Genomic DNA, 71,161 nt, shown 5'->3' with positions numbered 1-71,161 from the left:
ATATTCAGGGCATAATGCGCAGACTGGGGTATGGTGGGGTGCGGGTACAGCGGAGGTAAGCCCAGGCACTGGGTGATGATGAGAGAGGTTGTATCTCTGGACATGCTGGTTGTAATGGGTGAGGTCACCGCATGTGTGGGAGGTGGGACAAAGGAGGTATCAGGGGTATGAAGAGTGGAACTAGGGGCTCCATTGTGAACTAAAACAATGATAACTAACCTGAACAACAGTATACAAGGCATATTGACATTTGAGAGAGACATACAGCAAGGCATATAGTCATCACAGGTGTTGAATTGGGAGAGCTAGCTAAAACAGTAGGTGAGACAACAACAGCTAATCGGCTAGCACACCAACAGCAGGTAAAATGGCGTTGACTAGGCAACGGGGCCGACAGATAAAACATAAACAAGCAGAATGGAGTACCGTGATTAATGGACAGTCCAGCGTGCATCAGCTATGTAGCCTAGTGATCAGTGTCCAGGGGGCAGCGGTGGATGGGGCAGGGAAGCTGGACTGGCGAGTGTTGTCCAGTTTTAAAAAAACTAACAATGACTAAATAGATTGTAGCTAGTTAGCTGGTTAGCTTCTGGAGGTTCTTGAGTGTGTTCTAAAAATTAAAAATCATAGCGATTCCGTATCACATTGGGTGAGGCAGGTTACCGGAAGGTATAAACAAATTAAAAATCGAAAAGAGATAGAAATGTAAATATGGGTCCAGTGAGTGTTTGGGACGCGGCGATTCAGACGGTTAGCAGGCCTGTGCTAACAAGCTAACGGTTAGTAGGCCGGGGCTAAACAAGGTAGCAGTTGGCGGACCGGGGCTAAACAAGCTAGCAGTTAGCAGGCCGAATTAGCAAGCAAGGAGATAGAGAGTTAGCCTTTGGGGGACGTCGCGATGGGGTGAGTCTGTTTATTCCTCTTCATGCGGTGACATCGATAGACTGGTCAACTAGATAGCTAGTTGTGAAGATCCAGCTGAAAAATGTTCCGTTTGCGGTGGGAATCCGGGGATAAAAAAATAAATAGGTCCGTTAATGCTTTGGTTAGAGTTGCGTTGTTCGAACTGGCGAGAGCTTTCCGAGCTAAAGGTTAGCTGATGACCGGTTAGCTGAAGACCGCTAGCATAGCTGGTAGTTAGCTGGCTAGCTTCAGTTGAGGGGTTCCGGGTCCGAAGTAATTATAAATACTTTAGGAAAAATAGCTACATTGGGTGAGGCGGGTTGCAGGAGAGTATTTAGAAGCTGAGATTTAGTAAAATGTTTTAAAAGATATGCGAAGAAAAATATGTAAAAACGAAAAATAAATAAATACATTTTAAAAAATAAAAAAGATATATACAAGGGACACGACACGACAGGACGTCTTACTGCTACGCCATCTTGGAGCACACAGACACACAGTTTATGTATGTACATATTTAGTGTTTGGAGCATGTTTGGAGCATGTATTATATTAAAAGACTCCATTTACACTCCGTTTGACTCTCCTGAGCCTGACTTCTCTGCCACCTATACACACACGACTCTGACAGTCAGAGACAATCGGGTTCTGGTCACCTCCCTGACCAAGGCCCTTTGCCCTGATTGCTTACTTTGGCAAGGCAGCCAGCTCTAGGAAGAATCTTGGTGGTTCCAACCTTCTTCAATTTAACAATGATGGAGGCCACTGTGTTCTTGGGGACCTTCAATGCTGCAGACATTTTTGGTACCCTTCCCCAGATCTGTGCTTTGACACAATCCTGTCTCCGAGCTCTACGGACAATTCCTTCAACCTCATGGCTTGGTTTTTGCTCTGACATGCACTGTCAACTGTGGGACCTTATATAGACTGATGTGTGCCAAATCATGTCCAATCAATTGAATTTACCACAGGTGAACTCAAATCAAGTTGTAGAAACATCTCAAGGATGATCAATGGGAACAAATCAAATCAAATGCAATTTGTCACATGCCAGAAACAACAGGTGTAGGTAGACCTTACCGTGAAAGGCTTACTTTCATTTGATTCTGGCAGTTGAACAGGTCAAAAGAAGGAACATCAGTACTTAGTAACAGTGAATCACATACAGGAAAATTATTAATCAAACATTTCCCATTACAACGGTTTAAATCACATGTGGTAGAAGAGGAAGAAAAACACACCAGTACGAGAGTGTAAGCCTTCGGCAGCTTATCCTTGATGAGTTGGACTATGGCCATAATGCCTCCACAGATCTGTTCTGCAGTGTGACCGTGATTATGGGTTCCCACCCACAGCACCACAACCTGGTGGAGGCAGAGGCACAAACATCAACTTGGTGGGCAGTTTCATTCATACCACTTCATTTAAATGCATTTTCAATGACTGATACTGAAAGTGCTTTTTGGCCTGGGAACAGGGACCATGGATCTGTGCAGCCATTAGGGTTTAAATCTGAACAATGAGTAGTGTATGATCAACTCTAATGTAATATACTAACGTGTTGTCTTTGTGTATACATGCCTTTGGGCTGATGTGGGCCAACTCTCCATTGCTCATTCTCCACAAGGCATTCTATGTTGTGTCACCTCCCACCCCAAAGTTGAGAGTGTGAAGAACATCTGACAAAGACACATCAACACAACATTAGTATGTCAGCTAGAATAACATAGCAGCTGTTCCTCAGTCATGCAACTAGTTACCACCAGTGGTAAAGAACACCACAGTCAGATAGAAAAATCGGAATGTTCTTTCAAAGTGAGAACAATTTGTTTCCCTGGCTGATGTTGCTGCTACTTAGAAATACATGAATGCTCTAAATACATCTCTTTATGAAAAGGCATCCACTGGTCAACAAACTCAATGTATTACAAATGCTGGTGGTAACCAGATGATCCCAATAATATAGGCAGCTTAGTAAACGATGCCCCCCTCTGGTATGTCCTATTGCAAACTGTCTGGGACTCATTGTTGTTTACCTGTTAATACTCAAATACACTCAAAAATATTTGACTTACTAAGTCAAAGACTAAATTAACTGCAATACACTGGTCTCAAATATATTAGCCTAACTAGATTACACAGAACCCATGGCCGACCCATTGTACAATTATATAATTTTATAACTTGTCCCATTCCAACATGCCTAGCTCTGCCCATTGGGGCGTGGCTCATGGAGTGCACTTTGAAATAAATTCTCCTCACATCTTCGTATTCCTCCAGATCGAGTTACAATATATCACCACACTTTCTTCTATGATATCATGGCGTTCTGAAAAAAACGTTTAAAGTGCATGGTGCCACTTACCGTGCTGGAATGTACAATCAATCACGTTCTGCCCAATTCTGTACTACCATTCAAATAAAATACCAAAAAAATCTGTACTAACTTCTACCACACCCTCCCCCTTCCCCAAAAAACCCTCCCCAATCCCCCTACAACATTAAACTATATCACGCTGAAATGCTCCATCCTTAGGATTGTTCAGCATGTCAACAACCATTTCAACATTTCAACACTACTTAGGCGTTTCCACATGAACCTGGTGATGAGATAGATTACTCCCTTGGTCTTGCATGAGAGGATACCCCTACCTGTATGCAGGTGTCTGAAGAAGGATGTTTTTAATAGTGCTATTGCATTGTGCGCATGAGCCACATTTGTAGATCCCATTTGGAATGGCTGTCATTTTGTATACAAAACAAATGATACTATGTGAATGAATGTCGCCGACAACCATCTAAAGGTAACTTCTATCGCAAACTGAATTAAGACCATACCCTAGAATTCCAGCATTCATTAATATCACATCCACAGTGGAAAGTTGTTTGGAATCAGGACAAATTAAAAAAAAAGAAGTGCAATTTCTGTGTCAAATTTCCTAAGATACCAACTTTTTATACAGCCTCTAAAATACACAAACAAGTGCCTCCTCCTCCAGGTAGACCCATTGTCTCCTCCTCCAGGTAGACCCATTGTCTCCTCCTCCAGGTAGACCCATTGTCTCCTCCTCCAGGTAGACCCATTGTCTCCTCCTCCAGGTAGACCCATTGTCTCCTCCTCCAGGTAGACAGACCCATTGTCTCCTCCTCCAGGTAGACCCATTGTCTCCTCCTCCAGGTAGACCCATTGTCTCCTCCTCCAGGTAGACCCAGTGTCTCCTCCTCCAGGTAGATCCATTGTCTCCTCCTCCAGGTAGACCCATTGTCTCCTCCTCCAGGTAGACCCAGTGTCTCCTCCTCCAGGTAGACCCATTGTCTCCTCCTCCAGGTAGACCCATTGTCTCCTCCTCCAGGTAGACCCATTGTCTCCTCCTCCAGGTAGACCCATTGTCTCCTCCTCCAGGTAGACCCATTGTCTCCTCCTCCAGGTAGACCCATTGTCTCCTCCTCCAGGTAGACCCATTGTAGTCGCAATCGACTCTCTGACATCCAACATTTCTACATTTGTGGATTACCACATTAAACCGATGGTTGAGAATCTCCCATCTTATGTCAAAGACACTAGTCACATGATCTCATTGATAGAGGGCTTAGGAAGGATACCAAAGGGCACCCTGCTGGCCACTTTTGATGTGGAGAGCTTGTACACTAACATCCCACACACTGGAGGCTTGCAGGTGCTACAACACGTCCTTCAGCAGAGAGACTCTACCCTTGCTTCATCCAATGATTGCATCTTACAAATTACTGAACTGATATTATCCAATAACTACTTTGTATTTGAGTCAGACTTTTTCCTTCAAATTCAGGGTGTAGCCATGGGCTCCCCTTTTTTCCCCAACTATGCAAACATGTATGTGGGACAATTTGAGGAAGCACTCCTTTACAAAACAGAGACAAACCCCTACTTTCTCAAATCCTCCTATGGAAGAGATACATAGATGATGTCTTTGTGCTCTGGGAAGGAAGTCAGCAGGAACTAAATTAATTCCAAACTATAGTAAACAAGGGCTCTGAATACCTCAAATTCACCATGCAGACTGATGAGAGAAAAATAAACTACCTGGATCATCAAAGAGAATGATGCATTACACACAGACTTACACACAAAGCCCACAGACACAATACCTTGCTATGTGTGGATAGTATGCATCCCCTTCACCTCAAAAATGGTCTACCATATAGCCAGTTATGCATGGTTCAACGAATTTGTGGCCACCAGACAGATTTTGACGGCGATGCAAAACAAAAGGACAGATAAATAAAAAATGAGAGGCTACAAGGACAAAACTCTTGATGCTGCAATTATGAAAATATCTCAAAAACCAAGAGAGGAGTTACTAAAAACTCAATAAAAGAAGAAAAACAACGCAACCGTCTTTTGCACCAAGTACACCAAGGATTCAGAGAAAATGAAAGCAATCCTTAAAAAGCACTGGCATATTCTGCAATCAGACAAAAAAAAATTGCACACCTCTTCAAGGAACCCCCACTGGTGGTCTATAAGCTGGTCACAATATTGGAGATAGCTTGCTGAGCTTTGACCTGCCTCCTGAGCCCACTCAGACACTCACTCCAAATGGGATCTACAAATGTGGCTCATGCACACAGTGCAATAGCACTATAAAAACATCCTTCTTCAGACACCCACATACAGGCTGAAAAATCCCTGTTTTACAGCTCTAGCAGCGCACAAATTTGACTAACTGACTTGTTGGAAAAGTGGCATCCTATGACTGTGCCATGTTGAAAGTATCTGTGCTCTTCAGTAAGGCCATTCTACTGCTAATGTTTGTATATGAACATTGCATGTCTCTGTGCTTGTCACTGATTCCTCCGGAACTTTTATCACGCACACCAGTCCCCTATTCCCACAGACTAGTATTTGTATATATGTGCCCTTTTCTTTTTGTTTCCATTGGGGGTCAATTATTGTTACAATGTCTGTTGGTGCATGTGAGTACCTGTGCTGTGTGTTTTGGGCTTTCGCGCCCTTCTGGATTGCGCAGATGATTACAGGTCTCGTCCCTTGTATTAATCATTGTGCGTGTTTGTTATTTAATCGAGGTACTCTTTTTGTTTTGTGTTTCTACCCTGTGTGTTTTGTTACGTGTTTGTTTGGTCTTCGTACCGTGCCCTTTCATAGCACGCATACAACACCCTGTCGTTCTCAACTAACATCAAGGCGGTGGCCCGTTCCTGTAGGTTCATGCTCTACAACATCCGCAGAGTACGACCCTGCCTCACACAGGAAGCGGCGCAGGTCCTAATCCAGGCACTTGTCATCTCCCGTCTGGATTACTGCAACTCGCTGTTGGCTGGGCTCCCTGCCTGTGCCATTAAACCCCTACAACTCATCCAGAACGCGGCAGCCCGTCTGGTGTTCAACCTTCCCAAGTTCTCTCACGTCACCCCGCTCCTCCGCTCTCTCCACTGGCTTCCACTTGAAGCTCGCATCCGCTACAAGACCATGGTGCTTGCCTACGGAGCTGTGAGGGGAACGGCACCTCAGTACCTCCAGGCTCTGATCAGGCCCTACACCCAAACAAGGGCACTGCGTTCAGCCACCTCTGGTCTGCTCGCCCCCCTACCACTGAGGAAGTACAGTTCCCGCTCAGCCCAGTCAAAACTGTTCGCTGCTCTGGCCCCCCAATGGTGGAACAAACCCCCTCACGACGCCAGGACAGCGGAGTCAATCACCACCTTCCGGAGACACCTGAAACCCCACCTCTTTAAGGAATACCTAGGATAGGATAAAGTAATCCTTCTCACCCCCCCCCCTTAAAAGATTTAGATGCACTATTGCAAAGTGTCTGTTTCACTGGATGTCATAAGGTGAATGCACCAATTTGTAAGTCGCTCTTATCCAGAGCGTCTGCTAAATGACTTAAATGTAAATAAACGTAGTGAAAACCAAAACAGCCTTAACTGGTGCAAACTAACACATACTAAGGACATCATGACACTCAGGACAATCACCCACCATACAACCAAAGAATATGGCTGCCTAAATATGGCTCCCAATCAGAGACAACGATAAACACCTGCCTCTGATTGAGAACCACTTCAGACAGCCATAGACTCTCCTAGAACACCCCACTAAGCTACAATCCCACTAAGCTACACACAACATACAAAAACCCATGTCACACCCTGGCCTGACCAAATACATAAAGAAAAACACAAAATACTTTGACCAGGGCGTGACACACAAGTGAATAACAGCTGCTATGTTATTCTAGCTGACATACTAATTGTGTGTTGATGTGATCATACACTCCTCATTGTTCAGATATAAACCCTAATGGCTGCACAGACCTCTCAGAGAATCTTGTTAGACATTTCTTCTTGGCTTCTGTTCTGGGGATGTTCTCCCTGAATTCTTGTAATAAACTGAAATAAGTTAAATGAATGTGACTGAATGCGCTCCCATTTGTTCACCTGGAAAATCCCCTTTACAATCATTAACCTTTATGATAATCCAAACCTAAATTATGAACTGCATGCTTTATGGACTCCATTATCATTGCTAACTAAATTGGCACGTTTGTCGTTTGGCCGTCTAGTGGCTATAATGCACAGGAGTTTGGTGGGACCTTAATTGGGGAGAATGGGCTTGTGGTAATGGCTGAAGCTGAATCAGTGGAATGGTATCTAAACACATGGTTTTCAGGTGTTTGATGCCATTCCATTTGCTCCATTCCGAACATTATTATGAACCGTTCTCCCCTCAGCAGCCTCCTGTGCTATCATATATGTTTCCAACCACAGGGAGTGCTGCCCAGGGGTAAGATGCCCAACCCCCTACGGGAGAGGAACGCCCAGGTCAACAAGCTGGTCAAGGATGCAGTGTCCTCTCTCCCCCACGCCTCCCTCCTCAACGTTGACCCCGGCTTTGTGCACTCGGACGGCAGCATCTCCCACCAGGACCTGTATGACTTCCTCCACCTCACCCCTCAGGGCTACCAGGCTGTGTGCCAGCCGCTACACGTCCACCTCAAGGGCCTGCTGGAGAAACAGGCTGAAAACTGAATACCAACTGATTGAGAACTGTTGGCCAATGACCCACTCACTACATCAGAGGTAAAAACCCTGGTCCTGGAGAGCCACAAGAGTACAGGCTTTTAGCACATTCACTGCTTTTAGTACAGACTGTTGTTCCAACCAATGATTCAAATAATGATCTAGTCCTTGATTAGTTGAATCACGTTGAATGTTTTGAATGCTGGGCTGGAAGAAAAGCCTGAACTTAAAAGGCTTTCCAGAACCAGGGTTGGTAACCACTGCACAACTCTATTCTATGGGACCGTACTGTAACTTACCACCAAAATGGCTGCGTAGAGGACCGCTAAACACTAATCGGATCAAATATCAGATTTGACCACTTATCACCAATTGAGATGTGATTAAGCAGATTTAAGAGATTGTCCTTCTCTTCAGTTTCATTCTGTATTATGGATATCATGCACCAATATGTTAGGATCTGTCTTTCCTGGCTGATAGATACTTCATAAGAGCTTCCCCACAGAAAGGTTAGGAGAATCAGAAAACCTACCATACTAAAGGTTTGTTTTGTTTCCTCTCAAAATATCAACATTTCCTGCATTTTTCTCCTCATGTAGCTTAGCCTACAGTCCTATCGATCTGATTGGTTACTGATCTGATTGATTACTAATAATATAATTTCCCTTTCCCTTTAATGGTGTCCCATATGTGTTTTGACACAGAGACCATTTAAGGTGATGCATCACTTGGCCAGTTGGCTCCACTGTTAAAGCATTACTTGGCCAGTTGGCTCCACTGTTAAAGCATCACTTGGCCAGTTGGCTCCACTGTTAAAGCATCACTTGGCCAGTTGGCTCCACTGTTAAAGCATTACTTGGCCAGTTGGCTCCACTGTTAAAGCATCACTTGGCCAGTTGGCTCCACTGTTAAAGCATCACTTGGCCAGTTGGCTCCACTGTTAAAGCATCACTTGGCCAGTTGGCTCCACTGTTAAAGCATCACTTGGCCAGTTGGCTCCACTGTTAAAGCATCACTTGGCCAGTTGGCTCCACTGTTAAAGCATCACTTGGCCAGTTGGCTCCACTGTTAAAGCATCACTTGGCCAGTTGGCTCCACTGTTAAAGCATCACTTGGCCAGTTGGCTCCACTGTTAAAGCATCACTTGGCCAGTTGGCTCCACTGTTAAAGCATCAGTTGGCTCCACTGTTAAAGCATTACTTGGCCAGTTGGCTCCACTGTTAAAGCATTACTTGGCCAGTTGGCTCCACTGTTAAAGCATTACTTGGCCAGTTGGCTCCACTGTTAAAGCATTACTTGGCCAGTTGGCTCCACTGTTAAAGCATTACTTGGCCAGTTGGCTCCACTGTTAAAGCATTACTTGGCCAGTTGGCTCCACTGTTAAAGCATTACTTGGCCAGTTGGCTCCACTGTTAAAGCATTACTTGGCCAGTTGGCTCCACTGTTAAAGCATTACTTGGCCAGTTGGCTCCACTGTTAAAGCATCACTTGGCCAGTTGGCTCCACTGTTAAAGCATTACTTGGCCAGTTGGCTCCACTGTTAAAGCATCACTTGGCCAGTTGGCTCCACTGTTAAAGCATCACTTGGCCAGTTGGCTCCACTGTTAAAGCATCACTTGGCCAGTTGGCTCCACTGTTAAAGCATCAGTTGGCTCCACTGTTAAAGCATCACTTGGCCAGTTGGCTCCACTGTTAAAGCATCACTTGGCCAGTTGGCTCCACTGTTAAAGCATCAGTTGGCTCCACTGTTAAAGCATCACTTGGCCAGTTGGCTCCACTGTTAAAGCATCAGTTGGCTCCACTGTTAAAGCATTACTTGGCCAGTTGGCTCCACTGTTAAAGCATTACTTGTTTCCGGTATCTGTTTGCCACCGTTGCTTTTTGTTACTTGTGAAGATTTAGGCTGAATATGTCTTATTTTGGCTGTAGAAATATGGAGAATGAAGGGGAATTGTATGGTGTATTTGGAGTGAATGATGAGGGCATTTCAAAGTAGCGCTGAGACTGGTGGGTATTTGGCTTGGATATGACATGATACTGAGTCAATGTGTATGGATGTGTTGTAGCTAGCTTATACTTGTCTTGCACTCTTTATTCAAAGGCAGTCACCTCACGAGACCCAAGACTCCCTATAAAGACTGCGTAGACTGTTTGTATATACTGCAAATGTAGTCCTAACTGCCTTTATCTTGAATGTTGATTGTGGAAAAACTGAATATGTGATGTCAAAATGCAATGCATTAAAACCAATGAAAGCTTACAGTATGCACGGACATTGGTTCTTTGTTTGCAGCTTCCAACCACTGAAGTGTGTCTGCATGATGGCTCTGCAAAGAAAAGTTTTTAAACCAAAATAACAACCTTTAGCTGTATCTTGTCAAAATATCCAGAGTGTGTTTGATTGCTTAATGTACCCAAAACAATGGGGGCAGCCAAAGTTCACATGGAACACAAAAATTTAGAGATTTATTGTATTGGGATGACCAAACAGTTTTATACCGGCATGTGATGATGTGAGCACATCCAAGATACTGTACCTGCATGTGTTGAGTTATGCCTGAGCAGAGAACCACAAGAGAGCTGTCTAGTGACACACAGCACTGTGATGAGACGTTGGACCCACTCCTTGGTATGGTTAGTTGGCAGTGTCAGTTGTCGAGAAGTATTTGTTTACTAGTTCCACCTTACAGCTTCTAACATGCTGAAAATCGAAGCTCAAGAGACCAAGTGTAAATATCTGTTTTTAAGTTGGTCTTCAGAGATACCATCGACATGGTGATGAATGATCCAGCGTAGCGTTGTGGAGCCCAATACCATGACTGATTAATGGAATCCAGCAAGCACCAAACCGTTATTCCATGAAAGAATGTTCATGTTCTGTGATAGTCAATGTGAGATTTGACTCTGTGCAAACAGAACTTCTAACCCTTTCACATAAACTGTCATTTAGTTTCCTCTAATCGCTTGAATGATGATTTGGGCAGCATATTGACCTATCAGATCAATGACGCTTTTATTTCCTCATTGCTTTGCTAAAGGAATATTTGATCATTGTCTTGTTTGCCAAGGAAACAATCACAGTGTCTGGCTGACAGTTTCAAGCGGCCTTCAAGTCTTCAGGTGAACATTCTATTTAATGAACGTTATTTGTTAGTTTGCTCTGAAAGAAAGTATATTTATTGAACATAAGCCATGAAGGCAGAAGAGTGTTTTTCCATCACAGGTCAGTATCATGAAGGACTCTCATCCACCCGTCAGGCTGACGTCACTCATCAGTAACACTATGAGGTGTTGTTTTGGCCAACGTCCACTTATAAAAGAATCCAGGCAGGTGTAGGTAGGGGGACACGCTTCATACAACATGGCCCATTTTATCTCAGATTGAGACACACGTCTATATAAAGGGCTGAAGTAACTGCGGAGGTTAGTTGTTCATTCAGTAGTAGCTGCAGAGGTGTGTTTGCACATTCACAAGGATATTGTGGCCAGAGGAATGGGAATAAAGATGCTTTTGCTGTTCTGTGTATTGGCATCCACTGGCCAAGGGCAAGGTAAAGTATGGAACATTCTGTTTGATTTACTGTTGAATGTACTTGGCTTTATGATGTACAGTGAGTTATAGCAGGTTACACCTATTACAGCTGCTACTGATGTGCATCATGTGAGGTGTCTGTTAAAGAACTACATTTAGCTCTTAACTCATAGGGAGTCTTATGGACATCTGCATTTGATTGTTTCTTTCTGATGTTTTGAGCGTTTCATGAAGCGTTGCAGACAGAGATGGCCATCTCATAGTAGTTGCATACAGACACATCCATCATACAGACACATCCATCATACAGACACATCCATCATACAGAAATTTGCTTGTAGCTTCCGAGAATAATTTTGACGAATACACAGAGACGGTGCCTGAGTTTATCAGGACGTGTATAGGAGATGTTGTACCCACTGTGACTATTAAAACCTACCCTAACCAGAAACCGTAGATAGATGGCAGCATTCGAGGAAAACTGGCTAGGTGACTGGGAACATGACTGAAAACAAGCAGAGTAGTCATTTCCTCCACAAGGCAATCAAACAGGCAACACATCAGTATAGAGACAAAGTGGAGTCGCAATTCAACGGCTCAGACACGAAAAGTATGTGGCAGGGTCTACAGACAATCACAGATTACAAAAGGAAAACCATCCATGTCGTGGACGCTGACGTTTTGCTTCCAGACAAGCAATGCACCTTCTTTGTCCACTTTTAAGGATAACACAGTGCCCGCTAACAAGGACTGTGGGCTCTCCTTCTCTGTGGCCGAGGTGAATAAGACATTTAAACGTTTTAACCCTCGCAAGGCTGCCGGCTCAGACTGAATCCCTAGCCACATCCCCAGAGCCTGCCCAGACCAGCTGGCTGGTGTGTTTACGGACATATTCCAGTCTGCTGTCCCCACATTCTTCAAGATGGCCACCATTGTTCCTGTGCCCAAGAATGCAAAGGTAACTGAACAAAATGACGATCCCCCGTAGCACTCACTTCTATCATCATGAAGTGCTTTGAGAGACTAGTCAAGGATCTTATCACATCTACCGCCCCAATAGGTCTACAGATGATGCAATCACCATCACACTGCACATTGCCCTGTCCCATCTGGACAAGAGGAATGTCTATGTAAGAATGCTGTTCATTGACTACAGCTCAGTACCCTCCAAGCTCATCATTAAGCTCGAGGCCCTGGGTCTGAACCTCGTCCTGTGCAAATGGGCCCTGGATTTCCTGACGGGCAGCCCCCAAGTGGTGAAGGCAGGAAACAACACCTCCACTTTGCTGATCCCCAACACTGGGGCCCCATAATGATGCGTGCTTAGCCCCCTCCTGTAGTCCCTATGTCACCCATGACTGCGTGGCCAATCACGCCTCCAACTCAATCATCAAGTTTGCAGACATCACAACAGTAGTAGGCTTGATTACCAACAACGATGAGACAGCCTAGAGGGAGGATTTGAGGGCTCTGGGAGTGTGGTGCCAGGAAAATAACCTCCCACTCAACATCAACACAACAAAGGAGATGATCGTGGACTTCAGCAAACAGCGGAGGGAGCACTCCCCTATCCACATCGACGGGACCACAGTGGAGAAGGTGGAAAGTTTCAAGTTCCTCGGCGTACACATCGCTGGCAAACTGAAATGGTCCACCCACACAGACGGTGTGGTTCTGAAGAAGGCGTAATAGCGCCTGAAGAAATTTGGATTGTCACCTAAAACTTTTACAGATGCACAATTGAAAGCATCCTGTCGGACTGTATCACTCCCTGGTACGGCAACTGCACCACCCACAACCGCAGGGCTCTCCAGAGGGTGGTGCGGTCTGCACAACGCATCACTAGGGGCAAACTACATGCCCTCCAGGACACCTACAGTACCTGTCAGGAAGGCCAAAAAGATCATCAAGGACAACAACCACCCGAACCATTGCCTGCTCACCCCGCTATCATCCAGAAGGCGAGGTCAGTACAGGTGCAGCTTAGCTGGTGACTGAGAGACTGAAAAACAGCTTCTATCTCAAGGCCATCAGACTATTAAATAGCATATCACTAGCACAGAGAGGCTGCTGCCTATATACACAGACTTGAAATCACTGTCCACTTTAATAAATGGAACACTAGTCACTTTAAAGATTTACATATAATAATAATAATAATAATAATATCTTGCATTACTCATCCTCTATGTATGTACTGTATTCTATACTTTTCTACTATAACTTTGTCTATGCTGCGCTGACGTTGGTCATCCATATATTTATATATTCTTCATTCCCTTCACTTAGATTTGTGTGTATTGGGTATATGTTGTGAAATCGTTAGATATTACTTGTTAGATATTACTGCGCTGTCGGAGCTAGAAGCACAAGCATTTCGCAAAACCTGCAATAATATCTGCTAAACACGTGTATGTGACCAATTCCATTTGATTTGATTAGATATACATCCATCATACAGATTCATCAATCATTTAAAAAATATCCATCATACTTACTGTACATATCCATTAGGATCAGCCTCTCTCTCTCTCTCTCTCTCATCCTCTCTACCAAGGGATTTCTGAAAAACGTTCAGGTGTCAGTGAAGCTACAACAGTGGAGGACCCGGGGAGAGTTGGAGACCAGATCAACCCCCCCAGACACCATGACAGACTGTGTGACTGTAAGGGTGAGTGATTACGAAGTCATTGCTATTTGTCCAGTATGTATATTTTAAGGGTATACAGTAGTTTGTGATTTTCTTTTTACAATTGTAGCCTGCTTGTCAGTCTGTTTCTGACAGCCCATGATAGGAATATTTTTGGATGTCAATTAGTTGGCAGAAACTGAATGGCACTCAGACTAATACAGCAGTTGACTTTGTGTCACTCAGGGAGGAGGAGAGAGGGTTTGAGTGGAGGCTGCCTCTGCCAGGAGTCTGCCAAATCCTACCGCAAGCCCAGGAAGGCCTGTAAGTAGTCCTGTGTTTCTGTAACACTAACAGCAGTACATTGAAGAGTTTCTACAATGCCTGTTACAGTGGAATCTCTCAAAGTCACCAATCTGTGTATATCTCTCCCATCCCATTCTCTCCGACCTATACACAATCCAGTTGTGGAAATGTGCCTAAGGAAAGGATTCCAGAATCAGTGGAAATGCCAGAAGATAATGGAAAGAGTAGAGAGGTCAAAGGGTGACCTAGGCAAAAACTTCATGAGTATTCCAATTTAAAGAGTTGATCTTTAATAACTTCTGTATTAACCTTGTAACCATGTTTTGTAATCTCATGTTGCTCGCTCAAGAACCATGACTGTTTTTGTTTATAAAAAAATATGATATAATTATACTCCTTTGAAATACACATTTTTAAAAACAAGTTTCACTATGTGTGTGGATTAGTTTCCAATGTATTATTTTAGCATTTTAGCATTAGATTTCCTATTCCCTTTTGCGTGTATTGTGCCACTCTAAATCCCTCTGTTACTGCTTCATTCAATCCACATTTCTTCACAGCGATTTTGCAGATAAAGAAATCAACCAAGATTGCACCATTCAGTAGGACAGGGGTGAAAAGACAAAAATGAATTTAAGACAATAATTAATGAAGAGGAAATATGAACATAAGACAACCCATGTTTTACATAAACACCAGTTTAATGTATTATCGTTTTGAAACATTTTACCTTTAAGGTATTTATAAGGTAATTAAACCTGAATTTGTACTTGAACTACAGAGTTTACAAACATGATCAAACGCAGAACACAGAAAGGCACTCAGTGAATGGACTTCAGGGCAATAGTCACAGTCATAAGGGCAGTGAATATCTAAGAACATTGAATTCAAAACAGAAATAGGCAACGCAGCTGAGCAGTGGATGTTTGCCCCTTCAATTACCATGTTGAAGACCAGTTTTCAAGATTTTTGTTTTTAAAAAGAATATCAGTTTATAGAGATGATTGACATAAAAACACACTGTAGAGGTGGGTTCTATTCTAAGGGGATAGATCCCTCCCATCTGACCTCTTGTGGACTCTCTCCTCACAATCTAAAAGCATTGGAAAGGAGCTGAGCATACTAAATCCAGCCCTATGGTGACAAGATGGGGCAATTACAGTATTGACAATACCACTTATTCCTATCCAGTCCTTTTTCAGATCTGCGAGGGGAGTCAGTGAGGGTAGAGGGAAGGGAGTGATTGGCTGCCAACCAACAGACGTGCAGTGTGCAAACTGTGGTGGTCTCAGTGGTTGATCAGAGGCAGAGAGAGAGCTACAAGGCCCATCAACATCAGACCACCTCTGGACTGGAATGGGGGGACAGGTGAATGGCCTGAGAGAGAAAGAAGAATGGGAGAGAGGGGAAACAAAGAGGTCGGGAGAGGAGGGGGACAAGGAGAATGGGAGAGGAGGGGGACAAAGAGAATGGGAGAGGAGGAGGACAAAGAGAATGGGAGAGGAGGGGGACAAAGAGAATGGGAGAGGAGGAGGACAAAGAGAATGGGAGAGGAGGGGGACAAAAAGAATGGGAGAGGAGGAGGACAAAGAGAATGGGAGAGGAGGAGGACAACGAGAATGGGAGAGGAGGAGGACAAAGAGAATGGGATTGGAGGGGGACAAATATAATGTGAGAGGAGGGGTACAAAGAATGGGAGAAGAGGAGGACAAAGAGAATGGGAGAGGAGGAGTACAAAGAATGGGAGAAGAGGAGGACAAAGAGAATGGGAGAGGAGGAGGACAAAGATAATGGGAGAGGAGGGGGACAAAGAATGGGAGAAGAGGAGGACAAAGATAATGGGAGAGGAGGGGGACAAAGAATGGGAGAAGAGGAGGACAAAGAGAATGGGAGAGGAGGAGTACAAAGAATGGGAGAAGAGGAGGACAAAGAATGGGAGAAGAGGAGGACAAAGAGAATGGGAGAGGAGGGGGACAAAGAATGGGAGAAGAGGAGGACAAAGAGAATGGGAGAGGAGGGGTACAAAGAATGGGAGAAGAGGAGGACAAAGAGAATGGGAGAGGAGGGGTACAAAGAATGGGAGAAGAGGAGGACAAAGAGAATGGGAGAAAAGGCGGACAAAGATAATGGGAGAGGAGGGGGACAAAGAATGGGAGAAGAGGAGGACAAAGATAATGGGAGAGGAGGGGGACAAAGAATGGGAGAAGAGGAGGACAAAGATAATGGGAGAGGAGGGGGACAAAGAATGGGAAAAGAGGAGGACAAAGAGAATGGGAGAGGAGGGGGACAAAGAATGGGAGAAGAGGAGGACAAAGAGAACGGGAGAGGAGGGGGACAAAGAATGGGAGAAGAGGAGGACAAAGATAATGGGAGAGGAGGGAGACAAAGAATGGGAGAAGAGGAGGACAAAGAGAATGGGAGAGGAGGGGGACAAAGAATGGGAGAAGAGGAGGACAAAGAGAATGGGAGAGGAGCGGGACAAAGAGAATGTGAGAGGAGGGGTACAAAGAATGGGAGAAGAGGAGGACAAAGAGAATGGGAGAAAAGGAGGACAAAGATAATGGGAGAGGAGGGGGACAAAGAATGGGAGAAGAGGAGGACAAAGATAATGGGAGAGGAGGGGGACAAAGAATGGGAGAAGAGGAGGACAAAGATAATGGGAGAGGAGGGGGACAAAGAATGGGAGAAGAGGAGGACAAAGATAATGGGAGAGGAGGGGGACAAAGAATGAGAGAAGAGGAGGACAAAGATAATGGGAGGGGAGGGGGACAAAGAATGGGAGAAGGGGAGGACAAAGAGAATGGGAGAGGAGGGGGACAAAGAATGGGAGAAGAGGAGGACAAAGATAATGGGAGAGGAGGGGGACAAAGAATGGGAGAAGAGGAGGACAAAGAGAATAGGAGAGGAGGGGGACAAAGAGAATGGGAGAAGAAGAGGACAAAGAGAATGGGAGAGGAGGGGGACAAAGAATGGGAGAAGAGGAGGACAAAGAGAATGGGAGAAGAGGAGGACAAAGAAAATGGGAGAGGAGGAGGACAAAGAATGGGAGAAGAGGAGGACAAAGAGAATGGGAGAAAAGGAGGACAAAGATAATGGGAGAGGAGGGGGACAAAGAATGGGAGAAGAGGAGGACAAAGATAATGGGAGAGGAGGGGGACAAAGAATGGGAGAAGAGGAGGACAAAGATAATGGGAGAGGAGGTGTCACGGTTCATGAATCCACTGCCTCTCTTTCTCTCTCTCTCTCTCTCTCTCTCTCTCTCTCTCTCTCTCGTTTGTGTGGGCGTGGTTCCCAATCTCGGCCTGATTGTCTGCGCCAGCTGGAACCACTTATCTTCCCTTTATATGTTCTGTAACCAGTGTTTCTTGTTGTCAGATCGTTGTTACTTCCCTGAGGTTGTGTCGTGTGTCTGTGCTCTTCTCTCGCCGCCCTTGTGTGGATTATATGCTGTGCTCCTTCCTACCCATCCGGACACACTCCCCTGGATTTCTCAGCACGCTATCATTGGAAGATGCGCCCTAGTCCCTGGGTCGGATTCCGTCTGAGTACAGTCTGTCTGTCCTGTTGCTGTTGTAACTGTATTCATTAAACCATCGTTGCTTGCATCTTGCATCCGCCTCTGTATTGTCACAGGAGGGGGACAAAGAATGGGAGAAGAGGACAAAGATAATGGGAGAGGAGGGGGACAAAGAATGGGAGAAGAGGAGGACAAAGATAATGGGAGAGGAGGGGGACAAAGAATGAGAGAAGAGGAGGACAAAGATAATGGGAGAGGAGGGGGACAAAGAATGGGAGAAGGGGAGGACAAAGATAATGGGAGAGGAGGGGGACAGAGAATGGGAGAAGAGGAGGACAAAGATAATGGGAGAGGAGGGGGACAGAGAATGGGAGAAGAGGAGGACAAAGATAATGGGAGAGGAGGGGGACAAAGAATGGGAGAGGAGGGGAGGCAGGGAAGGAAAATGAGTGAGTGAGGATGTTAAAATAAATATACAGTGTATACATCTTGATTCCTGTCTGTACCCCCCAGTTCAGAAAATGTCTGTATTGCATTTCCCGGATGCATGAAAATAATCCTTGCACAAACACGTACGCAAACTAGAACCAAATTAAATTCTACATAATACAAACAATATTGTGACATTTATTACTCATTATATACCACCTGGGTCTTACTATAACAACCTACCCACTTACCAGTAACATCCAGACTAATGGTCTTGGACATTGAGATGTTAGTTAGACGGTTCTTGGCCACACAGGTGTATATCCTTGCATTTTTCAAGGAGACACCTACAGCCATCAAAGAACCAGTCGCCGGCAATGATTGGTTGATGTATTTCCACCAGTACTCACTGGTCGGCCGGGAGTCGGCTGAGCACTTCAGATTGGCAGTAATTACTGAGCCAATCACCACTAATCCTGGGCCAGAGATGTTCACACTCAGAGGGCCATCTACAGAGAGAGGTTCAGGGAAGTGGGGTCATAATCCTAGGGACATCCAACTCTGACATCACCCCATTGAAGTTGAAATATAAAATGATTCAGGTAAGGGTTAAGGTTTGGGTTAGGTAAGTGTTATGGTTAAGGTTAAGATTTAGGGTAGGGATGTCCCAAAGAACCCAGATAGCACTAACTGTCATAATAGTGGTGGGTTTCTGACTTTCTACATAATATAACATCAAATGCTTATCTTTTAAAATATTTTACCAACAGATTCCAACACCAGTACTTACAGTTCACCAGTAGCTGGTATTTAGGGCTGGTGTTTGGACCAAAGAGGTTGGTGGCGACGCACTGATAGTTTCCATCGTTAGACACCTTGACTGGACTGAAGTGCAGAGAGTTGTTAGAGATGGTTGTGTCAGAGTTCAAGGTGTTGTTCAGGACCAGAGACAGGTTGTCCTTCATCCAGTAGATGGTGTCATAGTGCCCGGTGACATCACAGGTCAGGGTTAGGTTGTCAGATGCTATTGGTAATTTGTTTCGTTTCACCATCACTGATTTTATAGCCTCTGTGAGGAGAGAGGAAGTGTATTGCTTTATGTACAGTATCAAGATTTGTCATTTGATAAAATGGTTAGTTCCAGCAACGCAATAGTTGGATATATAAAACAAATGATTGTACGATCTGATGGATTGTAAATTACTGTTTTATATTACTGTTTTATATATTTCCTGTTTTATATCATGATATCCTCTTAGTATGAATAGAAATCAGTCAATTGAAATACATTAATTTGGCCCTAATCTATGGATTTCACATGACTGGCCAGGGGTGCAGCCATGGGTGGGCCTTGGAGGGCATAGGCCCACACACTGGGGAGCCAGGCTCAGCCAATCAGAATGAGTTTTTCCCCACAAAAGGGCTTTATTACAGACAGAACTACTCCTCAGTTTCAACATCTTTCCAGGTGGCTGGGTGGCTGGTCTCAGACGATCCTACAGGTGAAGAAGCTGGATGTGACGGTCCTGGGCTGGCATGGTTACACGTGTTCTGCGGTTGAGAGGCCAGTTGGACGTATTGCCAAATTCTCTAAAACGAGGTTGGAGGCAGCTTATGGTAGAGAAATTAACATTAAATTCTCTGGCAACAGCTCTGGTCCTGCAGTCAGCATGCCAATTGCACCCTCCCTCAAAAAATGTGACATCTGTGGCATTGTGTTGTGTGACAAAATTGCACATTTTATAGTGGCCTTTTATTGTCCCCAGCACAAGGTGCTCCTGTGCAATGATCATTCTGTTTAATCAGCTTCTTGACTTGCCACACCTGTCAGGTGGATGGATTATATTGGCAAAGAAGAACTGCTCACTAACAGGGATGTGAACAAATTTGAGCACAACATTTCAGAGAAATGGAGGACAATTTTTGAGATCTTTTATTTCAGCTGATGAAACATGGAACCAACACCTTACAAGTTGTGTTTATATTTTTTTCAGTGTATGTATAAAGCTGTAGTTTTGGTTATTTTGTATGATAAATATGTTTATTGTAACTGAGTGTACAAAACATTAAAAACACATGCTATTTCCATGACATAACGGATCAGGTGAATCCAGGTGAAAGCTATGATCCCTTATTGATGTCACTTGTTAAATCCACTTCAATCAGTGTAAATGAAGGGGTGGAGACAGATTACAGAAGGATTTTTAAGACTTGAGACGATTGAGACATGGATTATGAATGTGTGGCATTTAGAGGGTGAATAGGAAAGACAAACGATTTAAGTGCCTTGAACGGGGTATTAGTTGCCAGGCACACTGGCTTGTGTCATGAACTGCAATGCTGCTGGGTTTTTCACGCTGAAAAAAGAGAGTCACACACTCTATATATATAAACTCACGTTTCAGCATCACTATGCCTCGTGAAGAAAGCGCAGTTTTTATTGAAAGTTTATATATTGAGAGTATACAGTGCCTTGCGAAAGTATTCGGCCCCCTTGAACTTTGCGACCTTTTGCCACATTTCAGGCTTCAAACATAAAGATATAAAACTGTATTTTTTTTGAAGAATCAACAACAAGTGGGACACAATCATGAAGTGGAATGACATTTATTGGATATTTCAAACTTTTTTAACAAATCAAAAACTGCAAAATTGGGCGTGCAAAATTATTCAGCCCCTTTACTTTCAGTGCAGCAAACTCTCTCCAGAAGTTCAGTGAGGATCTCTGAATGATCCAATGTTGACCTAAATGACTAATGATGATAAATACAATCCACCTGTGTGTAATCAAGTCTCCGTATAAATGCACCTGCACTGTGATAGTCTCAGAGGTCCGTTAAAAGCGCAGAGAGCATCATGAAGAACAAGGAACACACCAGGCAGGTCCGAGATACTGTTGTGAAGAAGTTTAAAGCCGGATTTGGATACAAAAAGATTTCCCAAGCTTTAAACATCCCAAGGAGCACTGTGCAAGCGATAATATTGAAATGGAAGGAGTATCAGACCACTGCAAATCTACCAAGACCTGGCCGTCCCTCTAAACTTTCAGCTCATACAAGGAGAAGACTGATCAGAGATGCAGCCAAGAGGCCCATGATCACTCTGGATGAACTGCAGAGATCTACAGCTGAGGTGGGAGACTCTGTCCATAGGACAACAATCAGTCGTATATTGCACAAATCTGGCCTTTATGGAAGAGTGGCAAGAAGAAAGCCATTTCTTAAAGATATCCATAAAAAGTGTTGTTTAAAGTTTGCCACAAGCCACCTGGGAGACACAGCAAACATGTGGAAGAAGGTGCTCTGGTCAGATGAAACCAAAATTGAACTTTTTGGCAACAATGCAAAATGTTATGTTTAGCGTAAAAGCAACACAGCTCATCACCCTGAACACACCATCCCCACTGTCAAACATGGTGGTGGCAGCATCATGGTTTGGGCCTGCTTATCTTCAGCAGGGACAGGGAAGATGGTTAAAATTGATGGGAAGATGGATGGAGCCAAATACAGGACCATTCTGGAAGAAAACCTGATGGAGTCTGCAAAAGACCTGAGACTGGGACGGAGATTTGTCTTCCAACAAGACAATGATCCAAAACATAAAGCAAAATCTACAATGGAATGGTTCAAAAATAAACATATCCAGGTGTTAGAATGGCCAAGTCAAAGTCCAGACCTGAATCCAATCGAGAATCTGTGGAAAGAACTGAAAACTGCTGTTCACAAATGCTCTCCATCCAACCTCATTGAGCTCGAGCTGTTTTGCAAGGAGGAATGGGGAAAAAATTCAGTCTCTCGATGTGCAAAACTGATAGAGACATACCCCAAGCGACTTACAGCTATAATCGCAGCAAAAGGTGGCGCTACAAAGTATTAACTTAAGGGGGCTGAATAATTTTGCACGCCTAATTTTTCAGTTTTTGATTTGTTAAAAAAGTTTGAAATATCCAATAAATGTCGTTCCACTTCATGATTGTGTCCCACTTGTTGTTGATTCTTCACAAAAAAATACAGTTTTATATCGTTATGTTTGAAGCCTGAAATGTGGCAAAAGGTCGCAAAGTTCAAGGGGGCCGAATACTTTCGCAAGGCACTGTATATAGACTGTGCGACTCTATAGCTTACAGTTTATTCGCAGTTAGTCAGTACCTCTACACATAATAATTTTCTCTCGGTGTGCACCAGCTCATGCTTTTTATTGGAAGCATTGGAGTCAACATGGGCCGGCATTCCTGTGGAATGCTTTCGACATCTTGTAGACTCCAAGCCCCAACGAATTGAAGCTTTTCTGAGGGAAAGTCAGTATTAGGAAGGTGTTCCTAATATTTGCTATACTCTGTGTATTTTGCGATATTTGTCCTCTTATCAGATCGTAAATTAACACAACAAAGCAAACAATCTGTAGTCTGATTCACCAATGATGGTGAGCATCTTGGAGACAGTGCTGTTTCTGACAGTGATGTTGTTGAAGGCCACACAGGTGTACTCCCCATGACTGGCTAAGGTCAGTGGGCCAGTCTCATACACTGAGCCAGTCACCACCTGGGAGCCATTGAAGAACCAGCTGAACTGTCTGGGAGGCTGAGAGGAGGCAGAGCAGTTGAATGTCACTCTTTGTTCTGTTTCGGCAATGGGTGCACCAGCTATCACAGGTTGCTTGGGTCCATCTGTGAAAATCAGACAACGACATTGAAATATTTAACTCTAACTAACTTATTGCTGATGATTGACTTCATAGTATCTCATCACAGCTATTACCTTCTCTATATTTGACAAGAATACATCCCCATTATTACTTACAATTCACTAGGAGTGTGTAGCGGGTGCTAGTTCTGTTACTCACACTATTTCTGGCCATACACTGATATTCTCCATAGTCTGAATGCTGTACAGGGTTGAAGGCCAATGTTCTGTTGTCGAAAGATACATGTGTTCTGTTATCTAGACGCACTGACGTGTGGTTCTTCCACCAATGAATGGAGCTAGGATCACCGACAATATTGCAAGTCATTGTAAAGGAGTCATCCTCTATCGCCTGGTTTCCACCGGTGCTTATGGACACTGAGGTTATTGGCACTGAGAACAAAGTGAAAATGTTTCAACGGTCGCAGTAGGTTTAAAGGCTGCAGAGGGATTATTTGTTCTCAAGAAAGTAGACCAAACTAATCAATTAAAGGATTAATGTTAGACCGAGACTCACCAACAACAGTGAGCATCTTGGAGACAGTGCTGTTTCTGACAGTGATGTTGTTGAAGGCCACACAGGTGTACTCCCCATGACTGGCTAAGGTCAGTGGGCCAGTCTCATACACTGAGCCAGTCACCACCTGGGAGCCATTGAAGAACCAGCTGAACTGGCTGGGAGGCTGAGAGGAGGCCGAGCAGTTGAATGTCACGATGTGTCCTGTCATTGCTATATCTGGACTAGTTACATCAGGTCTCTCTGGTCCAACTGTTAAGTACAAGACAGTATGGTTTAGTCTTATGGTTTGATTATTTTGACAAAGATTAGTAAGTAAGTAGCCTTCCTGAAGCCTTGGCTTGTGCAAGTTGGAACAGCTCATAGGAGCAGGATCCCATCTCCTGTTTCTGTAGCGTGTTACAGCTTGATGTATTAGTACAGTAACCGAAAGGTTGCTGGGTCGAATCCTCGAGCTGACAAGTTAAAAATCTGTCATTATGCCACTGAGCAACACAGTTAACCCACTGTTCCTTGGGCCCCGAAGAAGTGGATGTCGATTTAAGGCAGTCCCCCGCACTTCTCTGATTCAGATGGGTTGGGTTAATTGCGGAAGACACATTTCAGTTGAGGGCATTCAGTTATACGACTGACTAGGTATCCTTTCCCTTCCCCTAGTCTATCAAAGGCCCTTACCCCTAATCTATCTCATATCACAGGCCTTTACCCCTAATCTATCTCATATCAAAGGCCCTTACCCCTAATCTATCTCATATCACAGGCCTTTACCCCTAATCTATCTCATATCACAGGCCTTTACCCCTAATCTATCTCATATCACAGGCCTTTACCCCTAATCTATCTCATATCACAGGCCTTTACCCCTAATCTATCTCATATCACAGGCCTTTACCCCTAATCTATCTCATATCACAGGCCTTTACCCCTAATCTATCTCATATCACAGGCCTTTACCCCTAATCTATCTCATATCACAGGCCTTTACCCCTAATCTATCTCATATCACAGGCCTTTACCCCTAATCTATCTCATATCACAGGCCTTTACCCCTAATCTATCTCATATCACAGGCCTTTACCCCTAATCTATCTCATATCACAGGCCTTTACCCCTAATCTATCTCATATCACAGGCCTTTACCCCTAATCTATCTCATATCACAGGCCTTTACCCCTAATCTATCTCATATCACAGGCCTTTACCCCTAATCTATCTCTATATCACAGGCCTTTACCCCTAATCTATCTCATATCACAGGCCTTTACCCCTAATCTATCTCATATCACAGGCCTTTACCCCTAATCTATCTCATATCTTTACCCCTAATATCACAGGCCTTTACCCCTAATCTATCTCATATCACAGGCCTTTACCCCTAATCTATCTCATATCACAGGCCTTTACCCCTAATCTATCTCATATCACAGGCCTTTACCCCTAATCTATCTCATATCACAGGCCTTTACCCCTAATCTATCTCATATCACAGGCCTTTACCCCTAATCTATCTCATATCACAGGCCTTTACCCCTAATCTATCTCATATCACAGGCCTTTACCCCTAATCTATCTCATATCACAGGCCTTTACCCCTAATCTATCTCATATCACAGGCCTTTACCCCTAATCTATCTCATATCACAGGCCTTTACCCCTAATCTATCTCATATCACAGGCCTTTACCCCTAATCTATCTCATATCACAGGCCTTTACCCCTAATCTATCTCATATCACAGGCCTTTACCCCTAATCTATCTCATATCACAGGCCTTTACCCCTAATCTATCTCATATCACAGGCCTTTACCCCTAATCTATCTCATATCACAGGCCTTTACCCCTAATCTATCTCATATCACAGGCCTTTACCCCTAATCTATCTCATATCACAGGCCTTTACCCCTAATCTATCTCATATCACAGGCCTTTACCCCTAATCTATCTCATATCACAGGCCTTTACCCCGAATGATTTGGGAAGAAAATAGGCATATTAAATCATGGCATAGAATGCTGGCTCTCAATGACAAGGTACAATCCATGTCTGTTGTGTATGACTCATGTGTACTGCATACTCTGATACTCACATCTAACATTGAGGCCAATGGGCTGGCTGGTGCCATTGTTGATTCCATTGATGACCTCACATCTGAACGGCCCTTCATCGTAACGTGTCACACTGACTATGGAGAGAGTGCTGTTCCCAACACCAAGCCGAACTCAGTCACTGGCTGCAACCTCTGAGCTGCCATTCATCCAGCGGTAGGAGAGGGAGGTACCAGAGGAGACGGAGCAGGTGAAAATGGCAGTGTCGTTTAATTCCACTAGATCAGTGGCGTTGGCCCTTAGAGTCACGTTTGAAATGGGCTCTGTGGGTGAGAGAGTAGAATAACAACCATATAGTTTATATTTGTTTCACACTAAAAATTGTTTTGGAAATCTAAATATGCTATTTTATTTACTTATTATAGAGACTAAGTTACAGGATTGAGGACTGTAGAGCCCTTTGCACACACATAAAACATATTGTGTAGGTCTTATCTGAAAATGTATACAAACCATTTGCTCATACTCTGATCTGTTCAGTTTCATTATTTTCAAAGGTATTATGAAGGCCAACTTCACTATAGGTTCACAAAACATTGACACGTTTAAGTGTTAGCTTTCCATGTCAGGAATTATTATGACAGAGATGAATCATTGATAGACAATGTACCTGCATCAGTGGAGGCTGCTGAGGGTAGAACGGCTCATAATAATGGCTGGAATGGAGTGGATTGAATGGTATTCATATTCATAAAAACGTGTTTTTCATATGTTTGATAGCATTCCATTCACTCAATTACACTCAATTCTAGCCATTATTATTAGCTGTCCTTCCCTCAGTAGCCTCCACTGATGTGCAAGCATGTTTGCATGTGAGAGAGAATACAGTAGACGGCATGGGTCAAAATGATTGATTGATGACCGTACGTCATGATGACGTGTACATGTCTGAATATGGGCCTCCGGCCCGTCCCCCCTGTTAATGTGTTCACGTGTTAGAGGGTGTGAGTTATTTTATATCTCTATGGAATGCTTTGAAGTAGTCCTGTTGCTTGGGGGGCTGGTTGAACTGGGGAGGACGCATTACTAGGGAGAGTCAGGTAGAAGCCGCTGTGTTCCATTATGCCCTCCGGTGTACACCCGAATGAGGATGTATTTTATCATGCATGGGGGTTTAAATTAACCCCTGATGCCTCCACTACATCCTTTTCTAATACCCAGCTGTTGAATTTTAGCGGCCAGTTTTTCCTGCGGACCAGCACCCATTTTTGACCGTTCTCTCTCTTTTGATCTAGAATCTCCTCTACGTGAAACACCTTGTCTTTACCAACCTTTACCTTCTGTAATTCCTGCTCATAAAAAGATCCCGCTATAAGTTCCCCGTCATAATCTTTTAATATGTAGACCGGGGTTATGCGCGGCAGACATTCTGTAACCGTGAAAAGCTCGTCACTGTATCTTTTTCATGAAAACATTAGGTATTACGGTATTACAGACAATTAAGGTATTACAGACAATCCATAATTTGTTGCAGGATACATGCCCCCCCCCCTTTCTCTATGATCCAATCATGTAAAAGCTTGTATATTTGGTTTAGATTAACAGATTTGTTTCGCTGAATTTTTACAACAGACACATCAGCTATAAAAGTATATAAACAACAAATATGATACATGTTACAATTAAAGGGTGTTTCAAACAAATAAAGTAAAATCTTAGACAAGGTTGTTTCTAGTTCTTCAGAATCACCACCAAGCCGGGTTACTATTTGTGTCCATTGTAGACACTCGCCCGCATGTCGTACATGATTCATGATTTGGTCTATTTTCAAAACACGCTCTACATTAGCCCCGGAATTGGGGGTTGTGTAGAACGAGACATTGTTCACTTTATTTTCAATAATTTGATGCATAACACTTGTAAGTTCTCTCAAAAGAAAAAATGTATTTATTCTCTCTAACATCGTATACACATCACCCATTGCTCTACATCTAAATAACAAAAATGTCACTCGGGCTCTTGGGGTTTATTGAGTCAGAAAGTCATCACATCAGACACCACAGCCTCCCGGTATTTGTTATCCTCCACCAGGGTGTGTCGGATTTCTTTGAGTTTCTCATGTATGTGAATCGCCTCCTTCAGCTCGTGTAGGAATGCCTCGGTTACCCCGTAAACTCTGGGGATAGACGGCACAAGGCCCATAGCCTCCAGGGCTCTGACCAGCGATGGTATAAACCGGCAGGACCAAAGTCTTATAATAATAATAATAATAATAATAATAATATGCCATTTAGCAGACGCTTTTATCCAAAGCGACTTACAGTCATGTGTGCATACATTCTACGTATGGGTGGTCCCGGGAATCGAACCCACTACCCTGGCGTTACAAGCGCCATGCTCTACCAACTGAGCTACAGAAGGACCCGAGGAGGGTAGGACATGAGCCCACCGAATCAGCTTGTCCCGAACACCAAGCGGCACGTACCTTCGCCCCGCTGGACACTGAGGAGGCGCGGGTTCAGCCCGTAAGGCCCGCTCGATATCCGAGTCCACCTCCCATACCACTGGTGCTACCAGCTTAGAGGCGGGAAGGATGGGAGCAGGTTCGGTGGACCCATCCTTCGTGTCATAAAGGTGGGACAGTGCGTCAGCCTTTACGTTCTGGGAGCCCGGTCTATAAGACAAAGTAAACCGGAACCGGGTGAAGAATATGGCCCACCTTGCCTGACGTGGGTTAAGTCTCCTAGCTGCCCGAATGTACTCCAGGTTCTGGTGGTCGGTCCAGACGAAAAAGGGTGCTTAGCCCCCTCAAGCCAGTGTCTCCACACCTTCAGAACTCCCGGTCCCCACATCATAGTTACGCTCCGCTGGGCTGAGCTTCCTTGAGAAGAAAGCGCAGGGGCGGAGTTTTGGCGGCGTACCCGAGCGCTGCGATAGCACGGCACCCACCCCAGCCTCGGACGCGTCCACCTCCACTATGAATGGTAGAGAGGGGTCCGGATGCGCCAACACGGGCGCATCAGTGAACAGCGCCTTCAACTTGTTGAACGCTCCGTTCGCCTCTGCTGACCACTGCAACCGCACCGGGCCCCCCTTCTTTTCACCAGCGCCTCAAAATTGTTGAAGAAGTAGTATCTTGGGGGGTCGTATAGGCATGGATGCCTGCGCTGGCTGGGGTGATTAATCTCACAACCGATGCATTTTTCTCGTATATATTCTCCAATCACCACGTCTAAAAGTGTGGCTACTGAGGCCTTGATTGTGTCCACAAAAATAGTACTGACCACCCCATCAAACACGTCCTCAGGTTGTGTACATGTAGGGGGTGTCGAGGGTCTTGCCAGGGGTGTAATGCTTCAGGTGTCGTAGGTGTGTGGAGTCAAACGCAGGAGACAGTGAGTGCAAAGCTGTGCGTCTTTAATAGCACCAACGCACCACAGGGTGCTCACAACAGTAACGGCCCCAAACATAGGGAATGAGAATGTACAACGGAAAAGTAACGACCAGGCACTAACAAGTACCTCTACAACAGAGCCGAAGGTTACACTGAAATAATCCCGCACAACAACCAGGCGGGCCGGCTGTCTAATAAAGACAAACTAATCATATATAAACAGGTGCTACCAATCAACATACAAGGAGGGAGAGGAAAGACAATCAGTGGCAGCTAATAGGCCGGTGACGACGACCGCCAAGCGCCACTCGTGACAGTACCCCCCCCCTGACGCGCGGCTCCCGCAGCGCGCCGACACCGGCCTCGAGGTCGCCCCGGAGGACGAGGTGCAGGGCGATCCGGATGGAGGCGATGGAAATCCCTCAACATGGATGGATCCAAGATGTCCTCCACCGGTACCCAGCACCTCTCCTCCGGGCCGTACCCCTCCCAGTCCACGAGGTACTGCAGGCCCCTCACCCGGCGTCTTGAGAATGGCCCGGATCGTGTACGCCGGGGACCCCTCGATGTCCAGAGGGGGGACCTCTAGCACCTCACTGTCCTGCAGGGGACCAGCTACCACCGGCCTGAGGAGAGACACATGAAACGAGGGGTTAATACGATAATAGGAAGGGAGTTGTAATCGATAACACACCTCGTTTATCCTCCTCAGGACTTTAAAGGGCCCTACACACTGCGGACCCAGCTTCCGGCAGGGCAAGCGGAGAGGTAGGTTTCGGGTCGAGAGCCAGACCCTGTCCCCCGGTACAAACACGGGGGCCTCACTGCGGTGGCGGTCAGCACTCCTCTCGCTTGTTTTAGAGATTCCTGGACGGCCCTCCAGGTCTCCTTGGAGCGCTGTACCCATTCCTCCACCGCAGGAGCCTCGGTCTGGCTCGGATGCCATGGTGCCAGGACTGGCTGGTACCCCAACACACACTGAAAAGGGGACACGTTAGTAGAGGAGTGGCGTAGTGAGTCCTCAGCCATTTCAGCCCAGGAAATGTAGCGTGCCCACTCCCCTGGCCGATCCTGGCAATACAACCGCAGAAACCTACCCACCTCCTGGTTCACTCTCTCCACCTGCCCATTACTCTCGGGGTGATAACCGGAGGTCAGGCTGACAGAGACCCCCAAGCGTTCCATGAACGCTCTCCATACCCGAGACGTGAATTGGGGGCCCCGATCAGAAACGATATCCTCCGGCACCCCGTAGTGCCGAAAGACATGGGTGAATAACACCTCCGCAGTCTGTAGGGCTGTAGGGATACCGGGCAACGGGAGGAGACGGCAGGACTTAGAGAACCGATCCACAATCACTAGAACCGTGGTGTTCCCCTGAGACGGCGGAAGATCGGTCAGGAAATCTATGGACAGATGTGACCATGGCCGCTGTGGAACGGGGAGGGGTTGTAACTTCCCTCTAGGAAGGTGCCTAGGAGCCTTACTCTGAGCGCACACTGAACAGGAGGAGACATAACCCTGAAACGTCCTTCGCCAAAGTAGGCCACCAATACCTCCCCTGAAGGCTCCCCACTGTCCTCGTCACCCCAGGGTGACCCGAGGAGGGTAGGACATGAGCCCACCGAATCAGCTTGTCCCGAACACCAAGCGGCACGTACCTTCGCCCCGCTGGACACTGAGGAGGCGCGGGTTCAGCCCGTAAGGCCCGCTCGATATCCGAGTCCACCTCCCATACCACTGGTACTACCAGCTTAGAGGCGGGAAGGATGGGAGCAGGTTCGGTGGACCCATCCTTCGTGTCATAAAGGTGGGACAGTGCGTCAGCCTTTACGTTCTGGGAGCCCGGTCTATAAGACAAAGTAAACCGGAACCGGGTGAAGAATATGGCCCACCTTGCCTGACGTGGGTTAAGTCTCCTAGCTGCCCGAATGTACTCCAGGTTCTGGTGGTCGGTCCAGACGAGAAAAGGGTGCTTAGCCCCCTCAAGCCAGTGTCTCCACACCTTCAGAACTCCCGGTCCCCCACATCATAGTTACGCTCCGCTGGGCTGAGCTTCCTTGAGAAGAAAGCGCAGGGGCGGAGTTTTGGCGGCGTACCCGAGCGCTGCGATAGCACGGCACCCACCCCAGCCTCGGACGCGTCCACCTCCACTATGAATGGTAGAGAGGGGTCCGGATGCGCCAACACGGGCGCATCAGTGAACAGCGCCTTCAACTTGTTGAACGCTCCGTTCGCCTCTGCTGACCACTGCAACCGCACCGGGCCCCCCTTCAGCAGTGAGGTAATGGGAGCCGCTATCTGGCCAAAACCCCGGATAAACCTCCGGTAGTAGTTGGCAAAACCCAAAAACCGCTGCACCTCCTTTACCTGAAATAATCCCGCACAACAACCAGGCGGGCCGGCTGTCTAATAAAGACAAACTAATCATATATAAACAGGTGCTACCAATCAACATACAAGGAGGGAGAGGAAAGACAATCAGTGGCAGCTAATAGGCCGGTGACGACGACCGCCGAGCGCCACTCGTGACAAGGGGGGAGTAGAATGGAGGGCTGCGAGGCATACAATCCTTAGTGTCGGGAGCCCAGGCCGTTTCGGAGATCGGGTATGCGTTAGGAATATCCATGGTCAATGCGTAGGTTAAGAACTGTAGGTTTTAAGAACACTCCTTTTATTGTTGAACCAGCCCTCTGGGTATCTGGGCGGGGTTAACAACCCCACTTACCTCGGTTTCTTTGGGGGCTGCCTCTCCTGACGTTGTACCTTCTTGGGGCTGCTTTGAGTCGTAATCCTCAGGATTCGTATATATTATGCACTTCTTTAGCCGAACAATGCTCTGGTGCTTTTGGCTCTGTACAAACAGAGCGTCCGACACCTCCAACATTTTCAATTCCATTAAAGGCCAGCTTTTAAAGGGGATAAGCATTCGAAGCCGGAAATCCCCGTCCGAACCGCCATCCCGGATGTTTTGGTTTCGGATTTCCGCTGTGCTGACAGTGTCCGGGGTACCTTCCCAACGGGTCTCGTAGCCTGTGAACAAGCTGTAACCCTTGGTGATACGGCACAGTTCGGGACACAAAACCTGTCGAAAAACCATCCAGTCTTCAACGCCATAAGTCACTCCTAATTTCTGGTCGGTATATTCTTCTCCTTCGGCTAACGTATAGAGTTTCACGCTACAGGCCAAGTAATCAAACAGATACCCCCAATGCTGTCCGTTAGACATCAGCACTTCATTTTTCAGCGCAGTTGCGGGAGGTATCTGGGTTCTATACACATTTAGAAACCGCTTTTTTGGTGCGTCGTATATTGCGGTTTACGGTTCTGGGTTCGCAAGCCTTGTTCTGGACATTTATAATGCTGATGCCCCAGCGCTATAGCCCCAGACAATCCTGCTTCATCAGATAACAAACATAAGGGAGATAAAGCTGGGGGGTGGGGGGACATACATGGTCCCAAAAGTTCAAACACTCAAACACCCCCCACACACAACCAGACCCCCCTACTCATCAAACACCTTGAATACTTCAAGGCATGACATATAGATATAAAATAACAAACACCCTCTAACACATGACCACATGAACAGGGGGGCCGGGGCGGGGGCACATATTTAAACATGCATGTGTCTTCATGACGTAGGGGAAGTCCGGGGTATACCCGGGGTATACCCGGTATATGGAAGTGACTCTCAGAGCCATTAGATCATTTGGTCCACAGACTTGTTCTTCCAACGCATATCCGGGCAGCCTTGAAGCACTCAGGGCACGTTCCATTTGACACAAAGCTAGACTTATTTTAAGCCATTCTCGCATCCTTAGCGCTGGAGAAAAAGGCTCGGGTTCTGCATGATAAAAGGGTTGGGACACGCTGTCTGTGAATATCTTAACCGTAGATTCCTCCGGGTTGAATATGTACGAAATATGTCCCTCGCTTGTACACAAAAATCCTTTAAAACATTCTGGAGCCTCAAGCAAAATATCCTCCAGGCTTTTGGCGTTGGATTCATGACATGAGCTGCAGAGCACTCCGAGAATTCCCCTTGTAGACATATTTTAGATGTTTAATATTCAGGTCTTAAAAATGGCTTGTTCTGGACATTTATAAAGCCTAGGCCCCAGATACATAACCCTGGACATTCCTGCTTCATAGATAACAACCATAAGGGAGATAAAACTGGGGGTGGGGGGACATACACGGTCCTAAAAGTTCAAACACTCAACCCCCACCCTCCCCAGTTCAACCAGCCCCCCAAGCAACAGGACTACTTCAAAGCATTCCATAGAGATATAAAATAACATACACCCTCTAACACGTGAACACATGAACAGGGGGGACGGGCCGGAGGCCCATATTCAGACATATACACTTCATCATGACGTACGGTCATCAATCAATCATTTTGACCCGTGCCGTCTCCTATATTCTCTCTCATGTGGACCAAGTAAGTATGTGAATGGGCAAGTAAGTGTGCAGGTGAGCATGTTTGCGAGCAAGTGACCGTGTGTGCCAGTGAGTGAGAGTCTACCATCGTAGAAAGATAAACAGACAGGCAGAGGTCAGTTCCTTACCCTGGACAGACAAAGTCACCACAGTTTTCAGGACTGAATGCATTCCCTGGACGGTATATCGTCCTGAGTCGTTGAGTTGGAGAGAGCTTATGGACAGCTCTGAGGAGGAGCGGTTGAATGAGACTCTGCCTTGATAACTTGTACTCACAATACTGCCATCAGGATAGAAAAGTACGATGGTTGGAGTTTCATATGACCAGGTCCCTATGTTGATGGGGCTTTCGGGAACTAGGTTCAGTGTGACATTACTGCCCACAGCTAAGGGGTTCATCGAGGGAACCACCACTTGGCCAGAGACATCTAGAAGAGGATGGATTGATGAGTTTAGTTCATATATTGAGATATTATTAATCAGTACAAAAGTCTTTAAAGTCCTTTAAATATTTTAATTGAAATGAATCAAATCTTCAGACTATGTCACTTTAACAGAAATATAAGCTTTTGTTTACAAATTAGTGTCTTCAAGTTGAACGCACAATTTACAACATGACCTAGTATCTATGTCTAATGTCTACTCTAGACATTGGTTGGTTTTCAATGTCAAATAAATATAAATCTTCATCTTTCTGACTTGATACTGTTTGACTGAAGTGCATCAACCAAACAGAGACATTTGAACAACCTGTTACTTATTTAATCAAGTGTTTATACCATGAAGCGCAAATAAGCATCAATATATTCCCAGAATGAGCATATTGTCCACTTTACCTGTATTGAAGTTGAGCAGCACCAGGATGAGAACCCACACCAGAGGATGGTCCATAGTTCTGCCACTTCAAACACCACGGATCAGATATGAACAAGACACTTTCCTATGCACCAAATGACTGTCCAGACTTCTTGATAAATCGAAAGATGACAATACTGCACAGCCACAGTCTCCTCTCAATCAACAAATAGTTAGGTGATGCCAATGTACCTGCCCACCCTACCTGCAGCCAGAACACACTCACACACACCTACCCAACTACCAACGCCCTGTTTTGCCCAAGTACCTTTTTCCCACTGTATTTTTTGTTGACACACGGGGTTGTTTTCATGTTGATTATGGTTTACTGTTCTCTGACCCAGTTGAAACTCATGATACATCCACAGTGGCTGAGGCAACGTGGGCTCATGGGAACCTGTCAAGAAAACACTTACTGCGCTGCGAAAAAGTATTTGCCTCTTTTTGATGTTCTATATTTCTGCATAGTTTTGATACCAAATGTTATCAGATCTTCAACCAAAACCCAATATTAGATAAAGGGAACCTGAGTTCATAAAAAGTATTTTATTTATGTAATGAAAAAAGTTGTGCAACACCCAATTCCACGATGCTACAAAGGAATCGCCCCTTTACACTGGTTTAGCCACAATGACTGCAACCAAACTGAAGTGCATCAACAGAACAGAGACATTTGAACAACCTGTTACTTATTTAACAAAGCCTTTGTGACATAGAGCACAAATAGGGAGCAATATATTTCCCGGAATGAGCATATTGTCTACTTTTACCAGTAGTGAAGTTGAGCAGCACCAGGATGAAAACCCACACCAGAGGATGGTCCATAGTTCTGCCACTTATCACTTCAACCAAACACTTCCTGTAGTTGTTGACCAGTCTCTCATGTTGTTGTGGAGAAAGTTTGGCCCACTCTTCCATGTGGAATGGCTTTAACTCAGATACTTTGGGGGTATTTTCAAGCATGTACTGCTCGTTTCAAATCCTGCCACAGCATCTCATTTGGGATTAGGTCTGGACTTTGACTGGACCATTTGAAAACATCAATTTGTGTTTTGCATCATAGTCTTGCTGCATTGCACTTCAGCTTCAGCTCACAGCCAGATGCCCCAATATATCCTGTAGAATTCAGAGGAGAATTCATAGTTCCTTCTATTAAGGCAAGTCATACAGATCCTGTGGCACCAAAAGCCATCTCCAAACCATCACGCTACCACCACCATGCTTGACCGTTGGCAAGAGGTTCTTATTGTGGAATGCAGTGTTTGGTTTTCGCCAGGCATAATGGGACCCATCTCATCCAAAAAGTTATACTTTTGAATCATCTCTCCATAGAACATTTTTCCAAAAGTGCATCCAGGTGTATCCAGATTATTTTTTGGCCAACGAGTCAATGTTTTGGATGACATGGGTCCCATTAAGGAATTTTGTCCCACTCTTCGATGCGGAATAGCTTTAACTCAGATACTAAAAAAACTGCATTATACAGTAAGAACCTCATACCAACGGTCAATAAGCTTTTTTGTTACATTACATATACATACAGTGTATTCAGAAAGTATTCAGACCCCTTCACTTTTGCCACATTTTGTTACATTACAGCCTTATTCCAAATTGATTATATAAGCAATTGTCCTCATCAATCTACACACAATACCCATAACGACAAAGCAAAAACAGGTTTGTAGAATTTTTTGCAAATGTATTAAAAAATATAAAATAAAAATGGCTTTCTTAATGTGTTCGAGCCGATCAGTTGTGTTGTGACAAGGTAGGGGAGGTATACAGAAGACAACCCTATTTGGTAAAATACCAAGTCCATATTATGGTAAGAACAGCTCAAATAACAAAGAGAAACAACAGCCCATCATTACTTTAAGAAATGAAGGTCAGTCAATCCAGAAAATTTCAAGAACTTTAAAAGTTTCTTCAAGTGCAGCCGCAAAACCATCAAGTGCTATGATGAAACTGGCTCTCATGAGGACCAACACAGAAAAGGAAGACCCAGAGTCGCCTCTGCTGCAGAGGATAAGTCTCAACATCAACAGATACATCTCAACATCAACTGTTCAGAGAAGACTGCGTGAATCAGGCCTTTGTGGTCGAATTGCAAAGAAACCACTACTCAAGGACACAAATAATAAGAAGAGACTTGCATGGGCCAAGAAACACAAGCAATGGACATTAGACTAGTGGAAATCTGTCCTTTGGTCTGATGAGTCCATAATTGCGATTTTTGATTCCAACTAGTGTGCCTTTGTGAGACGCAGAGTACAGTCGTGGCCAAAAGTTTTGAGAATGACACAAATATAAATTTTCACAAAGTTTGCTGCTTCAGTGTCTTTAGATATTTTTGTCAGATGTTACTATGGAATACTGAAGTATAATTACAAGCATTTTCACAAGTGTCAAAGGCTGATGGTAGCGCTCATCTTGTCTTCTCCGGACAAACTTTTTTACGGATGCACCAAACAATCGGAAAGGAGATTCATCAGAGAAAATTACTTTACTCCAGTCCTCAGCAGTCCAATCCCTGTACATTTTGCAGAATATCAGTCTGTCCCTGACGTTTTTCCTGGAGAGAAGTGGCTTCTTTGCTGCCCTTCTTGACACCAGGCCATCCTCCAAAAGTCTTTGCCTCACTGTGCGTGCAGATGAACTCACACCTGCCCTCTGCCATTCCTGAGCAAGCTCTGTACTTGTGGTGCCCCAATCCCGCAGCTGAATCAACTTTAGGAGACGGTCCTGGCGCTTGCTGGACTTTCTTGACATGAATCACTGACATGATGTCAGCTGGTCCTTTTGTGGCAGGGCTGAAATGCAGTGGAAATGTTTTGGGGGGGATTCAGTTCATTTGCATGGCAAAGAGAGACTTCGCAATTAATTGCAATTCCTCTGATCACTCTTCATAACATTCTGGAGTATATGCAAATTGCCATCATACAAACTGAGGCAGCAGACTTTGTGAAAATTAATATTTGTGTCATTCTCAAAACTTTTGGCCACAACTGTAGGTGAAAGGATTATCTCTGCATGTGTGGTTCCCACCGTGAAGCATGGAGGAAGAGGTGTGATGGTGTGGGGGTGCATTTCTGTTGACACTGTCTGTAATTTATTTAATATTTAAGGCCCACAGCATTCTGCAGCGATACGCCATCCCATCTGGTTTGTACAGTACTTAGTGGGACTAACAAGTTAAATAAACAATAACCAAAAATGGGTTCTTCAGAAGAAAACAATTCTTGGACAGAACCCTATCCCTTAGTGTAATGATGTGCACTGAGAGTCAGAAAGCAAGTTTAGGGAGTGAGTGTTTTAATAAATTAATTAAACAATACAAAACAAGACACACAAACAACGCACAGACAGGAAACTCCAACAAGTCATTTTGAAGTGATATTACCACATCCCTAACTATCCCTAACAATAACATTTTCCGCCAAGATAGAACTACCATCTACTGCAGAGATAGCCTGCAGAGTTCTGTCTTACTATTCAGGTCTGTACCAAAACAATTCGAGCTTCTACTTCTAAAAATTCACCTTTCCAGAAACAGGTCTCTCACCATTGCCGCTTGCTATAGACCACCCTCTGCCCCCAGCTGTGCCCTGGACACCATATGTGAATTGATTGCCCCCATCTATCTTCTGAGCTTGTACTGCTAGGTGACCTAAACTGGGACATGCTTAACACCCCGGCCATCCTACAATCTATGCTTGATGCCCTTAATCTCACACAAATTATCATTGAACCTACCAGGTACAACCCCAAATCCGTAAACACGGGCACACTCATAGATATCATCCGAACTAACTCGCCCTCCAAATACACCTCTGCTGTTCTCAACCAAGATCTCAGCGATCACTGCTTCATTGCCTGCATCCGTAATGGGTCTGCGGGCAAACGACCACCCCTCCTCACTGTCAAATGCTCCCTAAAACACTTCTGTGAACAGGCCCTTCTAATTGACCTGGCCGGAGTATCCTGGAATGACATTGACCTCATCGCCTCAGTAGAGGATGCTTGGTTATTCTTTAAAAGAGCCTTCCTCGCCAATGAACATGCTCCATTCAAAAAAATGTAGCACTAGGAATAGATAAAGCCCTTGGTTCATTCCAGACCTGTCTGCCCATGACCAGCACAAAAACATCCTGTGACATTCTGCATTAGCATCGAATAGCCCCTGTGATATGCAACTTTTTAGGGAAGTTAGGAACCAATATACACAGGCAGTTAGGAAAGCTAAGGCTAGCTTTTCAAACTGAAATGTGCATCCTGTAGTACAAATTCAAAAATGTTCTTGGACACTGTAAAGTCCATGGAGAATAAGAGCACCTCCTCCCAGCTGCTCACTGTACTGGGGCTAGGAAATACTGTCTTTACAGATAAATCCACAATAATTGAGAAATTCAAAAAGCATTTATCTACAGCTGACCATGCTTTCCACTTGGCTACCCCTACCCCGTTCAATAGCCCTACGCTCCCCACAGCAACTCACCCAAACCTCCCCCACTTCTCCTTCACCCAAATCCAGATAGTTGATGTTCTGAAAGAGCTGCAAAATCTGGACCCCTACAAATCAGCCGGGCTAGACAATCTGGACCCTCTCTTTCTAAAATGATCTGCCGAAATTATTGCAACCCCTAATACTGGCCTGTTCAACCTCTCTTTCATATCATCTGAGATTTCCATAGATTAGAAAGCTGCCGTGGTCATCCCCCTCTTCAAAGGGGGAGACACTCTCGACCCAAACTGCTACAGACCTATATCTATTCTATCCTGCCTTTCTAAGGTCTTTGAAAGGCAAGTTAACAAACAGATTACCAACCATTTCGAATCTCACCATACTTTCTCCGCTATGCAATCTGGTTTTAGAGCTGGTCATGGGTGCACCTCAGCCACGCTCAAGGTCCTAAACGATATCATAACCGCCATCGATAAGAGACATTACTGTGCAGCCGTATTCATCGACCTGGCTAAGGCTTTCGACTCCGTCAATCACAGCATTCTTATTGGCAGACTCAACAGCCTTGGTTTCTCAAATGATTGTCTCGCTTGGTTCACCAACCACTTCTCCGATAGAGTTCAGTATGTCAAATCGGGGTCCGATTGTCCGGACCTCTGGCAGTCTCTATGGGGGTGCCACAGGGTTAAATTCTCGGGCCGACTCTCTTCTCTGTATACATCAATGATGTCGCTCTCGCTGCTTGTGATTCTTTGATCCACCTCTACGCAGACAACACCATTCTGTGTACCTCTGGCCCTTCGTTGGACACTGTGTTAACTAACCTCCAGATGAGCTACAACTCTCCTTCCGTGGCCTCCAACTGCTCTTAAATGCAAGTAAAACTAAATGCATGCTCTTCAACCGATCACTGCCAACACCCGCCTGCCCGACTAGCATCACTACTCTGGACGGTTCTGAAATTGAATATGTGACAACTACATGTGTGGACAACTACAGATACCTACGTGTCTGGTTAGACTGTAAACTATCCTTCCAGACTCACATTAAACATCTCCAATCCAAACTTAAATCTAGAATCGGTCTCCTATTTCACAACAAAGCATTCTTCACTCATGCTGCCAAACATACCATCGTAAAACTGACTATCCTGTTTGGACATATGAAACTGAAACTTAACTCCTTGACTTACTTATATTATTGAAAAATAAGACATGTTACCTTGTATCAAAGCCAGTAGAAGAACATGTGGGACTCTTCCTCTTGTCTCCCACATTGTGTTTAGGTGGTCTATGAGTGCTCCTACTCTTTTATATTAGTATATATCTTTATATGCCAGTGTCCATCATTTAGTACTTGTTCTTGTCAAACTACAACAGAGGTCTAATATTTAGTTGTTTTTTCCCTGCAAACATTTTTCTTGGTTTCATGGTGTGAATGACCAATTAGGGTAATCTGATTGACAAATGGTGACAGAGAATGTGTGTGATCTCCTAGTTGCTTATACCCCTTCATCCCTCCTGTCTGTCTCCTTCACACTTTGATACAGTAGGTAGCCTTATTGTGGAAATGGCATTGTAGTAAAGAATCATTACAAATATTTTCACAGATCAATTAGACATCAGAAAATATATATAAATAGGATTACTTCTATAGTATTTAATTGTGTGTCATTTAAGTCTATATATTTTCTGACGACAGTTTTACTGGTTTGGAACAGGGCTACAGGGCTACAAGACACTCAGCTATTCTATGAAACCAACATAAGTACCCACATGCTGTATTACAAAGCTCTCAGGTTGAGGGTAAGAGGTCATATTAACCAACATAAAGCCCTGAGGGAGAGAACAGGCACCATATGATAACACCATCACACCATGAGAGCTGAGTTGAACAGTGGGATATTGTACTAATCTCTATTCCGAGCCTGAATGTTCTGCCTGCTCATGTAACAAGTATTGTATTTCATGTCATATAATTACACAAAATCTGAACAGTTCCCATGTCTGATATTAGTGTACATTCCTTTTGGTGGTGTAAGTGCCTTTTTTAAGGTCGCACACTTCCTTCTCCTGTGTTCCCCCTCATAAACATCCCATGCTCCTTACCTCGTCCCTGTCTACTCTACACTGTCATGGAAGACGAAGGTTACAGTGAAATGATCCCATGGAAATCATAACCAAACCTTCTTAATATTGAGTGAAACCCCCTGTCCCCACAAATTACACAATTCTACAGGTGTTGACCTGGGAGAAGTGAAAGACATGTGTTTTGCCTTGTTACACAAACACTGCCAGGAATAACAGAGGGAGATTTCTCAATATTTGGGAAAATTGTGAAATGGGGATGTCAATGTTATAGGTACTGTATGCTAAAGTATTACGTCACAATATCACAGACACGATATGTATGATACTTGATGTACAGTATGTATCGTTCTATTCCGTACTTGCTGACTACATTATAAACATTTAACACATTTGGTTGTCATGGTGTTTTGTAAGAGACTGTAGCCCTGTTCCAAACCAGTAAAACTGTTGTCAGAAAATATATAGACTTAAACGACACACAATTAAATACTATAGAAGTAATCCTATTTATATATTTGTTTTGTGTCTAATTGATCTGTGAAAATATTTGTAATGATTCTTTACTACAATGCCATTGCCACAATAAGGCTACCTACTGTATCAAAGTGTGAAGGAGACAGACAGGAGGGATGAAGGGGTATAGGCAACTCGGAGATCACACACATTCTCTGTCGCCATTTGTCAATCAGATTACCCTAATTGGTCATTCACACCATGAAACCAAGGAAAATGTTTGCAGGGGGGAAAAAAACTAAATATTAGACCTCTGTTGTAGTTTGACGGGAACAAGTACTAAATGATGGACACTGGCATATAAAGATACATTAGCTTGTTTCCTGAGGTATTTGGGTAGGGGGCTGGACCCCAAAATACTAATATAAAAGAGTAGGAGCACTCATAGACCACCTAAACACAATGTGGGAGACAAGAGGAAGAGTCCCACATGTTCTTCTACTGGCTTTGATACAAGGTAACATGTCTTATTTTTCAATAATACAGGTAACTCAGGGAGGTAAGTTTCAGTTTCATTTACTGTAAAGAAGATGGAGAAATTAAAGTGTAAGAGACATTGAAAAAAAAATTGAATTTAGTAATTACAACTTGTACTAAAGTGGATAAAGTTTAAGACTAGATAGTTTATAATTTTTTTATTGAGTACCTGTTTATTGTATTTGTATTATATAATTTCCTAAAAAATTACAAAGTTGTATTTACCAGGTAGACTCTAACAAATGTCCCCAAAATATTGCATGTTAAATAAAGACTAAGTGACCTCAAGATCATATTTGACTGTGATAATATGACTTCAAAAACAACTAAAACTGTGAATTCAACTAATGTATGTCTTAATCAGCAACTGTTTAGCTGGAAGAGGAACAAATGTGGGTTCACCCTGTTGTGTTCCAGGACCAGGATTGTTGACCACTGGATGCTAAAGACCCACCTTTCCACTCTTCTCCAGTTGTGCTGAGCTCCAGTGCTGTGAAGATGCTTCCCTCTAGGAACCCGGGCTGTGGGGGCAACACGGTGACCTTGATCCTGTCTCCGGCCACTCAGTTGCAGAGCAGAAGCTGGGCTGTGGGGGACGCTCAGATCCTGAACTTGTCGGGGCCCAGCAGGCCATGTTCCCAAGTCACAACGGTAGGGCCTCGGTGGACATCAGCACGGGGACTCTGACCCTGACCTCCATTAAAGTGGTCGACTCAGGGGTCTATGTGGTCCAGAGCACCAGCCCTCAGCTCACAGCCACCTCCACCCTCAATGTGATAGGTGAATCAGAGACAACAGCCCAGCTCACTATTAGATTAGTTAGATTAGACAAATAATATCCTGAAGGCCATGTGGGTCTTCAACATGAAAACACCCCTGTGTGTCAACAAAAAAATACAGTGGGAAAAAGGTACTCGGGCAAAACAGGGTATGGGTACCTCCGACAGTGCAGTAATATGTAACAAGTAATATGTAACAAGTAATATCTAACAATTTCACAACATATACCCAATACACCCAATAAGTAAAGGGATGGAATTAAGAATATATAAATATATGGACGAGCAATGTCAGCGCGGCATAGACTAAGATACAGTAGAATAGTATAGAATACAGTATACACATATGAGATGAGTAATGCAAGATATGTAAACTATTAAAGTGACTAGTGTTCCATTTATTAAAGTGGACAGTGATTTCAAGTCTGTGTACATAGGCAGCAGCCTCTGTGCTAGTGATGGCTATTTAACAGTCTGATGGCCTTAAGTAAGAAGCTGTTTTTTGGTCTCTCAGTCCCAGCTTTGATGCACTTGTACTGACCTTGCCTTCTGGATGATAGCGGGGTGAACAGGCAGTGGCTTGGTTGGTTGTTGTCCTTGATGATCTTTTTGGCCTTCCTGACAGGTAGTGTAGGTGTCCTGGAGGGCAGATAGTTTTCTACCGATGGTGCGTTGTGCAGACCGCAACACCCTCTGGAGAGCACTGCGTTTGTAAGCGGTGCAGTTGCCGTAGCATGCGGTGATACAGTCCGACAGGATGCTCTCAATTGTGCATCTGTAAAAGTTTGTGAGTGTTTAAGGTGACAAGCCAAATTTCTTCAGCCTCCTGAGGTTGAAGAGGCGCTGTTGCGCCTTCCTCAGAACCACACTGTCTGTGTGGGTGGACCATTTCAGTTTCTCAGTGATATGTACGCCGAGGATCTTGAAACTTTTCACCTTCTCCACCGTGGTAAAGTCGATTTGGGGGGTGCTCCCTCTGCTGTTTCCTGAAGTGCACGATCATCTCCTTTGTTTTGTTGATGTTGAGTGAGAGGTTATTTTCCTGGCACCATACTCCCAGAGCCCTAACCTCCTCTCTGTAGGCTGTCTCGTCGTTATTGTTAATCAAGCCTACTACTGTTGTGTCATCTGCAAACTTGATGATTGAGTTGGAGTCGTGCCCAACTATGCAGTCATGGGTGAACAGGGTGTACAGATGGGGACTGAGCATGCACCCCTGAGGGGCTCCAATGTTGAGGATCAACGTGGCAGATGTGTTGCTACCTACCCTCACCACCTGGGTGTGGCCCGTCAGGGAATCCAGGATCTAGTTGCAGAGGAGTCCCAGGATCCTCAGCTTAGGGATGAGCTTTGAGGGCACTATGGTGTTGAACGCTGAGCTGTAGTCAATGAATAGCATTCTCACGTAGGTGTTCCTTTTGTCCTGGTGGGAAAGGGCAGTGTGGAGTGCAATAGAGATTTCATCATCTGTGGATCTGTTTGAGCGGTATGCAAATTGGAGTGGGTTTAGGGTTCTGGGTTAATGTGAGCCATTACCAGCCTTTCAAAGCACTTCATGGCTACGGATGTGATTGCTACGGGTCTGTAGTCATTTAGGCAGGTTACCTTAGTGCTCTTGGCACAGGGACTATGGTGGTCTGCTTGAAGCATGTTGGTATTACAGACTCAATCAGGGACATGTTGAAAATGTAAGTGAACACACCTGCCAGTTGGTCAGCACATGCCCGGAGCACACGCCCTGGTAATCCGTCTGGCCCAGCGGCCTTGGGAATGTTGACCTGTTTAAAGGTCTTACTCATGTCGGCTACAGAGAGCGTGATCACACACTCGTCCGGAACAGCTGATGCTGTCATCCATGCCTCAGTGTTGCTTGCCTCGATGCAAGCATAAAAGTGATTTAGCTTGTCTGGTAGGCTCGTGTCCCTAGGCAGCTCGCGGCTGTGATTCCCTTTATAATCTGTAATAGTTTGTAGGCCCTGTCACATCCGACGAGCATCTGAGCTGGTGTAGTATGACTCAATCTTAGTCCTGTATTGGTAATTGCCTGTTTGGTTCATCTGAGGGCATAGCAGGATTTCTTACAAGCTTCCGTGTTAGAGTCCCGCACCTTGAAAGTGGCAGCTCTAACCTTTAGCTCAGTGTGAATGTTGCCTGTAATTCATGGCTTCTGGTTGGGGTATGTACGTACAGTCACTGTTGGGACAACGTCCTCAATGCACTTATTGATAAAACCAGTGACTGATGTGGTGTACTCCTCAATGCCATCGGAAGAATCACAGAGCATATTCCAGTCTGTGTTAGTAAAACAGTCCTGATGTTTATCATCTGCTTCATCTGACCACTTTTTTATAGACCGAGTCACTGGTGCTTCCTGCTTTAATTTTTGCTTGTAAGCAGGAATCAGAAGGATAGGATTATGGTCAGATTTGCCAAATGGAGGGCGAGGGAAAGCTTTGTACTCGTCTCTGTGTGTGGAGTAATGGTAATCTATAATTTTTTTCCATCTGGTTGCACATTTAACATGCTGATACAAATTAGGTAAAATTGATTAAAGTTTCCCTGCATTAAAGTCCCCAGCCACTATGACACTGCCTCTGGTTGAGTGATTTCCTGTTTGCTTATACAGCTGACTCAGTGCGGTTTTAGTGCAAGCGTCAGTCTGTGGTGGTAAATAAACAGCCACGACAAAAATTGATGAAAACTCTAGGTAAATAGTGTGGTCTACAGCTTATCAAGAGATACTCTACTTCAGGCGATTAAAATCTAGAGACTTCCTTAGATTTTGTGCACCAGCTGTTGTTTCCAAATATACACAGACCCCCCGGAGTGTGTTGTTCTGTCTAGCGTGTGCAGCGTATATATCCCATTAGCTGAATCTTTTCCATGTCGTCATTCAGAAACGATTCGATGAAACATAAGATATTAGTTTTTGATGTCCCGTTGGTTGGAAATTCGTGATCGTACCTCGTCTAATTTATTGTCCAATGATTGTACTTTTTGCAAGTAATATTGATGAGTGGTCGCTGTCCTGATATCCAGAAGCTCTCTCTGCAACACTTCATGAAAAGTTCAAAACATCAGAAAGAAACATTCAAATGCAATGTCTATAAGTCTCCATATGAGTTAAGAGCTAAATGTAGTTCTTTCAGACACCTCACATGATGCACATCAGTAGCAGCTGTAATAGGTGTAACCTGCTATAACTCACCACTGTACATCATAAAGCCAAGTACATTCAACAGTAAATCAAACAGAATGTTCAATACTTTACCTTGCCCTTGGCCAGTGGATGCCAATACACAGAACAGCAAAAGCATCTTTATTCCCATTCCTCTGGCCACAATATCCTTGTGAATGTGCAAACACACCTCTGCAGCTACTACTGAATGAACAACTAACCTCCGCAGTTACTTCAGCCCTTTATATAGACGTGTGTCTCAATCTGAGATAAAATGGGACATGTTGTATGAAGCGTGTCCCCCTACCTACACCTGCCTGGATTCTTTTATAAGTGGACGTTGGCCAAAACAACATCTCATAGTGGTACTGATGAGTGACGTCAGCCTGACGGGTGGATGAATCCTTCATGATACTGACCTGTGATGGAAAAACACTCTTCTGCCTTCATGGCTTATGTTCAATAAATATACTTTCTTTCAGAGCAAACTAACAAATAACGTTCATTAAATAGAATGTTCACCTGAAGACTTGAAGGCCGCTTGAAACTGTCAGCCAGACACTGTGATTGTGTTTCCTTGGCAAACAAGACAATGATCAAATATTCCTCTTGCAAAACAATGAGGAATTAAAAGCGTCATTGATCTGATAGGTCAATATGCTGCCCAAATCATCATTCAAGCGATTAGAGGAAACTAAATGACAGTTTATGTGAAAGGGTTCTGTTTGCACAGAGTCAAATCTCACATTGACTATCACAGAACATGAACATTCTTTCATGGAATAACGGTTTGGTGCTTGCTGGATTCCATTAATCAGTCATGGTATTGGGCTCCACAACGCTACGCTGGATCATTCATCACCATGTCGATGGTATCTCTGAAGACCAACTTAAAAACAGATATTTACACTTGGTCTCTTGAGCTTCGATTTTCAGCATGTTAGAAGCTGTAAGGTGGAACTAGTAAACAAATACTTCTCGACAACTGACACTGCCAACTAACCATACCAAGGAGTGGGTCCAACGTCTCATCACAGTGCTGTGTGTCACTAGACAGCTCTCTTGTGGTTCTCTGATCAGGCATAACTCAACACATGCAGGTACAGTATCTTGGATGTGCTCACATCATCACATGCCGGTATAAAACTGTTTGGTCATCCCAATACAATACATCTCTCCATTGTTGTGTTCCATGTGAACTTTGGCTACCCCCATTGTTTTGAGTACATTAAGCAATCAAACACACTCTGGATATTTTGACAAGATACAGCTAAAGGTTGTTATTTTGGTTTAAAAACGTTTCTTTGCAGAGCCATCATGCAGACACACTTCAGTGGTTGGAAGCTGCAAACAAAGAACCAATGTCCGTGCATACTGTAAGCTTTCATTGGTTTTAATGCATTGCATTTTGACATCACATATTCAGTTTTTCCACAATCAACATTCAAGATAAAGGCAGTTAGGACTACATTTGCAGTATATACAAACAGTCTACGCAGCCTTTATAGGGAGTCTTGGGTCTCGTGAGGTGACTGCCTTTGAATAAAGAGTGCAAGACAAGTATAAGCTAGCTACAACACATCCATACACATTGACTCAGTATCATGTCATATCCAAGCCAAATACCCACCAGTCTCAGCGCTACTTTGAAATGCCCTCATCATTCACTCCAAATACACCATACAATTCCCCTTCATTCTCCATATTTCTACAGCCAAAATAAGACATATTCAGCCTAAATCTTCACAAGTAACAAAAAGCAACAGTGGCAAACAGATACCGGAAACAAGTAATGCTTTAACAGTGGAGCCAACTGGCCAAGTGATGCTTTAACAGTGGAGCCAACTGGCCAAGTGATGCCTTGTTGCATCATCACCGTAAATGGTCGCCGTGGTCGCCGTGTCTAAACACATATGGGACACAATTTGAGGGATTTTAAATGATATTATTAGTAACTAATCAGATCAGTAACCAATCAGATCAATAGGACTGTAGATGTTTTCAAAGTGAGGAGAAAAAGACAGGAAATGTTGATATTTTGAGAGGAAACAAAACAAACCTTTAGTATGGTAGGTTTTCTGATTCTCCTAACCTTTCTGTGGGGAAGCTCTTATGAAGTATCTATCAGCCAGGAAAGACAGATCCTAACATATTGGTGCATGATATCCATAATACAGAATGAAACTGAAGAGAAGGACAATCTCTTAAATCTGCTTAATCACATCTCAATTGGTGATAAGTGGTCAAATCTGATATTTGATCCGATTAGTGTTTAGCGGTCCTCTACGCAGCCATTTTGGTGGTAAGTTACAGTACGGTCCCATAGAATAGAGTTGTGCAGTGGTTACCAACCCTGGTTCTGGAAAGCCTTTTAAGTTCAGGCTTTTCTTCCAGCCCAGCATTCAAAACATTCAACGTGATTCAACTAATCAAGGACTAGATCATTATTTGAATCATGGGTTGGAACAAAAGTCTGTACTAAAAGCAGTGAATGTGCTAAAAGCCTGTACTCTTGTGGCTCTCCAGGACCAGGGTTTTTACCTCTGATGTAGTGAGTGGGTCATTGGCCAACAGTTCTCAATCAGTTGGTATTCAGTTTTCAGCCTGTTTCTCCAGCAGGCCCTTGAGGTGGACGTGTAGCGGCTGGCACACAGCCTGGTAGCCCTGAGGGGTGAGGTGGAGGAAGTCATACAGGTCCTGGTGGGAGATGCTGCCGTCCGAGTGCACAAAGCCGGGGTCAACGTTGAGGAGGGAGGCGTGGGGGAGAGAGGACACTGCATCCTTGACCAGCTTGTTGACCTGGGCGTTCCTCTCCCGTAGGGGGTTGGGCATCTTACCCCTGGGCAGCACTCCCTGTGGTTGGAAACATACATGATAGCACAGGAGGCTGCTGGGGGGAGAACGGTTCATAATAATGTTTTCGGAATGGAGCAAATGGAATGGCATCAAACACCTGAAAACCATGTGTTTAGATACCATTCCACTGATTCAGCTTCAGCCATTACCACAAGCCCATTCTCCCCAATTAAGGTCCCACCAAACTCCTGTGCATTATAGCCACTAGACGGCCAAACGACAAACGTGCCAATTTAGTTAGCAATGATAATGGAGTCCATAAAGCATGCAGTTCATAATTTAGGTTTGGGTTATCATAAAGGTTAATGGTTGTAAAGGGGATTTTCCAAGTGAACAAATGGGAGCGCAGTCAATCACATTAATTTAAATAATTTCAGTTTATTACAAGAATTCAGGGAGAACATCTCCAGAACAGAAGCCAAGAGAAATGTCTAACGGGCTTGTCTGAGAGGGTACTTATATAATCCCACAGCACCGAGTGTTGAGTAAACACCAGCCCGAGAGGCTTGTAGGAAGTCACAACACCAGCTGCTACAGAATCACAGTGTCACAGATACATTATCAGTGTGTCCTCTGCGAAGTCTTTCAGCAAACTTTAACCATAACATTCAACACTGGCAGACATTTGATTCTGGCAGTTGAACAGGTCAAAGGAAGGAACATCAGTACTTAGTAACAGTGAATCACATACAGGAAAATGATAAACCGTTGTAATGGGAAATGTTTGAAGTCACATGTGGTAGAAAAGAGGAAGAAAAACCCACCAGTACGAGAGTATAAGCCTTCGGCAGCTTATCCTTGATGAGTTGGACTATGGCCATAATGCCTCCACAGATCTGTTCTGCAGTGTGACCGTGATTATGGGTTCCCACCCACAGCACCACAACCTGGTGGAGTCAGAGGCACAAACATCAACTTGGTGGGCAGTTTCATTCATACCACTTCATTTAAAAGCATTTTCAATGATTGATACTGAAAGTGCTTTTTGGTCTGGGAACAGGGACCATGGATCTGTGCAGCCATTAGGGTTTAAATCTGAACAATGAGTAGTGTATGATCAACTCTAATGTAATGTACTAACGTGTTGTCTTTGTGTATACATACCTTTGGGCTGATGTGGGCCAACTCTCCATTGCTCAATCTCCACAAGACGTGCTGTGTTTCGTCACCACCCACCCCGAAGTTGAGAGCGTGGAGAGGGGAGAACAGCTCTCGCCACACCTGACAAAAACAAATGAACCCAATACCAGTATGTCAACTAGCATATCCTAGCAGCTAACATGTCTTCTTCTGAAATAACAAGACTTGTAATCAGAAAATATTAAAATGTGGCAAATTATGTTAGCTAAAGTTCCAACCAACAAATGATACCAATGTTTGCAGTCCCATTACAGCTGTCAGGATAGAGAGATTACCTCAAACTGGTGCAAGAGCTGGACAAGAGAGTCTCCTACAAACAGGACATCTGGTTCCTTGTCCTTGCTGTTAGACACAAAGTGGTTATGCTGTAGGCAGAAGGAGAGAGGAAAGGGGATACCTAGTCAGTTGCACAACTGAATGCGTTCAACCGAAATGTGTCTTCCGCATTTAACCCAAACCCTCTGAATCAGGACATGAGAGGAAATTGACAATATAGGTTACTGGGATTCTGAAATGGCAGCAGGATACACACCAAAGACATCCATCTGCCATCTCCCTGGATGTCCACACAAGGAGTGGGTGTGGCGGCGGGGTTGGAGTCTCCTGAGCTCATCACTTTGTCTGTCTAGTGTCAGAAAGAAACAAAGTGAAAATCAAGGCTTGGTAGATTAGAGCAGATGGTTGGATGCTTACTGTGTGTGAATCAAAAAGCAACTAACCACGGGTAGCTAGCTGGGTCACTACAGTAGAGTAGTGCAAAACAATTCCAAGTGAAATGTGTAACCCTATTCACAAATGGGCGTGCACTGGCACATATTATGGGGCCTAATAATAATAATAACGATTGCAGTAACTAATACTTTAGCACAAATTCACCAAAAACACGAGGATTCGTTAGTCATATGTCAAGCCAGGCTACAGGAATAGTCAGCTAGCTATACAGTAGCTAGCTAGCTAATCATAAGGTTAGCATAAAGTGCTACGAACCAATGATGCATTGGCAATGTGGTGCATCAACGTACAGACTTTTTCATATTAATATGTGTGGTTGCTGAATAGCTAACAGGTATTACTGTTTTACAATACCGTAATTGTGGTTCGGGCTGCCTGATAGTTCCTGAAAGTAAAATTTCAAGTCCCTATAGAATGTACCATTGACCACTCATAGGTGAGCTACTTCAGTAAAATATTGTTGTTTTTTCCAGTCTAGTGATATGTATACGCATACAATTAGTACTGTGTATGAATACTTTCATAAAAACACGTATTTTCACTAAATCATGGCTATCAAAGTGACTGCCAAAGGGAATTATAGTTGCGGATAAACTGTAGCCTACCTCCTCATTTCTAGTTTTGGAATCGTCCGGTGTTTGTTCACTAGGGAAAGGCGCGCCGCCGTAGAGCACATTTTACATTTGAGTCATTTTGCAGACGTTATTATCCTGAGCAATAGTGCTTACATGTTCATACTTCTTCCCCCCAAGAATCGAATCAACAACCTTGGCGTTGAAAGCGCCATCAACTGAGGTACACGGGACCAACTAACTGACAGACCATGGGAGCTTCTCAACTTCTTCATTCAAACATATAACTTTACAAAAGACTGCGATTATCGCCGAACTCTCCCGCGTCATGTCATTAATCAAATCATGTTCGATTTACGTCTCGCCAATTTCACAAACGTAGATGGTTGTTTCATTGAAAGTGACGTAAATTGAAAGTTTAGTTATCTATTACGTTACTCTGTATATTAGTTAGTTCGCACCAGCCAGCTAATACTGCATGTGCCACATGAGGAAATTATGCAAATTAAATGTGCTGTTTTACTCAGTTGGGTGATATTGCTGAATATACCCTACACGAACACGCGCAGCTACATTGATTAGCACATCACCTTTTCAATGTGATGTTGGTGGCTAGTCCGGGACGTTGCTGGGCAACCAAACATTTTCAAAACTAGATTGTGTTTACCCCAACTTCCATTTTTGGATAGTTTGCGAAATTGCAGATTACACGTTTTCTGTATCTTGCTAGTTTATGTTACATAATATCACTGGTACATGCAACACTGTATCGGGGTATCTTTCTAGTCTTTTTTAAATTTCGCCTTGATTTCCTGCACCTGTGCCTAATTTGTCCAGAAAAAAATTGCTGGTGAGTGACTGCCGTTTGTTTACTAACGTTAGCTAACGTAAGCTCGCTAGCTAATCAACAACATTATTTTGTTCATGTGTGCTGATTGAATACTTTTTGTTATTGTGAACTGTTTTGTCTTGCGAGCTTAATAATGTTGGCCATATCTAGCTACTTGGTTTGCTAGTGGAAGTTATTTTTCTGACAACGTTAGCTAATGTTCCAGGTTTCATTAATTTGTGTTAATGATCAAAAGTGTTCTGTTTCAAATAATACTTCTGCATGTGACCCAACAGCCAGATTTTTTTTTTAAATTATTCAGTCTTTTCTGTGCACCTAGCATTCCACCTCATGATGAGCCATCTACATGGCAGAGCCTTAACAGAGAAGCAGAATGTCCTGCATGTTTTTAGCAAGCACTTCAAGTCTACAGATAAAACCTGTAGCCCAACCAACAGATCCACTCCACACTGCTGCTCTTCAAGCCATACCAAGAACACAGAAGCACAAAACAGCCAGACGAACAAGACTAAACGACTAAAAACACGCAAGGAGAGGAGACAGGTAAGCAGAGGAGGATCAAATAGCAGATCCCACCAGCACCAAAGCAGCAAAGAGAAGGACCACTGTCATGGTTGCTGCCAAAGCTGCTCTCGCCTTCCTCCACGGAGAGATGCCCCATTAGCCCGCGTCGTCCCCGCTGGGCAAGAGCCCAGCATCATCACGAACAACCGTCTCATCGGCCACCATGGCCTGTTCAACCATGAGGTGAAGTCCATCGACATCGAGCGCCTGCTGAGTGAGCAGAGGAAGTTGGAGAAGCTTGGGCAGCGCGGGGAGCGAGGCAAAACTACTGCTACTCTTCCCCCCCTTCCACCCTCATCTTCCCTTCCTTTCTCCTCTCCTGGGCCTGATTCAGATGTGGGTGAAGTTGCTGTTCCTGACAATGTTGAGGAGGATCCAGATAAAGGGAGAGTAGAAAGAGTAGTAGCAAAGAGTAGTACTAAGGCCAACAAGTGTGATGAGTATAGGTCTAATTCAGAAAGCAGACTTTTTAAGTGTTCTCATGGGGATACACAAGAGGATTTCAGAAGAAAATTCACATCTATTCAGGTTTGTCTGGAGAAGAATGTAGCCAGTCACTCTAACAGCCAGGAGTCTGGTATCACACCAGGACAGACACATCATAGCGGTCTGACATCATCAGAGGGCGGCGTAGTTACCCTATCATCCACAGAGAGTCCCTCATGTGTGGTTCGAAACAAGAGCAAGGGGCCCAGGCCTGTAGTCTGTGAAACACTGTTGTCACCCAGTGGAAAGAATGAAAATGAGAGACCACCTGACACAAGGGCTGAGGTTAAGCCTGTTGTCCTTACCATGGAGCAGACCCCCAAAAACCATGGACCTATTCTCCCACACACACAGACATTCAGGCCCAGTCCAAACATCACAATGTCTTCCTTCTCAGCAAGATGTGGACTCAGTGAGAGCTCAGACAATCAGATGCAGCAAACTGTCACCAACCCTGTCAGTGTGGTAGCTGCGCGTCTGTGCAGGTCTCTGCAGCTGCCACTGCTCCGCAGGAGACACCTTGTGGCGGAAAGTAGGGAGGTGCTGCTGCAGGCCCTACGGGAGAGGCACGGGCTCCAGCTGCAGGAGAACCTACTCAATGTGCAGCGACGTCTCAGCTTCGGTACAGGACCCACCACAACCAGGGCCGGGCTGGGGCAGAGCACAATCCTGGAAGGCGTAGGTGCATATGGAGGCTGGCCTGCAGGTATGGTATATAATGTGCTTGCGGTTGTGAGTGTTGGGTTGAGGACCGCAATAAGAAATGGAATCCTCTGTACTCTTGATCATATAATCATACTGTAACTAATCAGATCATATTGATTGAAATTGTGGCCTATCTGTATTATTTGTCAAATGTTTTATTGTAGCCTAACTGCATTTCGATATCGATAGTATTGTACACCACAGTGGGGACTTTGAAAATATCTTCAGTGGTGTAGTTTAGTTGAATGATTTTTCAACTATCACAGCTCCATTGGATGGTGGTTTTGGAGAGAGCATGGTGGAGCATCCGTGCCTGGACGCCCAGAGGTCAGCCCCCAACAAGAGGAGGAGGAAGCAGCTATGCCCCAACAGAATGACCCCTCCTCAGCCCCTCATTGGGTCGCAGAACAGCCTGGACACGGTACGAGCATAAGACATTGAACTATCAGTCATCATCAGCCATATAGCGTAATAGTAAATAAAAATGGTGAATTGACATCTTATATATAATTGGTAATTGTAGGTTTATTGTGATAGGATTTCCTAAACAAATTTGCAGTAGAACGTGCTACTATAATGCTACAGTACATTTTGTTTGTGAAATTGTCACAGAATGTTCTAAATGACATTCTTTGCAATACTTAGATATACTGTATGATAACAAACCAATTGCTGCCACACTCGCTTCTCTTTAGGCTGCTGCATGGAACCCCAACCCCAGTGTGGAGCAGGTTGGGGAACTGATCGGAGAACTACTTAGGCCCGCTTCCTCCTCGCACTTCCTCATGGACCTCCAGCCCTCTGGTTCCCCCTCTCGCCACCATGTCTTTGCCCCCCCTCCTTCCTCACCTTGGGCAGCTCAATCCGGTCTGCCTCAGCCCTGGGATGACGTATTCGACAGGGGAAGCATGAGAGAGTCAACCAGGGTGGATCACTTTGAGAACTGGAGGTATGACCCAGATTTGAGTTTTCTAAACCAGACAGAAACAGTGAGAGAGAGGAGCAGTGAGCCTTTCTATCATGAGAGGAGTATGCAGTGTTTCCTGCAGTATCCCACAGGGCCAACAGAGGGACACAGAGACAGACACTTGCCACAGCAACAAGATCCATACGACATTGAAAGAAGCCATTTTGGTGGTTCTTCCTCATCCTTTTCTGCTCCTACCCACTATCCACTAGATAGTCATCAGCTCCACCCTTTCTATCGCTTCAACCGTCGCCCCCCAACCAGCCCTGTAATCTCCAGGTCCCACCTTCCTGACATGGACTACTATCCCCCCTCCAACATGCTGGAGAGTGGCCTGTCCCCTCCTCTGCCACATGGGTCCCTACCTGCTTTCCCCAGCCCTGAACGCTGGTCTTTCCCCCGAATGAGACTGTACTGATCCTCTATGTAGTAGAGACATGCATAAGCACAATGCTATGTTGTTGAGTTTTTTTCTAAATGCATACCGTCAAGTCCAATTGTTTACAATTACAACTGACTTGATATATTTATTTATTGTTATTGAATACCATCATATGATGGGCAGAAAGACAAAGTGCCATCCAGGAAATGTTGTTTGTATATTTACAAATGTAAGTTAAATGTGTGAGAACATTATTTTTAAAAGAAATGTTATTTCATACATTTCACATACTCTAAAACTACTTACAGCCTGGACAGTAAAAACACAATTATGCTGTAGAAAGGTAACAGCAGCAGAATTTATTTTTTATTTCATGAATACTTCTAATTGAAACATGTGCATGCAAAAACATACAGAAGCACTATAAGAGAAAATGCATTGCAGAATTTATGCGGTATGTTGTTTACAGACAGCCACAGTGGACAAGTCAACTATGGCAGTACAAAATATCCAAGAATCTGGCTCTTGTGTTTTTTTTTGTGGCCAGTGGGCCTACTTAAAGTATACTTTTATTATTTTTGACAAGCAGAATGCTTTAGCACAGATTATCAAAGACATGAATTAGCATGAATGCATTCTGCAGAGGATTGTCTGCTGTCCATGGGTAGATCCCAATTGCATATTGCTCGCCTTGTCTCCTTCTCAAAACCCATTGGATGAGAAAGCCAGAGGTCACTCCCCTCTGACCTTTTTCTCCAATTGGTTTTGAGAAGGAGCGAGGACATGAGGGGTATACAATTCTCCCCCTGTAAGATGGACTGAATAAAATGAACCTGTAAGTAAAATACTGTACACACTGTATCTTATATTAAAATCTAATAATATATCATTAATTTACTTGTTTTAGGTTGTGTACTACTGATTGAGACAGTGATATTTTACAACAAGAAATATTTTACAATAACAATACTTATAGAATATTTCAATTCACTTTGCAACATGATTTGTCAAGGTACGTCTCATCTTATTTACCATTTCCATTTTGCATCTTTTAAATGTACATACAGTATTACAATATTATTATGTACTGATCACAACAGGATTAAGTTCATTTTTTCCATGAAAGCAAATTATAAAATAAAACAAATGATGGCTTTAGCTTATAGCAGTCAATCAAAGCATAAGCAATGCTGGATTTCAAGAAAGTAGAACATCAAATAAAATGTTATTTGTCACATGCGCCGAATACAACAGGTGTGCATAATTTCAGTACTTTTACTACATCGAACTTTGTTTAATGTTCTGGAAACAGGCTGCTGCCAGGGCGAAGTGTGTCCTCTAACCTTACAGTGAAATGTTTATTTACAAGCCCTTAACCAACAATGCAGTTTTAAGAAAAAAATAAGTAATAAGTAAAACATTTAAAATAAAAGTAACAAATAATTAAAGAGCAGCAGTAAAATAACAATAGCGAGGGTAGTGGACAGAGTCATGGCACGGAGGGCACTTTTACAAGAGATTCAGTTCCTCTCTCTGTTTCTATGTGTGTGGGTGTGCATAATTGCAGTACTTTTACTACATGGAACTTTGTTTAATGTCTTGGAATCAGGCTTCTGCCAGGGCAACGCGTGTCCTCTAACCCTTTCCTTAAGTAATAGGTCTCATCTGTCGGTGTCTTGCTGATTTGAGACAGTGACATTTACCAACAAGATGTATACTTAATTTTAATATTCTTTAACTTTGCAACATGATTTGTCAGGGTATGTCTGATCATATTTCCATTGCCATTTCATATTTTAAATGTACAAACAGTATCACAATATTATTTAGTACAGAACAAGATTTTTTTTAAATATTTTCTTCCATGGGCAAGTTACAACCCCCAAAAAAAATGAATTAAGGTTATTATAGCACTAAATCAAAGCATAGACGATGCTGGATTTCAAGCAAGTAGAAATCATGGCACAGAGGGCACATTTACAAGAGATTCAGTTCCTCTCTCTGTCTTTGTATGTGTCTGTGTGTGCATAATTTCTGTACTTTTACTACATTGACCTTTGTTTCATATCCAGGAATCAGACTGCTGCTAGGGAAAAATGTGTCCTATTACCATTTCCTTAAGGCATTAAGTAATAGTTATCATCATCCATCGGTGGCTGATTGAAGTATTCCTCCCTCCCCTCATCCTCTTCAAACCTGCTGCTCCCACTCCTCAGCGCCCTCCTCAGATGGTTCCAAAACAGTTCCTGAGCCTTGACCGGGTCCGTGCAGTCTGACCCCGGCCACTGCAGGTAGGTCTTCTTCAACATGACCTTTCTCATACGGTGGTAAGCTGAGAGCTGCCTTTCAGGGATGGGTTCCAGGAAGATGAGCAGGAGCACATCCCGGAGCTCATGGAAGAGCCTGTAGCTGGCCAGCTGGATCTCCAGGGAACACCACTCGCTGCACAGGAAGTGCCTACTAACCACGCAGATGGTCTTGCGGCTGCTGTACACGGCGGAGACGATGTTGTCCACGATGTTGCGGCCCAGCTCAAAGTCACGGTGGTGCAGGCACAGCCTGAAAGAGGCTCCGTTGCCCTCCAGGTTTGGAAGTAGCTGGTCAAGTACCCAGGGCTCGTCCGCCGAGTTATAGGAGATGAAAGCATCGTATTTGCAGTGCTCCTCTTTCTCCCTCAGCCTGCGCCAGTGTTGGCCGAACCAGGAGCGGAACACATAATAGCTATACTTCAGTTTCCAATACAGCTTGGTGTAGAGAAGTGGGATTATAGTCAGCAGTAAAATCACAGTGGTTGTGGTGGCAAAAAGGTACTCTCCCAGGTCCAGGTAGCAAACATTGGTGTCAAAGTTGTAGAAGCTTTTTTGGAGTTTTTTATCTTGGCACTGTAGACTGTATAGTAAGACTAACTGGACTCTCTGGTTAGTCAAAGTCCAGTTCTGCAGGTCACTGTTGAGGCAGGTGCAACTAAGAGGAATGTTGCGCAGGTCCAGGTAGCGCAGTTTAGGGAGAGCCTCCAGCACATTCACATCTAAGGATTGCATTACGTTTTGGTTGAGAAGCAAGATCTGCAGCTCTGTCAGATTCCCAAAAACCTCCTTTGAGATGGACTGGATGCCCATGTTCCTTGCACTGAGCTTGCTCAATTTCCGCAGGTTTTTGAAGACACCCGGCTGCAGCTGCATCACCCCGGCACAGGAGTTGTCCAAGGAGAGGAAAGTCAAGTTGGTCAGATCGTCAAAAGTGTCTGCTGCGAAGCTGAAGATGTGATTGTCGGTAAGGTAGAGCGATTGGAGGGAGTTGAGACCACGGAAAAAGGCATAAGGCAGCATGTTGAGGCCGTGGGGCATCTGCGCATCTAGTTTGAGGTTGCGAAGTTTTGTTAGATTCACGAAAGGAGAGTTGGTGCGTTTAGAAGAGAAGCTAACCTGATTCCCATGTAGATCAAGAACTTCAAGAGTAGCATGGAATGGTTTAAACTTGGAGCTGTCAATCTGTTTGAGATTGTTTCCATCAAGGTAAAAATTGGCCAGGTTATCGAGCCCCACAAAGGCTGACTCTTCAAAATGAGTAATTTTGTTCCCTCCAAGATCCAAAATGTGCAGGTGTTTGAGTGAATGGAAAGTCTTGTTGAAAATAACAGCTATCTGATTGTTACGTAGGTTAAGTATTTCCAGGCTATGCAGATCTTCAAAGCTATCCTTGTACAGATCTGTCAGGAGGTTATTGTCCAGACGCAGTGTGACAAGATTAGTCAGCCCACTGAAAGCCTTATGGTCAAGATAGGCGATTATGTTTATATTGAGTTGTAGGGTCTTCACATTTGGTGTGTGGTGGAAAGCAAAAGAGTTCACATTGAGTATGCGATTGTAACGGTAGCTCAGATCTGTCAGATTTGGGAAAGAGAGGTTCTGTCTGTTGCAGGACATTAGGGAGGTGAGGTGGTTTTTCTCTGCTGTGAATTTCTTGATTTGATCCTGTCCTTTGAGAAAGTGGAGGCATCTTACCTTCTTCAACTGGTTGAAAGAAAGGTCCAATAAACCTCGGATTGGTGGACAGTTTGAAAGTGTGTTCTTTCGCAATGACAGAATCCCATTGCTTCCCAGACTCAGCTTTTTAACAAATTTGACCTTTGTACTCAAAAGGCTGCATAACTCCATGAGCAGATTGACAGTCTTCAACCCCATACCAGAGAAGTCTATGTTTCCACCTCTAACATTGCTGACATTGAAAAGCTCTGGCACTGTAACATTGGTTGAACGCAAACGCATGTAGTTTAGCTTCCGCAAGTCCACACCTTGGAAAGCCCTTGAAGGGAGCTGGTCATTGTAGGAGAGATCCAGCAGTAGTACATGGCTGAGGAATCCCCACTCACATGCTAAAGTGACCAGTTTGTTTTTACAGAGATAGAGGGTGGTGAGGGACTCTGGTAGGTCTGTTTGGTTAGAATGATGGAGGGACGTTAGATAGTTATTGCACAGATCTAGTTTTGTCAGCTTCGATAAGTGAGTCACAGATTCTGCCACCGCAGAGAAGTTGTTCAGGTAGTTCTGCCGTAATATGAGGACATCCAGATTGGAGAGTGAGGAGAAAATACCTGGAGGGAGCCTAATCACTGAGTTATTATTTAGTGACAGGTTGACAAGGTTTTTGAGGTCTTGAAACACAGAGGAGCTGAGATTTGATATTTTGTTCAAGGACAGGTTTAGGCTCTTCAGTTGGCTCATATTTTGGAATGCCTGGTTGTCTATAGTCTCCAGATGGTTATTGTCAATCTGAAGTGTCCTGAGGTTAGGAAGGTGAACAAAGGTATTGTCTGGTATGTGTTTTATCAGGTTTATGGAGATTATAATTGTGGTGGCATAGGGTGGCAGGTCACCTATAATGGCAGAAATGTTCTTTGCCTGGTGACGGATACAAAGGAATATTGTGTGGTTTGAGTTTGGGTCCTCAGTGCAATTCCTGAAGCTATAGCCAACGGTGAACTGGGCAATGTGAAGGACAATTGCTACTGATACTAATATGTTATATTTTAACCCGGCCATGTTGTCTGACGAGTGCAGCAGTAGAGGAATAAGGTGAGTAATGTTCTACATCCTGTCCAATGGTTCTGAAATCTTTCAAAGGAGAATCCTGTCCTTTAAAATCACAGTACATTAATTTTAAGTTCCAGGAAATGCATCGGAATGCATTGGGAAAATAAAGCTGATTTTCTTTCTTCAAAAGAGTTGTATGGCTGTGATAATCATCCTGAATTATACTCCTTTATTATCCATGGTTGAGAATGCTGATAAGAAAGCCAGCTAAATGGGAGAAGGGAAAAACACATTTTAGCAACTTTACAATACATTTCTCCGTGACTTAATTGGAAAACAAAAGTCTCAGTTCTTGTGGCTTTCAGGTTCCTCTTTTCAATTAGGTACTTTCCTTCACCATATCATGATACACCTCAACCTCAACCTCAACTCAAACATCTCCCAATGGGGTCTTTTAAGTCCAATCAAATTTGACAAATTTAAAATTTGCCCAGTTGGACAAAGTTCAGTTTTGTTTTTAAATATGTTTTTGGTATTTAATTTTTTCATGGACAGTGATAGTCGAAAATGTGGAGGGAGGCAGATACAGAGAGGACGGGTTAAGAGGGAATTGTACCCACATCGCCAGGCGTATATGTGGCCCAGAGTCTTGGGTGCTAACCACTACACCAGACTGCTTAAAAAGATTTCGCTTCAGTCAAATCGGGAAGCAATTTGAAATTCCAATGACATAATTTAAATGAGAATTTCTCAAATGAATTGCAATTTTTATACTTGCATTCTTGAAAGTATGAATAGTTTCAGTTCATATGCTGAATGGCACTAAATTAAATTGGAATTTACCCCAATCCAGATAAATAAATGGAACATATGAATGCTGCTCAGGGGTTTTTCTATAAATAGGGGGTCCATGTTTAATATTGGGATCTAATCAACCCATTTAAATAAATAGTGGGGCCCCTGGGCAGGGGTGCAGAGCCATGGGTGGACTTGGCTCCCCAGTGGGTGGGCCAATTACCCACCCATGGCTGCACCCCTGCCCAGTCATGTGAAATCCTGACTCTCCACAAAAGGGCTTTATTACAGACAGAAATACTCCAATTGCACACTCCATCCAACTAGAGACATCTGTGACGTTGTGTGACAACTGCACATTTGAAAGTGGCCTTTTATTGTCCCCAGCACAAGGTGCACTTGTATAATGATTATGCTGTTTAATCAGCTTCTTGATATGCCATACCTGTCAGGTAGATGGATTATCTTGGCAGAGGAGAAAAGCTCACTAACAGGGATGTAAACACATTTGTGCAAATATTTGAGAGATGTTTTTGGTGCGTATGTTGGGACCAATACTTTACATGTTGTGTCTATATTATAGTCTGTACTACACAATGAGTATGGAGACCCTGCTGTAAATCAAGGAGGCAACAACAGGTGATCAACATCAATTCGCTAGGAATATTAGATCCAATGTGGATTTCAAGTTTTCATAACAATCGTAAATCTGTATTTTTGGACACCGATTTGGCCGATTTAAAAAAATAATAAAATAATAATAATCATAATAATACGTTTTTTAACGTTTTTTTTACGCCTTTATTTAACTTGGCGAGTCAGTTAAGAACACATTCTTAAGTTCAATGACGGCCTAGGAACGGTGGGTTAACTGCCTTGTTCAGGGGCAGAACGACAGATTTTTACCTTGTCAGCTCAGGGATTCGTTTTTGCAACCTTCCGGTTACTAGTCCAACGCTCTAACCTAACCACCATCCTTACATTGCACTCCACGAGGAGCCTGCGTGGCAGGCTGACTACCTGTTACGCGAGGGCAGCAAGAAGCCAAGGTAAGTTGCTAGATAGCATTTAACTTATAAAAAACAATCAATCTTAACATAATCACTAGTTAATTAACTACACATGGTTGATGATATTACTAGTTTATCTAGCGTGTCTTGCGTTGCATATAATCGATGCGGTGCCTGTTCATTTCTCATCGAATCACAGCCTACTTCGCCAAATGGGTGATGATTTAGCACTGCCGTTGCCAAACCTAGCCAAACCTAACCAAACCTAACTATAAACATCAATGCCTTTCTTTAAAATCAGTACACAAGTATATATTTTTAAACCTGCATATTTAGTTAATATTGCCTTGCTAGCATTAATTTCTTATAATTAAGGAAATTGTGTCACTTCTCTTGCGTTCTGTGCAAGCAGTCAAGGTATATGCAGCAGTTTGGGCCGGTTGGCTCGTTGCGAACTGTGTGAAGTTAATTTCTTCCTAACAAAGACTGTAATTAATTTGCCAGAATTGTACATAATTATGACATAACATTGAAGGTTGTACAATGTAACAGCAATATTTAGGGATGCCACCCGTTAGATAAAATACGGAACGGTTCCGTATTTCACTGAAAGAATAAACGTTTTGTTTTTGAAATGATCGTTTCCGGATTCGACCATATCAATGACCAAAGGCTCGTATTTCTGTTATAATTAAGTCTATGATTTGATATTTGATAGAGCAGTCTGACTGAGCCGTGGTAGGCAGCAGCAGGCTTGTAAGCATTTATTCAAACAGCACTTTAGTGCATTTGCCAGCAGCTCTTCACTGTTCTTCAAGTATTGAGCTGTTTATGACTTCAAGCCTATCAACTCCCGAGATTAGGCTGGTGTAACCGATGTGAAATGGCTAGCTAGTTAGCGGGGTGTGCGCTAATAGCATATCAATCGGTGACGTCACTCGCTCTGAGACTTGGAGTAATTGTTCCCCTTGCTCTGCAAGGGCCGCAGCTTTTGTGGAGCGATGGGTAGCGATGCTTTGAGGGTGGCTGTCGACGTGTTCCTGGTTCGAGCCCAGGTAGGAGCGAGGAGAGGGACGGGACTTAAGCTATACTGTTACACTGGCAATACTAAAGTGCCTATAAGAACATCCAATAGTCAAAGGTATATGAAATACAAATGGTATAATAGAGAGAGATAGTCCTATAATTCCTATAATAACTACAACCCAAAAATTCTTACCTGGGAATATTGAAGATTCATGTAAAAAGGAACCACCAGCTTTCATATGTTCTCATGTTCTGACCAAGGAACTTAAACGTTAGCTTTTTTTACATGGCACATATTGCACTTTTACTTTCTTCTCCAACACTTTTGTTTTTGCATTATTTAAACCAAATTGAACATGTTTCATTATTTATTTGAGGCTAAATTGATTTTATTGATGTATTATATTAAGGTAAAAGGAAAGTGTTAATTCAGTATTGTTGTAATTGTCATTATTACACAAAAAAATGCAGATTATTATTATCAGCTTTTTTTGGTCCTCCAATAATCGGTATCGGTATCGGCATTGAAAAATCATAACCGGTCAACCTCTAATTACAATTAACAAACATACCTTATTTACGTAAGTATTCAGACCATTTGCTATGAGACTTGGAATTGAGCTCAGGTGCATCCTGTTTCCATTGATCATCCTTGAGATGTTTCTACAACTTGATTGGAGTCCACCTGTGATAAATTCTTTTGATTGGACATGATTTGGAAAGGCACACACCTGTTTATATAAGGTCCCACAATTGATAGTACACGTCGGAGCAAAAACTAAGCCATGAGGTCGAAGGAATTGTCCGTAGAGTGCCGAGACAGGATTGTGTCGAGGCACAGATCTGGGGAAGGGTACCAGAAAATGTTGATACACTTTAGTAAAGGGGTCTAAATACTTTCCGAAGGTACTGTATGTCCAGAATATTATTTACATGTTTATGGAAGGTCCCCAAGAACAGAGGCCTCCATAATTCTTAAATGGAAGAAGTTTGGAACCACCAAGACTCTTCCTAGAGCTGCCTGCCCCGCAAAACTGAGCAATTGGGGGAGAAGGGCCTTGGTCACGGATGTGACCCAGAGTTCCTCTGTTCCTCAGAGTTCCAGAGTTCCTCTGTGGATAAGGGAGAATCTTCCAGAAGGACAACCATCTCTGCAGCACTCCACCAATCAGGCCTTTATGGTAGTGGCCAGACGGAAGCCACTCCTCAATAAAAGGCACATGACAGCCTGCTTGGTGTTTGCAATAAGTAACCTACAGTAAAGACTCTCAGACCATGAGAAACAAGATTCTCGGGTCTGATGAAACCAAGATTGGAGGAAAACTGGCACCATCCCTACGGTGAAGCATGGTGGTGGCATAATCATGATCCTTGATGAAAACCTGCTCTTGACCTCTTAGGAATTTAGACTGGGGTGAAGGTTCACCTTCCAACAGGACAACAACCTTAAGCACACAGCCAAGACAATTCAGGAGTGGCTTCGGGACAAGTCTCAATGCCAGACTTAAACCTGATCTAACATTTCTGGAGAGACCTGAAAATAGCTGTGCAGCAACGCTCCCCATCCAACCTGACAGGGCTTGGGAAAATCTGCAGAGAGGAATGGGAGTAACTCTCCAAATTCAGGTGTGCCAAGCTTGTAGTTAAACTGGAAACTGTAATTGCTGCCAAAGGTGCTTCAACAAAATACCGAGTAAAGGATCTGAGTACTTATGTAAAATTATATATAGATATTTTTATAAATTAGCCAACATTTCTAAACCTGTTTTTGCTTCGTCATTATGGGTTATTGTGTATAGATTGAGGGAAAAAAGTATTTAATCAATTTTAGAATAAGTCTGGGTCAGTATACTTTCCTAAGGCACTGTAACTTGTGAACACTTCATGCACTATCACCACAGTTGCTCGTCACTTGACTATCATTCAGAAATGTTCTTCCTGATGTGGGAAAATATCAAAATGTAGGCTAATTAAACAGCTTGTACCCTAGTTTATAGAAAGACCCTCAACCACTGTGAAATCAAAGCATTGACTTTTATACTGCTGCATGCAGCAATTTTACTAATTTAACAAATAAGTTGTTCAATTTCATTTCACTCATCATAATCCATAGCAAATTCTACAGCTTTCATTTACCTATCATAATCCATCATAACATAATTTTATAATAGGTTATCAAACACGTTTCAAGGGTTATTTTACAAATCACATTCAAATAAAGCAAAATCATATCTCAAGTCCTTTTATCTTTAATTTAAAGCCTCGAGTTCAGCCTTACCTCCATTCTGGGGGCTGTATCATGTCCTTTCTGCTACATTATGAAAGCCTGTCTCTTAATCCCTGTTTAATGACTGCCTCACTTTGGTTGTACAGAAAGAGGAAGGAAAGGGACAACAGACATGGAGTCATGGCACATGATTTATCGAAAGTTGTTCTCCATTTATTGTTCTTTATGTACATGGCGAGGGAGAGAGAAACCCCGGGACTCCAGTCAGCAATGTGCCAAACACAATATACACAGATGCAACACTATATACAATCTCTTTATTCTGCTGGGGGAAGGTTTTCATTTTTAAAACTCAAAACAGATTTGTTTATTGAGTAATTTCAAAATAACTGAAACACTGTTGTACAATAGAAGGATTGATTGCAAAAGAAAGTGGGAGGTCTCAATATTTTCCTGATAAGTAGGACCAAATAACACGTTGAGGGATGGGTCTTATTTCATATAAAAAGGAAAGGAGTTCCTGGTCGCCAGTTATATGACAATTCAAGTTTTTGTTATTTTTATGAATCTATATATTTTTTTAACGTAATTCCTGTTTTTGTGGTTGGTTAGATTAATTGTGTCCACCACACCGAGGTAGTGGGCTTGAAGAGGGTGTGGCGGGTAGTCTGGAGGACCATGAACCTTAAGCAAACTTTAACAAATAAATAATTGCCAAAAGAAACTTTGGTAGAAGCTTGATTCACTCAGGTAATCAGGTAATTTTCAGACAAGCAAATACACACATGACTTAATTGAGTCATGATATAAAACAACACTCTATAAAGTACATCATATGAGTAAACTGTAAACTGGCCATCTGACAGATTCCGCAGAGGCAGGCAGGCCATGACTACCCAGCAGTGGTGTAAGAAGTATCCAGTTGTCATACAGTAATTGAGTAAAAATATAGATACCTTAATAGATGGTTACTCAAGTGAAAGTCACCCAGTAAAATAGAACTTGAGTAAAAGTCAAACTATTTGGTTCAAAATATACTTCAGTATCAAAAGCAGAAGTGAAAGTATAAATAATTTCAAATTCCTTATTAAGCAAAGCAAACTGCACCAATTTCATTTTTTTCAAATGTACAGATAGCCAGGAGCACACTCCAACATTATTTACAAAAGATGCATTTGCGTTTAGTGAGTCCGCCAGACCATAGGCAGTAGGGATGATCATGTTTTCTCTTGATAAGTGCATGAATTTCACAATTTTCCAGTCCTGCTTAGCATTCAAAATGTAATGGGTACTTTGGGTTACAATCTATGGAGTAAAAAGTACAATATTGTCTTTAGGAATGTAGTGAAGTAAAAATATAAATAGTAAAATACAGAAACCCCAAAAAACTACTTAAGTAGTACTTTAATTACATTTACATTTACATTTAAGTCATTTAGCAGACGCTCTTATCCAGAGCGACGAATTCATGTATTTTTACCTAAGTACTTTACACTACTGCTACCTCGTCATCACGCATGAAAACCTGGGTAAAAACAAACAGGTTAACATTAATCATGACATCACACACTATGAAAACACTTACAGGTAGGGCCTTTACTTTTTCTTGACTAAGTGACCTTAAAGAGGGACATCTCAGCCAGGCTGCAGTTTTAGGCTATAAATATGTTCAGAATTTTCTTGGTCAGGTCATGTTGTCGGGATATTCTCCTGGCCCTAAGATAAAGGAAGTCTATAAAGGAGGGTGGAGACAGAGACAGACACTTGCCACAGCAGCAAGATCCATATGACATTGAAAGGAGCCATTTTCCTCATCCTCATCTGCTCCCAACCACTATCCACTAGACAGTCATCAGCTCCACCCTTTCTATCGCTTCAACCGCCGCCCCCCAACCAGCCCTGTAATCTCCAGGTCCCACCTTCCTGACATGGCCTACTATCCCCCCTTCCACATGCTGGAGAGTGGCCTGTCCCCTCCTCTGCCCCCCAGGCCCCTGCCTGCTTTCCCCAGCCCTAAAAGCTGGTCTTTCCCCCGGATGAGACTGTACTGATCCTCTGTGTAGTAGAGACATGCATAAGCACAATCCTATGTTGGTGAGTGTTTTCCAAATGCATACTATCAAGTCTAATTATTTAGAATTACAACTGACTTGATGTTTTATTTCTCTTTTGAATATTGTCAGGCCATATCATGGGCAGAAAGACAAAGGAAATGTTTGCATTTTTAGAAATATTTAGAAATATGTTCTTTCATATTTTTTCCATACTCTTAAACTACTTCCAGCCTGGACAGTAAAAACACAATTATGCTGTAGAAAGTTAACAGCAGAAGAATGTATTTTTTATTGCATGAATACTTCTAATTGAAACATGTGCATGCAAAAACATACAGAAGCACTATAAGAGAAAATGCATTGCAGAACTAATACAGTATGCTGTTTACAGACAGCTACAGTGGACGAGTCAACTATGGCAAAACAAAATATCCACAAATGTGTCCCTCTGGTTTTTTTTGGCCACTGGGCCTACACACAGTATATATATATATATATATATATATATATATATATTTTTTTTTTTTTTGACAAGCAGAATTCTTTAGCACAGATGATCAAAGACAAATCAGAATGAATGCATTATGCAGAGGATTGTCTGCTGTCCATGGGAAGATCTCAATCACATACTCACATCTTCTCTTCTGAGGTCCCTCCCCTCTGACCTTTTCCTCTGGGTTTTGAGGAGGAGAGGGGATGCGATTATGTAATTGAGATTCTCCCCATTTAAGATGGACCGAATAAAATGAAACCTGTGAATATAATACTGTACATAGTAACACACTGTTTTATATTAAAATCTAATAATAGATCATTAATGTATTTGTTTTAGTTTGTGCATTCCTCATTGAGAAAGGGATATTTACCAACAAGAAGTATACTTATAGAATATGTAAATTAACTTTGCAACATGATTTGTCTGATCATCTTATTTCCCATGTCCATTTCCATTTTACTCTGCATCTTTTAAATGTACATACAGTATTACAATATGATTTAATATGGATCACAACAGGATTAAGTATTTTTTTTCAATGACAGAAAATTTAAAAAGCAAAAAAAATGATGACTTGCTTATTATTGCAATTGATCAAAGCATAAACAATGCTGGATTTCAAGCAAGTAGAACGTTATGGTAATGAAGGCACTTTTACAAGAGATACAGTTCCTCTCTGTCTTTGTATTTGTGTGGGTGTTCTACATTGAACTTAGTTTCATATCCTGGAATCAGGCTGCTGCCAGGGCAAAGTGTGTCCTCTAACCATTTCCTTAAGTCATTAAGTAATAGGTCTCATCTGTCGGTGTATTTACCAACAATAATTATTATAGAATATTTATATTAACTTTGCAACATGATTTGTCAGGGTATGTCTCAATTTAATTACCATTTCCATTTCCCTCTACATCTTTTAAATGTACATACAGTATTTCAATATTATTTAGTACTAATCATAACATGATTAAGTTTGTTTGCCATGAAAGCAAATTAAAAAAGGAAACAAATTATGACTAGTTTATTATAGCAATCGGTCAAAGCAAGTAGAACATCACTGTACCGAGAGCACATTTACAAAATACTCAGTTCCTCTTTCTTGTATGTGTGCCTCATTTTAGTACTTTTACAACATTAAACTTTGTTTCATATCCAGGAATCAGGCTGCTGCCAGGGCAAAGCGTGTCCTCTAACCCTTTCCTAAAGGCATTAAGTAATGCTTAGCATCATCGGTCGGTGGCTGAATTAAGTATTCTTCCCTCCCCTCTTTCTCATCTTCATCTTCAAACCTGCTGCTCCCGCTCCTCAGCGCCCTCCTCAGATGGTTCCAAAACAGATCCTGGGCCTTGACTGGGTCAGTGCAGTCTGACCCCGGCCACTGCAAGTAGGTCTTCTTCAACATGACCTTTCTCATACAGCTGCCTTTCAGGGATGAGCTCCAGGAAGAAGAGCAGGTCCTGGAGCTTGTGGAAGAGCCTATAGCTGGCCGGCTGGATCTCCAGGGAGCACCACTCGCTACACAAGAAGTGCTTACTAACCACTCAGATGGTCTTGCGGCTGCTGTACACGGAGGAAAATATGTTGTCCATGATGTTTGCGGCCCAGCTCAAAGTCACAGTGGTGCAGGCACAGCCGGGAAGAGGCTCCATTGCCCTCCAGGTTGGGAAGTAGCTGGTCTACTAAGCGGGATTATAGTCAGCATTAAAGTCACAGTGGTTGTGGTGGCTAAAAAGTACTCTCCCAGGTCCAGGTAGAAAACATTGGTGTTCAAGTTGTGCATGTTTTGTTGGAGTTTTTTTCTGGGCACTGTAGACATTAGAGTAAGACTAACTCAAAGTCCAGTTCTGCAGGTCACTGTTGAGTCAGGTGCAACTAAGAGGAATGTTGCGCAGGTCCAGATAGCGCAGTTTAGGGAGAGCCTCCAGCACATTCACATCTAAGGATTGCATTACGTTTTGGTTGAGAGGCTCGATCTGCAGCTCTGTCAGATTCCCGAAAACCTCATTTGAGAAGGACTGAATGCCAATGTTCATTGCACTGAGCTTGCTCAATTTCCGCAGGTTTTTGCAGAAGCCCGGCTGCAGCTGCATCACCCCGGCACAAAAGTTGTCCAAGGAGAGGAAAGTCAAGTTGGTCACATTGTCAAAAGCTGCTAGTTGTAGGGTCTTCGCATTTGGTGTGTGGTGGAAAGCAAAAGAGTTCACATTGAGTGTGCGATTGTTTTTTTATTTTTTTATTTTTATTTCACCTTTATTTAACCAGGTAGGCTAGTTGAGAACAAGTTCTCATTTGCAACTGCGACCTGGCCAAGATAAAGCATAGCAGTGTGAACAGACAACACAGAGTTACACATGGAGTAAACAATTAGCAAGTCCATAACACAGTAGAAAAAAATGGGCAGTCTATATACAATGTGTGCAAAAGGCATGAGGAGGTAGGCGAATAATACAATTTTGCAGATTAACACTGGAGTGATAAATGATCAGATGGGCATGTACAGGTAGAGATATTGGTGTGCAAAAGAGCAGAAAAGTAAATAAATAAAAACAGTATAAAAACAGTATGGGAATGAGGTAGGTGAAAAAGGGTGAGCTATTTACCTATAGACTATGTACAGCTGCAGCGATCGGTTAGCTGCTCGGATAGCTGATGTTTGAAGTTGGAGAGGGAGATAAAAGTCTCCAACTTCAGCGATTTTTGCAATTCGTTCCAGTCACAGGCAGCAGAGTACTGGAACGAAAGGCGGCCAAATGAGGTGTTGGCTTTAGGGATGATCAGTGAGATACACCTGCTGGAGCGCGTGCTACGGATGGGTGTTGCCATCGTGACCAGTGAACTGAGATAAGGCGGAGCTTTACCTAGCATGGACTTGTAGATGACCTGGAGCCAGTGGGTCTGGCGACGAATATGTAGTGAGGGCCAGCCGACTAGAGCATACAAGTCGCGGTGGTGGGTGGTATAAGGTGCTTTAGTGACAAAACGGATGGCACTGTGATAGACTGCATCCAGTTTGCTGAGTAGAGTGTTGGAAGCCATTTTGTAGATGACATCGCCGAAGTCGAGGATCGGTAGGATAGTCAGTTTTACTAGGGTAAGCTTGGCAGCGTGAGTGAAGGAGGCTTTGTTGCGGAATAGAAAGCCGACTCTGGATTTGATTTTTGATTGGAGATGTTTGATGTGAGTCTGGAAGGAGAGTTTGCAGTCTAGCCAGACACCTAGGTACTTATAGATGTCCACATATTCAAGGTTGGAACCATCCAGGGTGGTGATGCTAGTCGGGCATGCGGGTGCAGGCAGCGATCGGTTGAAAAGCATGCATTTGGTTTTACTCGCGTTTAAGAGCAGTTGGAGGCCACGGAAGGAGTGCTGTATGGCATTGAAGCTCGTTTGGAGGTTGGATAGCACAGTGTCCAATGACGGGCCGAAAGTATATAGAATGGTGTCGTCTGCGTAGAGGTGGATCAGGGAATCGCCCGCAGCAAGAGCAACATC

The 71,161-nt window shown here is 43.6% G+C and overlaps 4 protein-coding genes and 1 pseudogene across 11 annotated transcripts; 1 reads left to right on the top strand and 4 right to left on the bottom strand.

The window, feature by feature from the left end:
* Positions 1–21,495: 21,495 nt before the first annotated feature.
* LOC127915224 (carcinoembryonic antigen-related cell adhesion molecule 5-like) lies at positions 21,496–39,895 on the bottom strand. 2 transcript variants are annotated; one of them, XR_008090619.1, is made up of 6 exons: positions 34,260–39,895; positions 33,552–33,851; positions 25,625–25,906; positions 23,539–23,790; positions 23,182–23,414; positions 21,496–23,005 (listed from the first exon to the last, which is right to left on the bottom strand). XR_008090619.1 is itself a non-coding variant. In XM_052494809.1 (4 exons), the coding sequence occupies exons 2-4, from the start codon at positions 23,747–23,749 to the stop codon at positions 22,716–22,718; spliced, it is 777 nt and encodes a 258-aa protein (XP_052350769.1). In that variant the 5' UTR covers positions 23,750–23,790; positions 25,625–26,533; the 3' UTR covers positions 21,496–22,715. The 2 variants fall into 2 exon arrangements, 1 of the variants encoding a protein (XP_052350769.1); XM_052494809.1 differs by lacking the exons at positions 33,552–33,851; positions 34,260–39,895 and having other exon boundaries at positions 23,139–23,414; positions 25,625–26,533.
* Positions 39,896–47,154: 7,259 nt separating this feature from the next.
* On the bottom strand, positions 47,155–51,817 carry pafah1b3 (platelet-activating factor acetylhydrolase, isoform Ib, gamma subunit). 6 transcript variants are annotated; one of them, XM_052494814.1, is made up of 7 exons: positions 51,668–51,815; positions 51,111–51,150; positions 50,306–50,398; positions 50,049–50,138; positions 49,738–49,854; positions 49,398–49,520; positions 47,155–48,630 (listed from the first exon to the last, which is right to left on the bottom strand). In XM_052494814.1, exons 3-7 carry the CDS (start codon positions 50,384–50,386, stop codon positions 48,370–48,372), a joined length of 672 nt encoding a protein of 223 aa, XP_052350774.1. In that variant the 5' UTR covers positions 50,387–50,398; positions 51,111–51,150; positions 51,668–51,815; the 3' UTR covers positions 47,155–48,369. The 6 variants fall into 6 exon arrangements, with proteins under 6 accessions (XP_052350774.1, XP_052350770.1, XP_052350773.1 ...); XM_052494810.1 differs by lacking the exon at positions 51,111–51,150 and having other exon boundaries at positions 51,668–51,817; XM_052494813.1 differs by lacking the exon at positions 51,668–51,815 and having other exon boundaries at positions 51,111–51,250.
* On the top strand, positions 51,200–55,924 carry si:dkey-250k15.4 (uncharacterized). Of its 2 annotated transcripts, none has more exons than XM_035751588.2 (4): positions 51,200–51,300; positions 52,247–53,683; positions 53,949–54,103; positions 54,378–55,924. In XM_035751588.2, exons 2-4 carry the CDS (start codon positions 52,258–52,260, stop codon positions 55,065–55,067), a joined length of 2,271 nt encoding a protein of 756 aa, XP_035607481.1. In that variant the 5' UTR covers positions 51,200–51,300; positions 52,247–52,257; the 3' UTR covers positions 55,068–55,924. The 2 variants fall into 2 exon arrangements, with proteins under 2 accessions (XP_035607481.1, XP_035607479.1); XM_035751586.2 differs by lacking the exon at positions 51,200–51,300 and adding an exon at positions 51,786–51,927.
* Positions 55,925–56,916: 992 nt separating this feature from the next.
* Positions 56,917–65,286, bottom strand: LOC118367870 (toll-like receptor 13). The gene is made up of 2 exons (XM_035751585.2): positions 65,174–65,286; positions 56,917–60,331 (listed from the first exon to the last, which is right to left on the bottom strand). Exon 2 carries the CDS (start codon positions 60,071–60,073, stop codon positions 57,149–57,151), a length of 2,925 nt encoding a protein of 974 aa, XP_035607478.2. The 5' UTR covers positions 60,074–60,331; positions 65,174–65,286; the 3' UTR covers positions 56,917–57,148.
* Positions 65,287–68,858: 3,572 nt separating this feature from the next.
* The window catches only part of LOC118367669 (toll-like receptor 13), an 8,737-nt pseudogene continuing 6,434 nt past the window's right edge, over positions 68,859–71,161 (bottom strand).

The sequence above is a fragment of the Oncorhynchus keta genome, chromosome 34 (assembly GCF_023373465.1).
Source record: "Oncorhynchus keta strain PuntledgeMale-10-30-2019 chromosome 34, Oket_V2, whole genome shotgun sequence".
NCBI classification, from domain to species: domain Eukaryota; kingdom Metazoa; phylum Chordata; class Actinopteri; order Salmoniformes; family Salmonidae; genus Oncorhynchus; species Oncorhynchus keta.
This window is presented reverse-complemented; position numbering and strand designations above follow the sequence as displayed.

What these genes read in the sequence shown, in the direction of transcription:
- LOC127915224 (XM_052494809.1), bottom strand. Translation starts at nt 23,749, where the DNA reads ATGACAGGACACATCGTGACATTCAACTGCTCGGCCTCCTCTCAGCCT. An exon ending in CAAGATGCTCACTGTTGTTG is followed by an intron (nt 23,415 to 23,538) that starts GTGAGTCTCGGT and finishes CTTTGTTCTCAG; the next exon opens with TGCCAATAACCTCAGTGTCC. An exon ending in CTACACACTCCTAGTGAATT is followed by an intron (nt 23,006 to 23,138) that starts GTAAGTAATAAT and finishes TGATTTTCACAG; the next exon opens with ATGGACCCAAGCAACCTGTG.
- pafah1b3 (XM_052494810.1), bottom strand. Translation starts at nt 51,721, where the DNA reads ATGTTTGGTTGCCCAGCAACGTCCCGGACTAGCCACCAACATCACATT. An exon ending in AGCTCTTGCACCAGTTTGAG is followed by an intron (nt 49,855 to 50,048) that starts GTAATCTCTCTA and finishes TGTTTTTGTCAG; the next exon opens with GTGTGGCGAGAGCTGTTCTC. An exon ending in AGGCTTATACTCTCGTACTG is followed by an intron (nt 48,631 to 49,397) that starts GTGGGTTTTTCT and finishes TTCCAACCACAG; the next exon opens with GGAGTGCTGCCCAGGGGTAA.
- si:dkey-250k15.4 (XM_035751588.2), top strand. Translation starts at nt 52,258, where the DNA reads ATGATGAGCCATCTACATGGCAGAGCCTTAACAGAGAAGCAGAATGTC. An exon ending in ATATGGAGGCTGGCCTGCAG is followed by an intron (nt 53,684 to 53,948) that starts GTATGGTATATA and finishes CAACTATCACAG; the next exon opens with CTCCATTGGATGGTGGTTTT. An exon ending in CGCAGAACAGCCTGGACACG is followed by an intron (nt 54,104 to 54,377) that starts GTACGAGCATAA and finishes GCTTCTCTTTAG; the next exon opens with GCTGCTGCATGGAACCCCAA.
- LOC118367870 (XM_035751585.2), bottom strand. Translation starts at nt 60,073, where the DNA reads ATGGCCGGGTTAAAATATAACATATTAGTATCAGTAGCAATTGTCCTT.